A 72,089-nucleotide genomic window follows, 5' to 3' on the forward strand; every position below is an offset into this window, starting at 1 on the left:
GTGTAGACATAGGAATCAGTGAGTGCGTATGTAGTAACTAGTATTGGTGTGTCAATGGTTTCAAAAATGATACTCTCTATTTAACACTGGGTGTAACGGAGGTTATATTACAGTGTGAGGAGATGCATTGTATTATGACATGAATGATATCATCAGTGATGTGATCATTGATGTCAAGTGAGATGTCATCAGTGATGTCATTTGAGATGTCATCAGTGATGTCATCAGTGATGTCATTTGAGATGTCATCAGTGATGTAATCAGTGATGTCACTGACCATGTCATGAATGATGTAATATGTGACATCATCAGCAGTGGATTGCGGGTGCGCGATATATAGTTAGTGCAACTAACTATATATGGAATTTCAATGGTTTTGTGTGAGTAAAATAAGGTTTTTTAAATGCTAATTCCTAACTATATATGGTCTATAACCTATGGTTTTTTCAGTGAATTTTCAAGGTTTTGTAAATGCTAATTCCTAACTATATATGGTCTATAACCTATGGTTTTTTCTGTGATATATATATATATATATATATCCCTGTCCTTTGTAGCTTTATTTGTTTTTTCGTTCATCCTTTTATTTGGTTCTTCCCTGAACCCAGTGAATTGCCCTCTTCTATTCATTTGAGACGTCATTACACTTTTTGAGTCTATCCTTGCCAGGTGACACTTTCCTTCCTTGCCTTCGGGGGTGGACCGCCTTCTTGCTTCCATCTTCCAGCCACCAATCGGTGCATTCCAGATGTCAGAACAATTCCAGATGATTTTTTATGGCAGCTCGTGGGCTCAGCACCTCCCCTGAAAAGACAGAAAAGTAGCGAAAGCAACCAGGCCTTGATTGTCATCCATCCACGTACCTAATCATTCACCATGCGTCATTCACCCACTCATTCACACACACAGACTTGCAATTAATATAGGCCCTATCACCACATCCAGGGGGCGGGGGGGGCGCTCGTGAAAAACATCTGTTTGCAAAGAATGACACTCGCTGGTGATAGCCAACACGTTGGATACACCCAGGGTTTAAGATGACAAGCAAGCAGCTATAGTAAATGGTTGATGCTTTTTTTAGGTTTCACTTGTGCTATGCTTGTGAAATCTATTGATAATCTGAAAAGGGGGTTACATCCAACCCCCTCTCTTTTCTGACTGTTTATTGGTTCCTGTGCTTGCCACTTAGTTTTCCTCCATTGCTATTGGCTGTAGCATATTTTCCCTCATTTACTAATGCTTATTCTTTGTCCGCTTCTCTTATCAGTTTCCCATAGCCGAAATACTGTTATTATCCGCTTTGGTGGAACTATTTTTTCATAAAGGTTTGCCTCTTTGCTTTTTTGTCTTGCAGCAGATTTAAATAGCTCACCCGCAGAGATTAGGCGATTTGCCCATAATCACAAGATGTTGCTCATCCGGGGCTCAAACTAGGATCTGCAGCTCAGGGAGGTGAAGTGCAGGGGAGGGGGATCCTTTTTCCTCAGGGTCATCACACCTAGTTGAGCCCTGGGCAGTGGCTTGCAGCCTGCAGGCAGATGGGGAAAACTTGAAATGTGTGCCATTTTTTCCTCACAGGTTATGTTCTATGGCTGGAGAGGGTGTGAGTAGCAGTGAAAGGATTTCTTTTTCTATCGGACAGTAAACCAAGCTTGCAGAAGTCAGATAAGAATTAGTAATGTTAATCGTTTGTTTTTTGTGTATTGAAAATAGGTTTACCACTTGAGTAGTGCACAGAAGATGTAGCCCCTAGCCAGTAGCAGTGAATGCACATTTCCTGCACACACGGCTTCTTGCACTGCTGTCCAACATTTATATTGTGCTTGCACACACCCACAAAATAGGCACAGCAGCAGCAGCAGTACTTCTTAATCACTTCCAACAAAAACATCAGCAGCAATGCAAGCATCCCACACCATCATTGCAGTACGAGCAGAAGGGAAGGGAAAGGAATGGAAGACTACCAATCTTCATAGGGGTGTAGGGGAAGTGGTTTGACCATAATGAAAAAGGTTTGTACATAGGGGGAAAATGGCTGCTTTTGTCCAATGCATCACAGTAAAGTATACAAAAAGGGGATAGATGGAATGCTTGAATTAATCTCACTCAATGATAATCACTTGAGGCTGGATCCCAGTCCATCATTATTTTGCACACCATGCCACCTCAGGTTGGACCCAGACATAGGCAAATAAGTCTTGCCTATGCTCCAATCGGAACAGTTCACCCTGAGCTGCCATGCCCTCCTAGAACTGAAACACAAGCAGCCCAGGAGTGGTTTCACCCTAGTTAGAGCTCATCAGTCAGGTACAGAGAGTTTCCAGTGACACAGTGTGCATGGGACCCAAGTCTGGGTATATCTGACCCAGCTAGAGTGAAACACTAAACCATACTGTTAAACATTTCTGCCTTAGGGTGGTCATCCCTCAAGCCCTTTTCCATTCTCCTCCATTTTTACTGACCTTTTACTTGATGGCCTTAGAACTCTGTTCGCTTTACCACTGCTAACAGGTGCTTGAGTGATTGTGTTCTCTCTCCTCTAAAGATTGTACCTTTGGCTTATACTCAATTGGCGTCTTCAATTTATTTCTAAGTCCCAAGTAAAGTGGCACTACATGTGCCAAGGGCCTATAATTTAAATGCCACACTTGGGCCCAAAGCATTTAATGTGCCACCTTCTTAGATAGCCCTTTAAAAAGGACTCAGACCTACCATAGCAGAGATTATGTGTACAGTTTTAACTGCAATTTCCACCTGGCAATTAAACATTTTGTCAGGCTGAAACCTTCCTTTTAATACAGGTAAGTCACCCCTAGGGTGGATCCTGAACAGCCCTCAGAGCAGAGTGAAAGTATTAAAAAGTTGAAGATGTACTATGAAGTACTTCATTTCCTGGTAATGAAAAACTCTTACATTTGTTTTTCACTACTGCAAGGGCTATCCCGCCCATCGGATAACATTGGAAACAGGAGCGGCCAGCATGACTTGCAGGTAAGAGGGTTGCAGGGGGCAGGGCCTCGGGCGAGTTGCACTGGGGGAATTTAAAATAAACCTGAACTTACCTTTAGGCCGGGTCTTGCCTCTCTGCTCCTGCTCTCTTGCCTCTGATCCAGGAACAGGAAGCAGGCAGCCAGGCTCACTCCCCTAAGCCAATCACAACATTGCAATACAGCGTTGTGATTGATCTGAGCACCGTGACACAGCACTCAGCCAGGGGCTGGTGGGGTGGGCATGTTCTCCATGCAGGCTGTATTGCAGCCTGCATGGAAAACAGGGAAGTGTGCATGACTGTTTTTTGGGTGGCCCAAGAGTCATTGCGAACTTAGGAGTGGGCAAACCAATCCTCCCCTATTCTCAGGGCAGAGCAGCACCACCCACCAGCCCGCCCGGAATGGACGGACATGAACTATAAAATGATAAGGACTACGTTATTATGATTTTATGTTTCTAAAGCTGGCACTGCTGTGAAGCAGTGGGGCGACGCTCTTCCGCAATAGTGGAGGAGCCGCAACTGATTGGAAATGCCTTATTACATTTTATACGTGTAATTTCCAACTGGGAAGATATCACCAGTTAATGTTTGGTGTCTCTGGAATCACAATTCAAAATCCTAACTTATGGTGAAGTCAGATTTTGAAATTGCAATTCTGAAAATGCTGCTTTTCTTCCCTTAGCCATTTAGTGCCTCTAGTCTGTCTCTGGTCCCACAAATGGGTGCAGCTGAACGTTGAGTTATGTGTTTTCCTCCTAGACAGACACCACACAAGAGGGAGCTTAGGGGTGCACAGATGGGCCATCACTGGAACGATGGGAGTGAGGAGCTGGGCACAGCCCCACTTTCACTTGAATAGGCTGTGTCCTGCTTCAATACAAAGGGCTTCATACTCCCTATGATTAGCCTGGAGGCAGAACAGGGAAGGTAGTATGCATCTTCAAAAAGAAACCTCTGGAATTTTCTCCCTCTCTTCAAAGGCACAACTGATTATAAATACTGAACCTAAGAAACCAATTCTTCAGTACACTTCTGGACCTGTGGATACTCTACCAGGAAGAAGGACTGCTATGTTGCTACAAGGACTGCCATTCTGCTGCTCTAAAGAATCGTCTGCCTTGCCTGCTGCCCTCCTGCCTGGGGGAGAAGGATTGAAACTGCAACTTCACCTTTAACCCAGGACTCCAGAGTGACTCCAAGGACTAGTCTGCTGGCCTCCTAATCTGAGCCACTGGGGCATGAAAGTCTCCCCCACCAGCTCCTAGACCCAGCTGCAGTAAGTTCCTGGCCCCCTGCCTCTCAGGTCCTGGACCCTTGGTGTGGCTCAGTGAGCTTAAATCAAGTTTTTGGGCTCATTGCGAATGACCCATTCATACCGAGAGTGCAATGCTGGTACCGAAATCCAGAGGAAGCCGTCTCCAGCCCATCTCATCACACAGAAACTCTGCAAGGCCTTCAAGAAACCCCGGAGACCTTTCAACGTTCACCAAAGTGGCAAAAACCTCCCTACAGACTCGAGACTCTGGTATCTGGAGTCCGCTGGTACAAGAACCACAGCCGTGAGGACGGACACTTGTATTGGTGCGACTCACTGCTACATAAGAACTCCACGACTGCAGAGATACTGGACCGGCACTTGTGTCGACGCAACTCTGCCCTGCCAGAATAAAGCATCTCAGTCGGACAACCTCCATGACCTTGAGGGATCCTTTCAGCCCAAAGACCCGAGCTGTTCTCAGCTCCTTGCCCTAGAGCCCGTACCCTCCTGGAAGTGGACCAGTCTGCCTCTTGCGGGACCGCCTTCACTGCCATGCCTACCGCGACCTCTTTGTGACATTCTGACGATGGCAGAACTCCTCCATCCGATTTACAGCAGCCTGCTGTCAGTGATGGTAGCTGTGTCGGCGGTCTGCTGAACCCCTTGCTGCTTCCTTGCTCTCAGTTGACGGCAAGGGTGAATATAATTGCTGGTATCAACCGCCTCAGTGTAGATACTGAATTCTGCACCTTCTAGGTGTACTGCACTCGGTGTTGGTCTCAGGCACCTGAAGACTGGACTGGAACTGTAAGTGGCATACTTGCTTGTTTCACCGCATAATTGTTTGCCTCCACAGGATAATATTGAGCTACTCTGAAATTGTACTATCAACTTCTGAATCTGAACAGTATTTTTAATTAAAAACTTACTTATCTGATTGCAAAGACCTTAGACTTAAAATAAGTGTATTTTTCTAAAAACTGGTCTGGATCTTGAGTTGTATGTCCATTGTTGATCACTGTTGTGCAATAATGTCTTACACTCTCTTTTTTATGCCTACGGATGATCACCAATACTACCACTAATCAATAACTTTGGGGTTTACGTTGAGCCCTGTACATTTTTGGGGAACCGCTGGACTCTGTGCATGGTATTATAACTTAGTTGTATTATCATATACAGAGCCGGCTTCCTACAGTCATCCAGTTGGTGAAGTTGGTTCTGAAGAACTATCTAGGATCAAATGCCTTATGTACAGGTATGTTGAATAATGCTCTCTCCAGGTCCTCTCCAGGTCCTTTCAGGCAATCTGCAGTCCACATCACATTCTTGTACACTTTGCTGGATGTCAGCACAATCAACGGCACAACTATTGTCCCACATTTGGGCACACAATTTCTGTAGTAACCAGTGAGTCTAAAAAGGCCCCTCTTGGATCTGGATGGTGGCAGGTTCCCACTTCAACATAGACTGGATCTTGGCAGCATATCATTCTAATGCCTAACTGATATCCAAGATAAGGGTTATGAAATGTGTACAATTTGCCTTTACCTAACACTTTTGTGAAAAAGATTTGAAATTATGGGAAATGCAAAAACCAGCATCCTCGCATTCATTGTGAATTTCACTAAGAAAAGAGCACAAAACCCACAATCATCACAGACAACTGCCGCTTGCATTCTGGTTGGTCACGTTGTTCTTGTATCCCTAAATGTATTCCACAAATGGCATATAATTGTGTAACACGGCATAATAGTGTAATACCAGGAATTTGGCAAAACATGTGTAAACCGAATTTATCGAAATTACAGGAAATTACACTGCCATAACAAAACTAGTGCCATGGCCTAGGCCAATGTTGAATACAAAGGACTGCCACACCTGGCACTTGGTTTGTTTGGTGGTTATCTTCACACCCTGTATCCTGATCAGCACCTATTCTAGGTGCCTGAGGGGGTCGTCCTATGAATTACTAAAGGCATCAATATCATCAAGGTTCACTATGAAGAATTCCTCTAACCCTGAGAGAACATGGGTCACAAAGTGTTGATAAGCAGCATTCATAAGTTAAAACTGCAGTACCCTGAGCTGATATAACCCCATCTAGCTTTAACAAGCATTGACATAGCCAATTGGTCTCGCTTTTGGGACGTTATAAGTATTTCGTTGGAAAGGTATGAGGAGTGTGGAAATGAAGGAAGGGTGATCACAAGGGAGGAGAGGAAGGCGTAGGAGACATTCAGGTAGTGATACAGGAATATGGGAACAAGGAGATATAGGGGAGCAAGAGCACAACTATCATTATGGTGGCAGATGCAGTGGCACTGGGTCCAGGGTGTGAAGGGGGGGCCTACACACGCCCATTAAGGCTGTACTATTACTGTATAATCAAATAGAATAGGGACATTTTCCTTACATTCATTAGGCCCACAGCATCTTTACTGCATCGTAGCAATGTCCCCATTGTATCAATCAATCAATCAATCACTACATTTATAAAGCGCGCTACATACCCGTGAGGGTCTCAAGGCGCTGGGGGGAGGGGGTGCCGCTACTGGTCAAAGAGCCAGGTCTTGAGGAGTCTTCTGAAGGCCAGCAGGTCCTGAGTCTGTCGTAGACTTGTGGGGAGAGCTTTCCCGGTCTTGGCTGCGAGGTAGGAGAAGGATCTGCCGCCGGCGGTGGTTTTCCGGAAGCGAGGAACAGTGGCGAGGGCGAGGTTGGCTGAGCGCAGGTTTCGGGTGGGGGTGTGGAAGCTGAGACGGTTGTTGAGGTATGTAGGTCCGGTGTTGTGTAGGGCTTTGTGTGCGTGGATGAGGAGTTTGAAGGTGATCCTCTTGTTGATGGAGAGCCAATCAAATTGCTCCATTTCCTACTGCAGCCTCATTTCAGATACCTGCTCCTGCTAGCGTGAAACAGGAGATCTTGTTCTGAATAATAATTTAAATCCTGTGTGTCTATGAGGTGTCCGCACTGTTGAAATGTGAGAGCCAGGAATGACGCTAGAGGGTTAACAATATTTTTTACTTCACCACAGAAGCCAGAGATGAGTGGTGGTCACAGAAGAAGGAACTGAAGGGAAGGTTTGAAACGGATGCAAGGGGACCGAAAACAAAAAGTAAAGTTTTAGGATCACCTATTCACATTTATACTTGAGATTAAATACGTATCTTCCGAGTCCGCACATTTAACTGCCTGTTGTACTTCAGTCACTACCTGAACGGCGGGAATCCAGGTCAACCCTTGAAACTGGTATACGCGGAAATTGAGGAGAGCGGTTGGTTTTGACGACTGACTATGAGCGACGCCCGGGTGCGGTATTTGTACACTAGTGTATTTAATATGCATCTATCTTTAAATCAGCGTACCTAACTTGCTATCCGTAGTACTGCGCTGGTTTCCTGACATGCTGCTCTTCATGAAAACCACATGAGCAGCTGTAACGGGACACGCCAAGCGATCACTGAATGACAATGCCAAAAAACACTTAAACATAACATTCTACTTCAAGACGGTAAATCAATCTACCACACGGTATGTTTCCCAGATAATTAGATTCACGAATAGCCTGCAAGTGCTCCGCCTCACCTGTAAATAATCAACCTTGCGTTGCCAAAGAAAGTACACGGGCCTCATTTATGAGGCTGTGCATCACTTTTACGCCGCCGGTCCATCACCTTTTGTGACGCACCAGTGGTGTAAAAAAATGGGCCTTGTTGCGCCATATTTACAAAGTGAATCATCTAGGTAGATGCGTCACTTTGTAAACCCCTGCACCACATTATACCTGCGCCAGGTATAATGTATGCAAGGGGGGGCGTATTGATGCAAGAAAGGGTCGTAGAAGTGACGCAGTGAAATCTATGAGATTTCACTGCGTCACTTCTAGGACGCCGTTGCGTTAAAATCTTGCGCCTGCCTCACAGCAGGCGTAAGACTGACGCAGGCCCTTTCACACTTGCCCCATGTGAAAGGACGCATTGCTGGAGTTGCGTCACTTTTGTGACACACTCCAGCAATGCGTCACTTTTGCGCTTACAGATACGTCAGAAATACTGACGTATCTCAAACTCCTTGCGCAATGATGTGTCATATTGTAAATATGATGCATCATTGGGGTCGCAAGGAGGGCGCAATGAAAAGTGACGCATCGCTGTTTTCTCGCAGCGATGCGTCACTTTTCATAAATGAGGCCCACGGTGTTTACTGTACCTGTCTGGTTGAGAGGCTTCACATATTCCTTCAGAAGTGTGGAAAAAAGCTTCACTTCCGCACCAAAACGTTAGCCCTCCACGCCCAACAGTCCAGTCAGAAGTGGCCCAGATCGGGCACAGTCCGTCACAGGAAGAGTGAACACACCAATACACGTCCGTTCCCTCGGGCTATCTGACTCATCGTGTGCTCCTCGTCAGCGGAGCTCGTCACATCGAACTGATTGGTAGTGTCCATGCCCTGAGCTTTATTATTTCTTTCAAGCACCAATTAGACGCGCAGGCGGGCAGCGATGGAGATGCAGTGGTGGGGGGATGGGTGGAGGGTGATGGGTCGGGAGAGAGGGGGCTAAGGCACACGCTGTCCTGAGTGAACCCGTTGAGAAGTGCAGGATGACCGCCAATCCCTGCACAGGCGAGTAATATCTGCTCGGCTTCTAGCAATTTATGCAAAGAGTCTAAGCATAAAGGGAGCTCCAGGGACTGGTACAATAAAGGTTATTTACACGTATCCTCATTTTCAGCGGGAATGATAATAAATATTTTATTAGTTCAGACCACAGGTTGACTACTTATCGTCTACAGTTCGGTGCCATAAAAGACAATCTCCACATAGGTAATAAATGTCAAAATATCCCAAAGGGGCTTTCGAAAGAAGAAACAAGCAACAAACACCAGCGCCTCGTGGGGCGGGGGGGGAGGGGGAGAGGTGGGGGTGGGCCATTCAATCGCAGGAGCGCTACTTGCTGCCAGATGGTAACGCGCTCTCCCACGACTGAAACTCCTGACGTGCTCGCGTTGCCATTGAAGGCAATGGCAAACCATGCACGTGCTTGGCTGAAAAGCCTAAGCGTTCGGAAAAGGTCTTTTTCCTTTGCAGCGCATGCGCATTGCGAAGGACGAGACCTAAAATGAAGTTCCTTCCTTGGCACTAGCCACTAAACTAATCTGCCAATAGCCTCTTATCACATCAGAAGTGTTTAATTAGTGAGCAAGACGCAGCAGGTTCACTAGCTTATCAGTTTTGGAGATCAGGTTGCACCAGTCTTCGGTATTTCACTTCGAACTTAGTAGGAAACACAAAAGCATTAGCATCTGGATCATTTCCTGGGCAGAAACGACATTGCACTTGCCCTTGGGCTATCAGAATGTTTAATCTCCCCCAGTTCAAGAATATGGCAACTTCTGCCTTTATGCACTGCTGGGCCCTCATTATACATATGGTGCACTTTTCCTGTTTGCGCCATGGCACACCTTTAAATGGGTGCGCCCTGTACAAACAGGGAAAGTGCGCCCTATTACAGTGAATGTGCTGCCCTGAGGGTAGTCGGAAACTTGTGCTGCCCAGGTGGAATCCCATTCAAGTGAAAAATAGCCCGGCTATTTTAAAGGCGCTCCATGTTTCACGTTCAGGCGGCAAAACTACCTGCACTTTAAAGAGGGATTATTGGCCCCTTTGCAGGCAGGTGCAGTGAGAGACTGCACCCGCCTACAAGGGGATGTCTGTAGAATCCTTAGGACCCTCTTTCCCTACCCAGAGGGCTGCCATCAGGGGGAGCACTGGCAGTGTGCCACATTTTTCTGTTGCACTTTCGATGCATCTCCTGACTGCTTCTTTGCCTTTGTGCCCATATCCAGAATATGGCACAGGCTCAGAGGCAAATCGATTCCCTCATTTGCATGGGGCCATGCACCCATGCAAATGATGGCGCTCCCTCTTGAGACAGCACTGGTACTACATGTGCGCCAGTGCTATCTGTATTACAAGTGGGACTGCACAAGCATTTACTGCCCCTTCTGTAACATCATAGTGCCCCGGGGGAGCACAAAGCGGGTGCACAAGCCCATTGCACCTCCTAGGCACTTTTTGTAATACAGCCCCTAGAAATGGCCAGACATCCAGTCAGTCTTGTCCTTAACTGACAAGCTGTCGGTGTCATAGACACAGACAGGTGTCAACAGAGGAGTCAGTGAAAAGAGAAGGGGCAATCCTCTTTCTTCTGCTCAGGTATTAGCTAGGGTAAACGTTTTACCCAATTGAAAGAACCATCCTTCACATCACCTTGCAGTGGGACAGGGAGAGATGCACAGACTTTGTCCACCTTCTCTTCCTTGCCATAATGTTTACAGTGTAGTCTCTCAAGAGGTTTGGCTTAAGCCGCTGCAAATGGACCAGCCTCTTCGGGCTCCCTTGTGGCCCATTTGTCCACCAAGTAGTTAACCTGAGAGATCAACTTCACTAACTTGTACAGCCCACATCTCTAACCCTCCAAAGCTCGTGGACAAATGGGCTTCAGCACCAACATCCCCAGGAGGGCTCATTTATGCACCATTGCATTTGCAACTTGGAGAGAGTAAGAAAGTTCAAAATACTTTGACTTTGCAAAGTGCAGGTTTGCAACTACAAAATAGCTTTGTACGTCACTCCCTAAATGTGGTTAGTAGAGCATATAAACGTGTGGAAACATGCCTACTACCTGAGGAAGAAAGTCAGCAGATACTTTCATCTCATATGTGGACCTATTGCCATAAAGAAATAGATTACTCCCAAAATGACAGCCACGTTTGTATACTAGCAGATGCCATCATTTGACATGGGGCATGAAGAATCATTACACAGCCTGCATGTTTAGCTACATGTGTAATAAACAACTGTCAACCATTCCCCCAGTCATATAATAAGTTCTACTAGGAAGACAGTTGCACTTTGCTTTCCCACATCTATCAGAATATGTTTCCACATACCTGATTGGTTGTGAGAACCTCCATGACAATAGAAATGCCTCATGCTTTGGAATAAAGGGATAAAAGACATTGGGGCCCATTAGGATGGCGGGCAGATTGCCCCCGCCAGGCTGGGGGCCATCCACCCGCCATCCGCACCTAAATTCCCCCCGCCATATTAGGATGACAGGTGGACCGCGGCGGATGGAAAGACCGTCTGCCGCTTTTCCGCCCTGGTCACCTTGCGACCGGGGCGGAAAAGGTTTAATATGGTGGCGGTGTCTAATAGACACCGCCAGCCATATTATGATGGGCTTGTGTAGATGCCTTTCCGCGGCATCGCGATGCCGCCACAGAAAAGCATGCGGTCTTCACTCTGGGGGCCCCCTGCGGGCCCCCAGAGTGAAGGAGAGGTGAGGGCTGCACACGGGGTGGTACCTGTGGTACCCCCCTTCATTTGCATAAACAAAGCAGCAGGCACCGCGCGGTGCCTGCCGCTTTATTTATGCAAATGCATTAATGCATTTATAGCATTGTGGCGGGCGGTGCAGAGAGCACCGTCCGCCACAATGCTATAAATGCAGGATGTGCCCGCCACTGTGGCGGGCACATCCTAATACCCCCCACGGGAACCCCGCCCTAATGGCGGGCGGTACCGAATTCTAACAGGTTGGAGGGCGGACAAAGTCCGCCCGTCATCCTAATGATCCCCTTTAGTTTTCAACACAATGTGTGAATCAGTTTCTTACAGCACTTATGCCAATTTATTGATAATAAACCCATTCTGCAAGAAAATGCTCAATAAATAAATATTTATGGCTAATAACATTATAACAATTGTTATTTATGCAAATATGCAAACGTGTATTATCTGGCCCTTTGCTTGCAATAGTTGTCTACCTTCCAATGTGTGCGAATGGCTGTTGATGCAGTCCTCAAGAAAAAACACCTTTTCAAGGTGATTATTTAATTAAAAAATAAAGTCCCAATCACAATAAGAATAGATGGGGTCTGCATACAGAAGTCTTAGTGCCCCATGGCTCCAGCTATTGGCAAAGCAGCATGACGCGCTGTTTGCATATAGGTGAATGTTTTATGCATCACAAACCTGAACTCCTATCACACTGCTTACAAAAGATTCCAGAAGATAAAACGGTGATAAACAACCTACATTTGAATTTAAGCTTTTCATTTTTACAGTATTATATAAGGCGAGATAAGAATAAGCACTGGTAAATTCAATAGATCTGCCTTTGGCTGCCAGTCTTTTCACTTGGTGAAAATGTGTTTTATTTGCTTGTGGCTTTTGTAAGATTTTACAGCTGGTAAAGCTGCCAGGCCTTTGCCAATACATTTTTAAAAAAATGACTAACAGCAAACACATTTCTTAAATCTCAAAAAGCACACATGCCATAGTAATCTCTGGCGGAGTGACTGCGTCAACCAGACTGGAGGAGGCATCGCCATTGTACAAAAGAACACCATCCGCATCACGACCAACTCCTACGACACCCTCACCACCGCCGAACACCTCCACTTCCGGATACACACCGACCCCAAGACCGCACTCAGAGGCACCCTCATCTACAGACCCCCGGGACCACGCACACAATTCAGCGAAGACATTGCAGACTTCATCAGCCCGCACGCCCTCCCCTCCACTGACTACATCCTCCTAGGGGACCTCAACTTCCACCTGGAGAACAACAAGTACAGCAACACCTCCTCCCTGCTGGACAACCTCGCCAACCTCGGACTCAAGCAACTGGTGAACACCCCTACCCACTACGCCGGCCACACGCTTGACCCAGTCTTCTCCAGCAAATACATCTCCTTCAGCCACTCCATCGGACTTCATTGGACTGACCACAGCTGCGTCCACTTCAGCTTCAGAAGAACCATGACCCACCACCACCCGCAATAGGTTCCGCGCAGGAGCTGGAACAAGATCACCGCCGACCAGCTCACCACCTCCCTCAGCCAGAACCCTCCCGCCAGCACAACGGACCCCAACAAAGCAGCCAGCAACCTCACACAGTGGATCACCAACTGCGCAGACAACCTCGCACCAATGAAGACCCCTCCCAGCAGACCCGGCAGCAAGAAAGCCTCTTGGTTCACCGACGAACTTAAGAACTCCAAGAAGAACTGCCGCACCCTCGAGAAAGCCTGGCGCAACGACCAGACCACAGGCAACATGACTGCCCTCAAGCACGCCACCCGCAAACACCACCAGCTGATCCGCACCACCAAGAAGACAGCATTCAAAGAACGACTGGACAACAACGCCCACAACAGCAAGGAACTCTTCAGCATCGTCAAACCCAGCGCCGGAAACAACGACATCACTCCCTCGCAAGACCTCTGCGACTCACTCTCCTCGTTCTTTCACAGCAAGATCGCCGACATACACAACAGCTTCGGCGCACAGACCACGCACCCAACCTCCGAACCAACGCTCCCCACCACCACCCTCCGTGCCTGGACCCCGGTCAGCACCGAAGACACCATCTGCACGATGAACACCATCCACTCCGGATCACCAACCGACCCCTGCCCCCACCACGTCTTCAACAAGGCCGACTCCATCCTCGCACCCCAACTCCGGGACATCATCAACACCTCCTTCAACACCGCCACATTCCCGGAGAGCTGGAAGCACGCCGAGCTCAGCGCCCTCCTGAAGAAACCAACAGCGGACCCCACCGACCTCAAGAACTACCGCCCCATCTAGCTCCTCCCTTTTCCTGCCAAAGTCATCGAGAAGACCGTCAACAACAGCCTGCCGCCTTCCTCAAGATGAACGGATCCCTCGACCACTCGCAGTCCGGTTTCCGAGCCAACCTCAGCAACGAGACCGCCCTCATCGCAGCCACTGACGACATCAGATCCCTGCTCGACAATGGGGAAACAGCGGCCCTCATCCTCCTGGACTTCTCTGCAGCGTTCAACACTGTCTGCCACCGCACCCTAGCGCAACGCCTCAGCAACATCGGAATCCAAGAGAAGGCACTGGAGTGGATCATCTCGTTCCTCGCCGGAAGAACCCAGAGAGTCCGCCTCCCCCCGTTCAGATCCGAGGCCACGAAGTCATCTGCGGCGTACCACAAGGATCATCACTTAGCCCCACCCTCTTCAACGTCTACATGAGCCCCCTCGCAGCCATCGCACGCCAACACAACCTCAACATCATCTCCTACGCCGACGACACCCAGCTGTTCCTCTCCCTCACCAACAACCCCGCCACCGCCAGAACCAGCCTCCACGAAGGGATGAAAGACGTCGCAGAGTGGATGAAGAACAGCCCCCTGAAACTGAACTCAGACAAGACGGAAGTCCTCATGATGGGATCATCGCCCTCCGCCTGGGACGACTCCTGGTGGCCCCCTGCCCTGGGCACCACTCCCAAGCGAATGGACCACGCACGTAACCTGGGCTTCATCCTGGACTCCTCCCTCTCGATGACCAGACAAGTCAACGCCGTCTCATCATCGTGCTTCAACACCCTGCGCATGCTCCGATAGATCTACCGATGGATCCCCACCGAAACCAGGAAGACGGTCACCGAGGCACTCGTCACCAGCCGACTGGACTACCCTCTACGCCGGAACCACAGCCAAACTTCAGAAAAGACTCCAACGCATCCAGAACGCCTCCGCACAACTCGTCCTGGACATCCCCCGACACAGCCACATCTCCAGACATCTGAGAGACCTGCACTGGCTCCCCGTCAGCAAGAGGATCACGTTCAGACTCCTCACCCACGCACACAATGCTCTCCACGACCTGGGCCCCAGGTACCTTAACAACCGCCTGACCTTCTACACTCCCACCCGCCAGCTACGATCGACCAGCCTCGCCCTGCCACCGTTCCACGCATCCGCAGAGCCACCACCGGAGGAAGATCCTTCTCCTACCTGGCAGCCAAGACATGGAACTCCCTCCCCACCCACCTCCGGCTAACCCAGGACCACCTCTCCTTCAGGAACCAACTCAAGACCTGGCTTTTCGAGCAGTAGCGGACCCCTCTCCTCCAGCGCCTTGAGACCCCTCTGGGTGAGTAGCGCGCTATACAAATGTTATGATTGATTGATTGATTGAACTACTTTGTGTGCAGAGGTGCTCCTTGTGAAGGGAAAGAATGGGGTCCCTCACAATGAAGTCAGACAGGGTCTAAAATGAGTTGATCCACTGCCTCATATTGTTGTGGGTGGAAGAACGGCGTGAATGACATAAAAGACCAATGGATGAACACAGCTGGATATAAGCCCCTATACCTACATCAAATATATACAATGTTGAAAAAAACCAAAAGATCTTGGCTAATTCCAGACTAAGAATCACAAGACAATGGTTTATGGAAAAAATGCCTTTTCTGTCATGTGGTTCTTTTCCTGAACTCTTATTCAATATGTTTCGTCATGGTCCAAGCTCTTCTCTCAGTGAGCATTCCCTGGGACCCAGGATGAGAATACACTGAAGACTGCAATTTCTTCTCAAATAGCTGTAAAGCTTCATGGTCCACCACAGATAGCAAATGGAGCACTGATGCCCAAAAGTTCTGCTGCCTCTTGTTTTGGGGTGCATTGTAAGCACTGGGGCATTGAGGCAGTGGAGGCGGGTTGAAAATTACCTCAAGCATATTTGTACCAGCTCTTTTCTGGTTTATAACTGAGAACAAATTGTGCTGGCTCTGGTTTGCACCTACATTTGACACTGTATTTGAGCTGGTGATAAAATTCCACAAACATGGAAATCACACACAGAACACAGCATTTATGCCACTATTCCAGGTATTTTTTGCAGCCAGCTCGAAGGCTGAAGCACTTGAAGTAAACACACTGGTAACAAGCATTTGCAATGCAATAGGTCTCGCATTAGGAAAGTTTGAGCCATTGGTATTGTAAATTACATTTTTTTTATTTATGTGTTGGTTGTGAAAATAGCTAAAGTAATAGCTTTGTCATTTACAATGCCAATAGTTTTAACTTTCACAAATGTGACACCTATAGCATTTGTAATGCAATATGTGTTGTATTTTCACGAAACTCCAAGAACAGAAGTGAAATATTAACATTTTTTTGTGACATTTATAAGACAGACGTCATTGTTGTTCGAGTACTTTACGCTGGCACACCTCTTAAAATTATGCAGAGTACGCATGATCTGTATTAGCCGCAGTAAGATTGTTTTTAATGAAAAGTGAAATTGAACTATTGTAAATAGCAGCTTTTGAAACTGAATAAAATTGTTAAATACATAATGGTTGGACAAGACCCTATGCAGCGTTTCAAATCATATTTACTAACATAGAACTGGAAGATGCTGCCAGAAAGAGCATTAGAAACCAACACCTACAAATTATAATGTAACCTGAATGTATTGCCTTAAATCATTCAAGTAATGTGACTTGGAAGAGTAAGTGCAGATTCTGTTGTTCACAATAGAAGTTGTGAGGGCAATCTGCAGCAGAAAGGATGCTTGTGAAAGCAGCAAGGCTATAAAATAGTGCTTAAGGCGCAATCCCCAAAAAGTTCTCAGAGAATGTGATATCATTAAAGCTGTGTTTTTGAGCCGTGATAAGTATTATAATGGGATGGGGAAATGAGCTACTGTGAATAAAATACTTCCGGGCTGTGTATGTGTGTGAGCGTGAGTGTGTGTGTGTGTCTTGGAGTCTGTGTGTATGCGTGTGTAACTGTGGGGGAGGAGGAGGAGGGGGTTGCCTGTCTGGGTGCCTGCGTGTCTGTGTAAGTGTAAGTGCGAGTGCGCGCGCGTGTGTGTGTGTGTGTGTCTGTCTGTGTGCATGCATGCATGCGCGTTAGGCTGGGAGTATGGGAGGGCGGTGCAGGACGGAACGTGCGTGTTCGCGCACACGAATCCAGCCTGAAAAAGCTTGTGCCCCCTCTTGTCCTCCTTCCCCCGTAACAGATAACTATTGGTCTCCAGCTGGACAAATGCATCCTTGCGGATGCATTGCCAGCGAGACCTAATAAAGGGCTCATTGGGTGTGTCCAACGAGGGGCTAGAATTATGGGAGAAGTTGAGTGAGAGGAAGAGTGACGATGTCGAGCAGTTGGGATGGGTCTGTGATGGAATGGGCTGCTGGTTAGGAGTCGAGGTACACCCGTGATTGGACCATGAGTAGCTGCTGCAAGGATGCATGGTATAGATCTGCCCACATCATCTTCTGGTATGACGTAGAGAACAAGCTGAATACACGCTAATGTGAAAATAAAGCGAGTGGTGAGATGTAAGTTACTGGTGCAATGCACAGGGCGTATGTGAGTGCATGTAAACTATCGGGATAATGCATGGGACAGACATGATCACGGAAGCTGCTTTAAAAACTGGGTGTGTATGAGCACGCTGAGCTGCGGAGAATAATGCGATATGCACGTCACCTGCTAATAGATTACATACCAGCTGCTGCACTTTTATAGGGGCATACCAGCTTCTGAAACAATCGCTTCTTTACAGGCCGGCAGAATGGTGGCGATCGATACCGGAATCCGCCACAGATATGCAATAGATGGCTGTAGAATGCGTATTAGCTGTCAGTGCAGAGGGTTCCTTGTTTGTCCATCAGTTTCTGAGGGTTTTCACACCATCTGTGAGGAAGTAAAGGTGACCTGTTCGTGGTCACCAGCAATCAGAATAATGTACGGACAGATGTGCCCATATAGTGTGAAAGATAGCGTCCGACAGATGTGCTTCAGCTGCTGATGTAATGCAATTGCGAAATATGCCGACATCAGCTGCTAAGCGGATGCATTTGATATATTTGTATACATCAACTCTTGTTGCGAGAAAGCAGCATGCGGATGTGAGCACTGACTGAGAAAGGGAAATGTTGGTACCAGCTGTTTGTAGAATGCATGCGAAGTATACACAAGTCAGTTGCTAAGTAAGGAAGTGGGCTAGCTGTCTACCAATCGAGTGTACACACGGGCGCTCACCACCTGCCAAAATAATGCCGGTGACCGGTGTCTGCATCAGCTGCCAGGGGAAGTGGCAGGCAGATGAGTCTATGTTTCCTACTTTGCTGAACAAATTCAGAATCCTATGTTTTGCCGGCAGTGTTTTGGAAGATGAATGTGTGCATATCACTCACCGGAAGAGTGTATTCGACAAACGTGTACATGCGCTGGTACAGTAGACTGTGCAGACATAACTGAACACTGGGAACGGATGATTGCACATAAACTGCTGGGGAAATATGTTTGCGCATTAGCTACTTGGAGAATGCTGCAGATGTGCAAACAGCACCTGGAAGATGTGTACGTAAAACTTCTGATACAGTACACGTGTACAAGCTGAATACACGCTAATGTGAAAATAAAGCGAGTGGTGAGATGTAAGTTACTGGTGCAATATGTGTTGTATTTTCACGAAACTCCAAGAACAGAAGTGAAATATTAACATTTTTTTGTGACATTTATAAGACAGACGTCATTGTTGTTCGAGTACTTTACGCTGGCACACCTCTTAAAATTATGCAGAGTACGCATGATCTGTATTAGCCGCAGTAAGATTGTTTTTAATGAAAAGTGAAATTGAACTATTGTAAATAGCAGCTTTTGAAACTGAATAAAATTGTTAAATACATAATGGTTGGACAAGACCCTATGCAGCGTTTCAAATCATATTTACTAACATAGAACTGGAAGATGCTGCCAGAAAGAGCATTAGAAACCAACACCTACAAATTATAATGTAACCTGAATGTATTGCCTTAAATCATTCAAGTAATGTGACTTGGAAGAGTAAGTGCAGATTCTGTTGTTCACAATAGAAGTTGTGAGGGCAATCTGCAGCAGAAAGGATGCATGTGAAAGCAGCAAGGCTATAAAATAGTGCTTAAGGCGCAATCCCCAAAAAGTTCTCAGAGAATGTGATATCATTAAAGCTGTGTTTTTGAGCCGTGATAAGTATTATAATGGGATGGGGAAATGAGCTACTGTGAATAAAATACTTCCGGGCTGTGTATGTGTGTGAGCGTGAGTGTGTGTGTGTGTCTTGGAGTCTGTGTGTATGCGTGTGTAACTGTGGGGGAGGAGGAGGAGGGGGTTGCCTGTCTGGGTGCCTGCGTGTCTGTGTAAGTGTAAGTGCGAGTGCGCGCGCGTGTGTGTGTGTGTGTGTCTGTCTGTGTGCATGCATGCATGCGCGTTAGGCTGGGAGTATGGGAGGGCGGTGCAGGACGGAACGTGCGTGTTCGCGCACACGAATCCAGCCTGAAAAAGCTTGTGCCCCCTCTTGTCCTCCTTCCCCCGTAACAGATAACTATTGGTCTCCAGCTGGACAAATGCATCCTTGCGGATGCATTGCCAGCGAGACCTAATAAAGGGCTCATTGGGTGTGTCCAACGAGGGGCTAGAATTATGGGAGAAGTTGAGTGAGAGGAAGAGTGACGATGTCGAGCAGTTGGGATGGGTCTGTGATGGAATGGGCTGCTGGTTAGGAGTCGAGGTACACCCGTGATTGGACCATGAGTAGCTGCTGCAAGGATGCATGGTATAGATCTGCCCACATCATCTTCTGGTATGACGTAGAGAACAAGCTGAATACACGCTAATGTGAAAATAAAGCGAGTGGTGAGATGTAAGTTACTGGTGCAATGCACAGGGCGTATGTGAGTGCATGTAAACTATCGGGATAATGCATGGGACAGACATGATCACGGAAGCTGCTTTAAAAACTGGGTGTGTATGAGCACGCTGAGCTGCGGAGAATAATGCGATATGCACGTCACCTGCTAATAGATTACATACCAGCTGCTGCACTTTTATAGGGGCATACCAGCTTCTGAAACAATCGCTTCTTTACAGGCCGGCAGAATGGTGGCGATCGATACCGGAATCCGCCACAGATATGCAATAGATGGCTGTAGAATGCGTATTAGCTGTCAGTGCAGAGGGTTCCTTGTTTGTCCATCAGTTTCTGAGGGTTTTCACACCATCTGTGAGGAAGTAAAGGTGACCTGTTCGTGGTCACCAGCAATCAGAATAATGTACGGACAGATGTGCCCATATAGTGTGAAAGATAGCGTCCGACAGATGTGCTTCAGCTGCTGATGTAATGCAATTGCGAAATATGCCGACATCAGCTGCTAAGCGGATGCATTTGATATATTTGTATACATCAACTCTTGTTGCGAGAAAGCAGCATGCGGATGTGAGCACTGACTGAGAAAGGGAAATGTTGGTACCAGCTGTTTGTAGAATGCATGCGAAGTATACACAAGTCAGTTGCTAAGTAAGGAAGTGGGCTAGCTGTCTACCAATCGAGTGTACACACGGGCGCTCACCACCTGCCAAAATAATGCCGGTGACCGGTGTCTGCATCAGCTGCCAGGGGAAGTGGCAGGCAGATGAGTCTATGTTTCCTACTTTGCTGAACAAATTCAGAATCCTATGTTTTGCCGGCAGTGTTTTGGAAGATGAATGTGTGCATATCACTCACCGGAAGAGTGTATTCGACAAACGTGTACATGCGCTGGTACAGTAGACTGTGCAGACATAACTGAACACTGGGAACGGATGATTGCACATAAACTGCTGGGGAAATATGTTTGCGCATTAGCTACTTGGAGAATGCTGCAGATGTGCAAACAGCACCTGGAAGATGTGTACGTAAAACTTCTGATACAGTACACGTGTACAAGCTGAATACACGCTAATGTGAAAATAAAGCGAGTGGTGAGATGTAAGTTACTGGTGCAATGCACAGGGCGTATGTGAGTGCATGTAAACTATCGGGACAATGCATGGGACAGACATGAGCACGGAAGCTGCTTTAAAAACTGGGTGTGTATGAGCACGCTGAGCTGCGGAGAATCATGCGATATGCACGTCACCTGCTAATAGATTACATACCAGCTGCTGCGCTTTTATAGGGGCATACCAGCTTCTGAAACAATCGCTTCCGATACCAGCCGACTGAAGAGACATGATTACTCCTTGAATAAAACGAAGTACGGTGACACGAGGTCGCGGGGAAAAAACCCACGTCACCAGCCACACCATATCCCAAATACATGAATACATGAATAAATAAATACCGCCTTCGGGTAAAGTCCGCCCTATATAAAAATGCTTAAATACATAAATAAATAAATAGCGCCTTCGGGTAAAGTCCGCGCTATATAAAAATGCATAACTAACTAAAAATATAAATAACGCAAATCACCGCCGTCACTTTGCCGGCCTGCGACCAGGAAGTCAGGCAGGCCGGCGCGACAACCGGAAACAGGAAGTAGGAGGGCGGGAGCCTACCCCGCCTCCCACGGAAGAGCCGCGATTGGTTGCAGCACCGGAGCAGGCAGGAGCCTACCCTGCGCCCCGGTGCCGAAGAATGGAGGAAGAGTCCTGCTGCCGGTGAGTGGGGCTTCGCTTTGTGGCTGGCCTGCGAGGATGGGAGGGGGGCATGTGTGGGCGCACGCGCGGCGGCGGCCTGTGTATGTGTGTGAGCGTGCGTGTGTCTTGGAGTCTGTGTGTATGCGTGTGTGACTGTGGGGGAGGAGGAGGAGGGGGTTGCCTGTCTGGGTGCCTGCGTGTCTGTGTAAGTGCGAGTGCGCGCGCGTGTGTGTGTGTGTGTCTGTCTGTGTGCATGCATGCATGCGCGTTAGGCTGGGAGTATGGGAGGGCGGCGCAGGACGGAACGTGCGCGTTCGCGCACACGAATCCAGCCTGGAAAAACTTGTGCACCCTCTCGTCCGTCCTTCCCTCGAGACAGCTAACTATACGTCTCCAACCCTGGACGCATCTTTTGGATGCTAATTCCAGGGCGAGACCTAAAAACTGCATAACTATTAGTTGGATCAATTACCACCTCATTGATAGGATACCCATTGATTTGAGGGAATGTCTGCATCCCTGCGCTGGTCACCTTTAGCTTCAGGAAATGTAGGAGAACATTGCTGGGCGCTGTGTGGTATTACATCCAGTCCTAGGGGCTATATCTATAATTGTGACAAAATAGTGGAGCAGAACAAAATTTGCAGTAACCAAGGTACCAAGCACTTTTTTCTTCCCTCCATTACTATTTTGTCCCTATGATCCCACACAGTGACAGTGTTGTGGTGTGTTTTTGTGCCACCACAAAATCACTGGTGCAAGTAAACTTGAAATAATATCAAATAAGCGTTTGTTCATTGCAAATGTATGTACATTTCAAGCAAAACTTGGTCCGCAAGCAGAACTTTTATATAGTTTAGGAGCAAGATTTGTACAATATCGGCCTAAATGACACAATGAATTAAGTTATGACATAACTCAAACAGTCCAAATAAAGGGCAGACTCCTCTGTGAGACTGTGAATCGTATACTCATATCTATAATTTCACAACAAAACTGGCAAATGTTCTTAGGCAAAACGAAAGGGGACAAAGTCCAGCACTAGGCATAGTATCATGGGAAGAATTTGCACCATTTGCTTCTTCTTCTTGTGTTTTGTTGCAGATCACATGTAAATAATTTTCACAATAGGTCTGGGTCCAGACCATGCACATAGTAAATTCTCCTCACAAGTGGCTGGCTCCTTGCCTTTACTGATATTCCATATGTGGCATCTAGTTGGGAAGGCTCGAGAAGATCCCCTAAAGGCTATTTGTCCTTTGATCACTTGTTGACTTCAACATGTCAATTTTCAAAGTGTTCCGTGAGGGTATCCAACATAAGAAGTGGCATAAGGCATGGTGAGTTAGCTGCATCTTCCACAACAGCTTTTGAAGCTGTTATTTGTTCTAGAAAGTTAGGTATCACGGATTTGGGTTTCCAATATTGATCGGGTTTGTGAATCCACCGTTGAGTTAGATTTTGATTTTATGGCAGTGTCATTTGTTGCCTGAGAAGTTTCTTCAATGAAGACATTCTCCAACACGGCGAGGATGGATGTACGGAACTTCTCTTTGAAGTCGTGGCCCACAAAGACATACAAAATGGGGTTGATGCAGCTGTTGATGAATGCAAGGCTGGAGGTGATGGGCACACCAATGTCCTGCAGTTTACCTGTACCATCCCCTTGAGCATGCACAGCTAGCTCCAGAAAGGAGAACATGGTAGGGGAACCAGCAGATACAGAAGCACACAATGACTGCAATGATGATCTTGAATGGTTTGCTGGATGTTGCCAGGCGATTTCTGCTCAACCTTATAGCAATAGTGATATAACAAATCACAATGACGGAGAAGGGTAAGAAAAATCCTATCACAAACCTTGCCCAAATTAGAGCTGAGTATCTGCGTATCCCAACTACATATGTTTCTTCATCATCCAACCCAAATTCATTGTAGCAATTTATAACTGTCCCATTTAGTTCCCTAAGAGCAGTGGTTCGGAAAATAAAATATGGCAGGCTTACTATCAAAGATGCACCCCACACCGCCAGGGCTATGAAGATGGCCAGCTGCGGAGTCCTGTGGTTCTGAGACCACACGGGCCTGATCACCGAGATACAACGATCAATGCTGATCACCATCAGAAAGAAGATGCTGGCAAACATGTTCAGGAAGGCCACAGTGCTGTTTAACTTGCACAGGAATTTGCCGAATGGCCAGTGGAAGCCCAAGGCGATGTAGGTAATGCTAAGGGGCAAGAAGAAGGTGAAGATGAAGTCGGCGATGGCGAGGTTCAGAAACCACACAGTATTGACGGTTCTCTTCATCTTAAAGCCGGTGACCCAGATCACTAGACCATTCCCTGTCACCCCCAAGAAGAAAGCGACAAAGTGAATGAACATGGTAAACCCATGCAATGCTGCCTTGGTGCCTTCATCCTCCTCCTCGTAACAGTAATAGTAGTCACCAGGGGTTGTGAACTCTTCTGGACCAGTAAAGTTTGTCGATAGTGGTGGAAAGGCGGTGAATACTGACAATGGTGAAAAGGTTGTGATATTGACTGAGGATTCTGGAAAGGTTGTAGTATTGAGGGAGTAGGGTTCCAGCGAAGCAGAAGTCTTCAACTCTGTATTTGATGTCATATTCTCCATCCTTTGGGATTGATCTAACTTTCTGAAAAGAAAAACAAAATGAAGAATCAGATCGTACATTGAAATACTTATTATTACTACAGTAGGGCTTTGTGTATGGATCACACTTCTGCACGTTCTCTGCAAGCCACAGCGCCCAAAGGACACGCCAGTGGCAGGCTGTGAGCTATATAAACGTTAGTAACATAAGATAGATTGAATCAGGGTACAATATTTATTTTATTACGATATTCACCAAAATAAGACATTTAAGAGTGATGAAAAGTGATTGAAGTGAATGACAAATGTTTCCGAAAACTTCCACTAAAAATCAATTTCTGGAATACTGTTCTTATTTTGTGATTAAGAAATAATCAATAAAATAACAGTCACTCTTATGGGGATCAGACACGTAGGGGGCCATTAGGATGGTGGGCGGACTTTGCCCGCCCGCCATCCTCACGGTACTTGGGACCGCCCGCCATAAGGGCAGGGGTCCTGTGGGGGGGTATTAGGATGCGCCCGCCACAGTGATGGGCGCATCCTGCATATTTAACATTGTGGTGGGCGGTGCTCTCAGCACCGCCCGCCACAATGCTAAAAATGCATGTATGCATTTGCACACACAAAGCGGCAGGCACCGCGTGGTGCCTGCCGCTTTGTCTATGCAAATGCAGGGCGGTATCACAGGTACCCCCGTGTGCACCCCCACCTCGCCTTCACTCTGGGGGCCAGCAGGGGGCCCCCAAAGTGAAGACCGCCTGCCTTAAGGCATCTGCAGAAGCCCATACTAATATGGCTGGCGGGGTCTGATAGACACCGCCACTATATTAAACCTTTTCCGCCCCGGTCGCCAGGCGACCACGGCGGAAAAGCAGCGGACGGTCTTTCCGCGGACCCCCCAGCCATGCTAATAGGGCGGGGGGTCATTCTGGTTAGGATGGCGGGCGGATTGCCCCCGCCAGGCCGGCGGTGGCTACCAACAGGCTGGCGGGGGCAATCCGCCCGCCATCCTAACGGGCCCCGTGGTATGGAAGAATTGTTTTTTCTACATAACTCATATACAACCCCTCAAAAAAATTTAAAATGTTACACGTCTCTACATAGGTATAAATTGAAGTTGGTCCCACAGAGTTAAATATACCTTTGTCCCTTAGACGAAAATGGGAGACTGTTCTTTGGGATAAAAAGACACATTTGACCCATAGACTTACTTCACTGTTTATCCCATAAATATAATTTGATGCTTGCCCCATCAACTTTTATTTTTTCTGTCACCTATGCTTACATGGGTATTCATCTTGGTCCTACAGAGTTAAAGTGCACCTACCCCATAAGCGCCAATGGCCGTGTGTCCCGGAGAATTAACCAAGCATTCCCGTGAGTCCTTCGCAGGTGTGGGTTTAAGTTGTTTGGAAAACACCAGTAATTAATTTGTAAAATGCCTCATTGTAACTGAACAGCCAGGATCAGACACATAATAGATTTATTACAAATTGAAATTAAACCTTATGTTAGACCAATATTAGTCCTTATAGGATTTCTGAGTCGCAGACATAACTGTTGATATACATACAAATGTTCCCTGGCTGTGGAAAGATCTGGAAGTCTGTAAAATCCCATTTCTCTTTTTATGTCTTTCTATATATCTTTAGCTTCAGGTTTGTTATACTTTGTGTATGTGGCTTTGGGATTCGAGTTATAAGGACTTGGAATCGATGCCCAGCCCCAGTGGCATGGTGCTAGCACATTTCGTGAGACAGTACCAAGTATCTTCCCACATGTTCTTCCACCTTCTTCACCACCGTGGTCCAGAAACCAAGAAAGGGTCTGGCAAAGGAGGGAACAGTGTTTTTTAAAAAGCTCTGATGTTCATCGTACCCCTTATGCTCAACACTGATTCACAGTGCTTGATTTGTAAAAGAATTGGTGCAGGGGCCAAAGTTTTACTGAGAAGCCTGAATCTGGTGTCACAGGATGTTGTGGGTAACAAATACCAAAGATGTCTAGTCTTTATTCCACCTCGTGCCTCTTTAATACACCACCAGACTCTCTCTGCCCCTTTGTCTCACCCTTGCGAGTTCTTTATCATCTCTGTTTCCCTCTTTCTCACAGTTATTTCATCTTTCTCTTACTCCTTCTTTCCCAATTTAGTGTGTTTCACTCTCTTGCACAGGGTCAAAGTCTGATGAGGAGAAATAAGTGCTGGTCCTCAAAACTTGTCAGTAGGTCTCACCTGCAACCACCTGCTTAAATTAAGCCCTACACAGCCCACATAATCGATCGAGACAGAACACAGTGATGGAAGATATGTGTAATAAATGATTCAAGTAGTTTTATTTTAAGATTCCCTCTATTAACCACCTCATTACGACAGTGGTAAGAACACTGGTTGACTCTATCTCTTCCTCTACCCTAAATTGATTTAAACAAAATGTCCACCCTAATACATCTACCCATGCATTGTCTTCTTCCACGACTTGGCTTTATCACAGCATCCTCCCACCCAACATCAACTTCTGCCACTACATCACCCACCCGACATCTAATTCTGCCTCTACATCACTCCATCACAACATCCAACTCCCTGGCATCTACCTCTGCCTTTATGCCACTTCATCACAACATCAACTCACCCAGGCATTTGCCTCTACATCACTCCATCACAAAATCCACTCCCTCCACATCTACTTCTGCCTCTACGTCACTCCATCACAACATCCATCCACTCAACATCTACTTCTGCCTCTACATCACTCCATCACAACATCCATCCCCTCGACATCTATTTCTGCCTCTACGTCACTCCATGACAACATCAACCAACACGAAATCTACTTCTGCCTCTATGTCACTAGATCACAAAATCCACCCACCCGACATCTACTTCTGCCTCTACGTCACTCAATGACAACATCCACCACCCAGGCATCTTCCTCTGCCTCTATGTCACTCCATCACAACAGACACCCACCCAACATTTAATTCTGCCTCTACATCACTCTCTCACAACACCCACCCAACATCTACTTCTGCCTTTGCCTCGCTCCATCACAACATTCAGTACCAGACATCTTCTTCCACCTCTAGTACACTCAATCATCTACTCACCATATCTACCACCTCTAGATCAGTTATGTATTTATATATTTGTTTACTTATGTGGTTTATATAGCATGAGACCCTTACGGGTGAGCAGTGGCGCTTTACAAGACACCTGACTAAGTGATTGAGATAAAAGAGAGACTTGGTGGATGAGATATGGGAAAAGCAACTGTAGAAAAGTGCAAGTCAAGATACCTGAGGAAAGCTGGAGAAGAGAAGAGAACTACTTTTAACAAGCACTGGCAAAGTCAATAGGTCTCGCCACTGGGACCTTTTAAGCGTTTTGCCATGGAGCACACTATCCTGGGTGCTGTGCTGCCAGGGATTTAAGAGCTAAAGAATTACTACACACGAGGTCATGTAGTCTAATTCAGGAATACATCTCTGTGGTCAACTGTAGTTCAACCATGCCTCAAGAACAAAATAGGTATAAAGTTACAATAGGAGGGTTTCAAACTAAAACAAGGAAAGGGGCTGTACGAGAGAGTTAAGTGTCTAGTTAAATGATATGTTTTTTTTATCAAGATTATGAAGGAGAGACAGACCATGCGATGGTGAGCGTGGTTAGAGTTACTAAAAATGTGTGGTGATGTGTTCACTTGTGGCCCTTCGGAAAGATTAACTGGTTATCTTTTCAATTGCTTATGACTGTACTTGGCTGTTAATCTGGTACTAATGAGGTGAAATAGTTGCCCAGATGGTGTAAACCCATGGAAGGAGACTGATGTCTGGAGCAACCACAAATGGCCAAAAGAGAACACCAGAAAAACTTTTTTACAAGGGGAAAAGGAGCACCCGAGTAACAAAACTTAATTTTTACTGGGGTCCTGAAATTATTGCATAATGTCGAATGCAGAATCATAAAAAATGAAATAATCAACAGAAAGCCCTGGCGAGCCTTCCAAATCTGCGTGCTTCCATGTTTGTTCCAAGCAATGTTTGTAGTAGTATGAATAATATCAATCATAGAAAGTGGCCAAACAGATAAAAAGGCCCACAAACCTTAAGAAACCAGCCCACACACTGACCTTTCAGACCATCCTGCGGGCACAGTGGCCCAATGGCCAGTCCGACCCTGGAAGATGTTCCATCTTTACTGTGAGAGGGTGTGTTCTTATGTTTAGTTTAATTTGTCAGGTTGAATATGTTGTGCGATTTTTTTCTGGGCGGGGGGCAAGTCACTTGAGCATCATCTAGGATAGTAGACATGCCTTGCGTAAGTACATCTAAGGCAGGGGGTGATAGGAGCGCTGTTATGTGTCGATAATGGCCAATTCATGTATTTTTTGTATCATCATTATGGATATATGCTTTAGTTTTTTCTGTGTTATGCTAGGAATTGGTGTTTATTTTCGTCCGATCTGTGGGTTTCTTTAGCGTGGACCCGGCTTCATGGGCGTTGGAGCACAACACAGCAAATTGGCAATTCCGAACTGAGATGTTGGCAGCAGATAGATGCATTGCTTCCCCGGTGGAGACTGCTGCAGAAAGCACTGTGATATCCCAGTCTTTATTATATACGGCCAGGTCCATGTGGTGTGTGTAGGTATTTGCACAGCAGGAGCAGGTGATCCATAACTTCTAAAGTGAGTCGAATATTACAAGAACGGAACCAGGGCTCGAGTCGGGGTACCACGCGGGTGGACGGTGGCCCCCCACTTATTTTACCGGGGGACGCCGTCCCACCTGCCAAAGAGCTGGACTTCACTCTTTAGCCTCTCTGGGACAAGGAGCTCGGCACCTTCCATCACGTCACTTCCTGTCGTGACGTCACTTCCGGTGACAGCGTCCCCCACTTCTTTTTTTACGACTTGCGCCCTGAACGGAACTGAGCATAACAGGGAATATATTGTTTTAAACCATCCATGCACAGTGGCATAGCTAGCTCTCTGGCCACCCTTCGCCGTCCATGCGTTTGCAGCGGCCGTAATGAAGAGCGAGGGGAGGGGGAGGGGGGCTGCTGGCAAGTATTGTCCATTTGCCACCCTACGGCAAACGAATTGAGAAGCAGGGGGAGGCGTGCTGTTGCTGCCCCGAGACAGCAGGTAATAGCAGGGGGAGGCCACCGACCCCAAATCTCGTGCCCCCGCATCCCCCCCAACTACGCCACTGCCCATGCATCAATTTCGATCTTCACATGAAACAGGATTCTTCTGGGAATCATAGACAGGTGTTTGCACTGTTTGTTCACTGTATGCAGTGCTTTAAATGGGAAATTAGAAGTGCCGGTACTCACTAATTAGACTGGGTAGGTATTTAGGGGCGTGTCTGGGGGGGGGGGTCTGGGAGCCAGGAATGTAATAATAGCCACATAAGTAAGCTTTAACACAAATACTCTGATTATCATGTAAAGCTCTTAAATGCCCATAGGCCACATTTGCGGAAAATCAAACTGGCTCCTTACATAAGAGACATAGCAAGCATCAGCTTCTATGTCATATGTGCATGACCTAATTTTTTGCAGTTTAATATTGCGCAAATTTGGGCCATGGGCATTTAAGCGATTTACATACAATCAGAACATCAGCATTAAAGCTTCCTTTTTTAAGACCCCTGGTTAAGGGAGTTGTCCAGAACCACAGGATGATGAGACGACGTCGGGATTCGACCCTGGTTCTTCAGTTCCACTCTCCGCACTTCTGACCATCTGAACTCCCTCCCGACCCACCTCCGCCTGACCCAGGACCACCTCGCCTTCAGGAAGCAGCTCAAGACCTGGCTGTTCGAGCAGTAGCGGACCCCCCCTCCCCTAGCGCCTTGAGACCCTCCGGGTGAGTAGTGCGCTATATAAATGCTTTGATTGATTGATTGATTGACCATATCCTCATTCTTGCCGCGATGCCAGAAAACCAGAGCCGCAACTAGAGTCAAATTTCAGGGGGGTGGTGGGGAGCTAATTCTTTCAGCAATAGGCAGCAGAGATGCAGGGGCTCTGAAGGGGTGAGAAACAACAAAGCCTCATTAAAAGCAATTGGAGGCAGATTTATGAATGCCTTGCGCCGCCGGTGCGTCACTTTTTCCCATGTTAAAAATGACGCACCGGCGGCGCAAGGCCTTCATAAATCTGCCCCTTGGTCTTTTAAAGACCTGTGAAGTACTTGGGTGCGGCCGTGTGCGCGCCCCGTAAACTGTCTCATCCTGGGCTGCCACACGTCAGGGGAGGGGGGCTGGGGTGTCTGAAGCCCTTTGATCCCAATGGGCTTGCTTGCCTGATGAGAACCTAAAACTGCAGGCGCACCCCAGCGCAGAAATACACAGGCTGCCAGTTGCCAGCCAGAGCAGCACCTCAGCACGCACCAACTGTTGCACGTACCTGTACTTCAGGGCCTGAGCCCTGCTGCTTCATGGAGTACCGGTACTCTTTTTTTTTTGTCCTCATATATGCCACCAGTAGATATTAGCTCTAAGTAGGCGTACTCCAGGCCACTGACACAAACAGTCCACCTTTCCTGCCCATAAGTTTGTGGATAGCCGATAGAGATCGCCCTGAGGTAAGGCCGTTTCCAGTCCTACTCCCTCTCTCGGTGTTACTCGTCACATAGGGAGGACTGGACCACTTAACCTCTGGCATAATCATTGGACTCTGTTGATTATTTCTCACACCATGTTTTTAAGGCAGACCACAAATTTACAGACTTAACTCCTCCACACATCATATCCAGTTTGCTCACCGCCATGATATTCCTAAGACAGTCCACAAATTTTGGGGGATGTTCTGATTTCCACTCTTTACAGATCTCCCTTCTGGCAATGACAACAACATAGAAAATAAACTGTGATGTACTACTGTTTATGCTATAATCAGGTGGAAGACCAAAAAAGACAAGGTTGGGTGTGCATATAATTGGTGTTAGCAATACCTCTTCCAAGAATCCGCACACCTGTCCCCAGTAACTACCTATCTCGGGGCATCCGACGAACATATGACCGTCGTCTGCTGCTGGAAATTTGCATCTTGGAGTACTGTACAGCTGAAATTTTTGACAGTTTCGCCGGAGTCCAATAAGCCCTATAAGCTGTAAACAGGTGGTTTCTTCTCAAGTTCGATGGTTTGATAATTTTTTTAGAAAGTATGAAAGAATCTACCCAGATTTTTTGTATATCGCCTGAGATCTGTACTGTGGAGGTGTCCCATAACTTGATTAATTCAGCCTCTAGATTGTCTTGACTCCCCACAAGGGTTCTATACCACTCCGCCACCTCGCCCTTCCAGCCCTTCTCCCTACTGATTAATTCTAATGGAAGACTCTCTTCATCCGTGTTCCAGTTCTGACTTCCCCACCAAGCGGACAGCTGGTAGAACTTAAATCTTGTAATAGTTCCTCCCGTTAATCTTGATAGGGTTTCCCAGCATAATAATAAAGAGCCATTACAAAGATCCCCCCATTTCGTTAGGACAGCTTTCTTTAGTGGGAGGGCTAGTTGATCCAATAAGCATTACGGAGTGCCGGGGGAATCCCAAACTGCGGCTTGGGAGTGGTAATAAGGAATGCCTAAGATTTTTCGTATCACTTGCCAGTTATCTAGAGCTGATCATAGGAGCTTTAATCGAATTTTTTTTTAAAACTTCTGGTCTCCATACTTAAAAAGAAAAAAATCTGAACTGTATGGAAGGTCTATCAGCATAGCATGAAAGAGTTTGCCATGTGAGGAAGAGTCTAACTTATTAGCTAAGAGTCTAAAGTTCTTAAACTGAAAGGCATAACAATAAAAAAGTAAGTCTGGTAGTGCCAACCGGCCAAGTTTTAATCCCCTTCTCAACTTCTTCCAGGCTATTCTGGGAGATTTTGTCGCCCAAATGAAAGAACCAATCCTCCCTTGTAAATTAGAGATATCTTTTTTGTTGAAAATCTAAGGAATAGAGTTAAACAGAAAGGTGACCTTTGGCAAGATTATCATTTTGACTAGGTTCACCCTGCCATAGATGTTTAGGGGGAGAGTGTTCCATCTAGTCAAAAGCTTTCTAACTTCTTTTACCACTATTACCCAACTAGTCTTAGGGATATCTTCCAGATTATGAGTAAGATGGATCCCCAAATATCAAATTTTTGTTTTTTCTTCTGGGATAGGGACTGGATTGTTCCAACTCATTATGTCCGTTTTATCTCTTGAGATATTGGGAGACCTGCACAGCACTTAACAGCGGTAAGGCGACATTGGGGGGAGAGGACTGCATGGAGGCAGATAAAAACACGAAAAGCTGTCAAATAACTTGTCAAAGTGATTGCAGTAGTTTAAGCAGTTTAAGCAGAGATATCAAGGCTGTAGGCGACATAGAGGGGGCTGCCTCAGCTGATCATCCCACAAAGCAGAACTCTCCAGTAAAAGAAAAGCAGGGGGAAGTCAGAAACAGATACTAGCTAAGATCGAAGCAAGAGCTGAAGAATCAAGGAGTTTGGAACTCTTCTGATACTGTTGAGAAAGGGGGTCCAACACCCATCTCCCCCTATAAACAATACAAGAAGGGTGGGGCCAGGAGGGGTAGGTCAGCTAAGGCGATAAAACAAATACAAGCGCCTAAAAGTACACCCTCGCTTAAAAGCTATTTTAAAATCATGGAGCAGGCAGTGAATTCTAAGAAGGATGCTGCAAAAAAAAGCAGGAGCTAATATAGTCTCTAATGTAGCTGAAGTAGCTGAAGTAGCTGATGCACATGATGCATATGAGGACACCAGCCTCAGTAAAGCGTTAACTCCCTTACTTCACCCTTTACTACCTTTACTACCTTTAAGTAACAAATACGCGGTATTAGACATAACCCCGAGTGAGGAGGGTTCAGAAGTAGCAGTACAGACTAGCTCAAGGCAGGATTCAATTTTGGATGTAGGAGTCACAGTGGGCGCTGCACAAACTTTTCCTCTCCCTCTAGAAGAACCTGTAAATTCAAATGCTGCTACAATTTCCCTCCCTTTGACCGCACTTGCACTCGGCGGCAATACTAAGTCTCAATCCCACCCTCCCCCAGCCCATGAGACTGTCCATGATACTCGTAGTTCAGTCCTTCAGCCTGACGGGGCAGATAGGTCAGCAGGGATGGAAAATAAAAGTGATAGAATTGGCTCTCTGCTCCATGCCCTGAGGGTAGATCTTCTGGGTAAATTTGAGATTTCTGAGAATAATAAGAGGGGTTTGCACGACAGATTTGATCTCCTAGAGGCTAAATTAGAGGGTATCAACGCCAGGACCAGTGTCTTGGAGAGTAAAGTTACGGTACTGTCAGAGACTTCCAAAGAAAACTCCAAAGACATAGAAGCCATCAAAGCACAGAATCGGACTCTATCAATGGACCTGCAAAGGTTGGAAATGCAGAGTCGACGCAATAATCTCAGGATCCTTAAAATTCCGGAAAGAGTAGAAGTGGAGGACATAAAGGGGTTCGTGTGCAGACTACTCCGTGAAGATATTTTAAAAGACCGACTGAACATTGATCTGGAAGCTGAGATTCAGCAGGTGCACAGAGATCCTTTCAGGCTGCACCCGGATCGCAAAGCACCTAGAAAGATATTAGTGTACTTTCAAACATACTGTGTTAAAGAGTTGATCCTCAGCAGAAGTCTGGCGCGTACATTGTTACACTATCGTGCTAACCCCTATCAAATAAGGTCAGATATAGGGGGCAAAACCGCTCAAAGGCAATGGGAGCTCGGCTCTAGGATGCCAGAATTGCGTTCAACAGGGGCTCAGGTACAGATGAAGTTCCCAGCTATGCTCAAGATAATGTGGAACAATAAAATGTATACCTGTCACTTCCCAGAAGAAGTTGACGATTTACTAGTTAAAATGAGAGAATAGTTAACTGATCTCCAATTTTTCGTGGGAATACTCGCTAAACAATAGGGATGAGGGTATTTTGTAAGGAATAGTAACTAATAACTGACAACTGACAAAGATAAATAGAGAACCCGCAGAAAAAAATAAAATAAATAAATAAATAATGAATTAAAAAAAAAAGGAAAAAAAAAAAGGTTTTGGGAGAAAAGACCTATATAGTATATAGTTACACGTAACAGGTGTGTTAAGGGTACAGGGCCCCCTAAAGGCGTATTCACGCCAAACAGGAGAGATGGGTTCCTCGGGGGGTGGGTGGGGAGGGTTCACAGGGGGGAGGGAAGAAACAGACGAAAATGTCCTCATTTGCCATGATTTACTATCTTTTTATATTTGAACGTAATTACAGACCACTATTGGTAATAGGTGGAGGGGTAGTCATTTCACAAAATGGTTTCAAACCTAACACCTAGCAATAAATTCCTTTCCTGGAATGTAAACGGCTTGGGGAGCCGCAAGAAACAACAAAATGTTTGTGAGTTCTTGAAAAAATCTGAAGCTTCGATATATCTTCTGCAGGAAACTCATTTGGAAGCGGAAGAGTGTAGGAAAATATTTGCAGGTTATAACTGGGTTCAGGAAATCCTCTGTTCTAAGCAAACAGGCGTTACCAGAGGGGTTGCTATGGTAGTGCGTGCTAATAAAGGGATCATGATTCATGATTGGGATACAGATCAATCTGGAAGATGGCTGGCTGCAGTTGTGTCAATTGGCGGCACTACATTTTTGTGTGGGGTGTATTATGGCCCTAATGAGGATAATGCTTGTTTCCTCCATAAGCTAGAAAAGTATATGATACAACATACAGTTCCAGTCATATTAGGAGGCGACTTTAACCTCTTATTTGATCCTCAATTAGACCGCACCTCCAAAGCCAAATACAATCCCCCAAAAAAATCCCTTTCAGCCTTAAAAAATATTATGAATGATCACACACTACGAGATGCATGGAGAGTTAAGCATGGCAATCTTAGAGAGTATTCCTTTTATAGCAAAAAATATAGCCAGTTTTCAAGGATAGACTTCTTTTTGTTAGATCAATCTCTTTTAGCCAATATTATTTCAATTTCTTATGTCCCGGTAGGTCTGTCAGATCACTCCGTGGTTGAGCTTAAAATAGCTATGAAAAACAATCCCTTAGAATACAGGTGGACATTAGATAGAACCATCCTGTTAAACGATGAGATTAGAAATAAAACCAAGGAAAGTCTATCAGAATTCTTTATGCTTAATGAGAATACAGCTTCAGATCAAATCATATGGGACACATTTAAGTCTTTACTAAGAGGAATCTACGGCTCTCATATGATTTTAAATAGGAAGCTTAAAAAAGATAGAGATACTCAAATGCTTAACTTAATCAAAATAAAGGAACAACATCTTCAATTCGCTGCTTCTGAAGATAGAGCCAGTATTCCGGGTCTTGAAAAAGAAATATTAGAATTACAAACAGAGTTTGGAGCCAGAGCTGAAAAAGTAATCAAAGATAAGTGGGAAGTGAGTAAGCTTCGTAATTTTGAATATGGTGAGAAATGTGGTGCCATGTTAGCCTGGAAGGCTAAGACAGAGAGGAGCAGAAATAATATCATTTCTTTAACTCAGCGTGGCACTGGGTTGTCTTTAACAGAAGACATAGAGATTAAAAGAGAGGCTAAATCCTTTTACGAAGAAGTATACCAGGAGAAGAGTAATCGGGAGGCGGAAGAACAAGATAATTAGTGGGCTTTGATAGAACTGCCACAGTTGAGTGACTTTGATAAAGCTTCTTTAGTCACTGAGATTACAGAGGGAGAGGTCAGATCGCAACTGAAAAAGATGGCTAGAAATAAGGCCCCTGGTCTTGACGGACTCCCTACTGAGGTCTATAAAGATAATATGGAAGAAATTTTAGTCCCATTACATAGACTCTTCAATAAAATGTTCATCCAGGGAGAGCAAATTCCACCCTCCTGGTTAGATGCCACAATCTCTCTGATAGCTAAACCAAATAAAGACCCGAAAAGGATAGAGTCTTACCGACCGATATCGCTCCGAAATTCGGATTTAAAAATCTATTCTGGCATTTTAGCTTCCAGGTTAGCCAAAATAAATAAGTCTATCATCCATCCAGACCAGAGGGGGTTCATACCAGGCCGCCAATTGAATGAATTGACATTTCAAGCCATTGGAGCGATAGACACTGCGATTGAAAAAAAGGCACCGCTTACTATTGTAGCGATAGACGCTGCTTAGGCGTTCGACCAAGTAAACTGGCTCTTCTTATGGGAGTCAATGGCAAGATTCGGTTTTCCAGAGATTTTTATTAAAGGAATCGAAACGTTATACAGGGGTCCCAGGGCAAAAATTTTGGTTAACGGTAGCTTATCCAACTGGCTGAATATCTCCAGAGGAACAAGGCAGGGGTGCCCTTTATCTCCCCTTTTATTTGACATTTATATTGAGCCTTTTGTTTGTTCCCTGCGACTGGACTCAGTAATTAAACCCTTTATAGTAGGAGACCTAGCACTTAAGACAGCCTTGTATGCCGACGACCTCCTCCTTTATACGTCTAACCCAGAGGAGGCATTACCTAGGCTATTCCAATTGGCAGAGGATTTTGGTACAATATCAGGGTACAGCATCAACAGAGATAAAACGGACTGGTACTCTTTTTGAGTGAAAATAAGTTCCGGTACTCAGGGGGAAAAAACTGAGAAGTGCCGGTACTCAGTACCGGTGAGTACCGGCCCATTTAAAGCACTGACTATATGTGCGATTGTGCTGTGAGGCAGTTTTATATCCATCCTTGAACCTTATCACAGAGAATGGCAACTGCAAACTGTAATATTCTATGTATTTCATGCACTTGATATTGCATTTCTTCTTATGTTTATTCCTTGTGTTCTGTTACTATGGTTTCTCAGAATGCTGTTGTGTTCTCTGAGTGCATTCCACATAGGGAGCACTCTGGCTTTGACCACGACATGACTAGATGCTTGTACTTTTACTGCTAACTGAATAAACTACCTTTGTACTACAACTTTGCCTCCCGTGGATTTCTACATAATTTTACTGGCGACGAGGATGGGATACGAACCCACGCGTAGGGAGGGTGACCAATGCAGAATCGGCAGACAAGGATAGTGCACAAATAACCTTAAAGCAAGATGTCCGGCAGTCTATGCACCCTGCATACATAAGGTATAGTGGGGTATGTGCAGTGCTTTAAATGGGCCGGTACTCACAGGTACTGAGTACAGGCACTTCTTATTTTTACCACCCTGAGTACCGGCACTTCTCTGCTGTCAAGGAGAGTACCGGTACGCATAAACGGTAGGCGCCTTGGCTGTTAGTGCTAGTGGCCTGTCTGACAAAGCTGAAGTGTGCTGGTGTGCCTGCTCACTGCTATGAGTGCCAGTGGGTGGCAATGCATAGTAAATGGATAGGTATACAAAGGCGAAGCTTGGCCAAAGGTTGGCATGTATGGTTGACATATATTCACTGAAGCAAAGGCTGTATATTTGTAGCAGAAAATGTATTGCTATTTTCTCCTACGTGTTACAGTGTCAATCCATTTCACTGCACTAATTACTACTCACCCTCGGAGTTTGCCACAGACTGGCTGGGCTGTGGGCTGTGTGCACGTGGTGTGAGGTGAGATAGAAATTGCACATAAGTTGTTTACGGTCCACCTGCACATAGAGCACTTACTGTCAAGAGTTTGTGCTCTGGGGTTATTTGTCACAGATTCTCCAGGAAGAGATGTGCACTGTATGTATTCAGTGCACACTGCAGTACTGCACGATTCTCTGCACACTGAGCCACACTCCCACAGACTTAGCGGGTCCTGATGACTTAGTGATACCCACTGCTGCTCCTTTAATGCTGCTTCAATTCTGTACTGCGGACCCTGGGGTGGCCCTACCTTGCACTCACTCATATCCCCTTATCTTCCCAATCGTCTTCCTTCACTTCCTGCAACCAATGCCTCCTTGAGTTGCCAGGTCGGATTTTTTTCTATTCATTTAAAATGCAATGGGTCCCGCATTTTTCCCACATGGGCAAAACCGATGCATTACCAATGCTTGTTTGAGTTAGAGCTACACATAAGTAAATGAGCATTAGCCACCAATGCCCACTGAAACAGGAGTGGGAAATTTGTGGGCAGAAAAGAAAAAGCGAACGGTGGTGTACGCTGGCCATCCTTTAACTTGCATCGAAGTGGATGCCTACTTGTGCCCCGAGGTCACTAGAGAGTGCACGCTTCAAAATCAGGTCAGTTTGAGGGAGACAAAGCGCTCACCATGCAGGGAAGATACAAGCATTTCACAGGCCAATCCTCCACAGGCTCGGTTCCTCCCAACCGAACACGAGCCAAGAGGTCAAATAGAAATAGTGCGCTGCAACTAGCATAAAGCGGCAGGAAAGAAAGAGTACATGAAATGGGGTCAGTTGCAATGGGAGGGAACCAAGTACACAAAAGAGGAACAAATTGAATCAATGAAAAGCCAGTATTTTACAAAGTCACACAAAATAACAAATGGAATGCAAGGGTGTGCCAAAAGCTAACACAGAGGTATTCTAGCATGCCTCACAGAGCAGCGACAGCACGCTGCCTCTAGGCTCGACCTAAAAATAATTTCAAGTAATTCATTTTACAGCACAATGTTACAAATGCATCAGCCTAACAGACATAAAAGGGCATTTATTGTTAGCATGGAAATGAAATGGTACATTTTCCAATACTCCAAAACCACCAGAAGTTACACAAGACCAATAATTCTCTCCATCCACAACATTCCCTGTATATGAAAACTGCATTTGCACCTAAGTGGTGGCTTTCGGGGCTGGTTGAGGATCCCTCATCTGATCCAGTGCTGATAGTAGAATTCGTTCTAGTGGTGGCCAGGTGGTTCTTTGTGTCAGTATGGTTTGTGCAGCCTGATCATGCTTGTAAACAAATGCCATGCACGACCGTGAGGAGATCTGAATGGCTACTAAATGGGGCGGTGTTCCTATAAGAAAGGGGTAGGAGGAGTCATTTTGAAAAGGAACAGCAGCCCCCTTTAGTAGCAATTAGTTACTCGGGAACACGGGAATTTCATTTTGCGCCCTGTCCCCCCTTCTAATGTTTTTTTTATTACATGAGTACATGTCACCAAGTGACCGAGCTACAAACATGGGTTCTAATTCCTTAGTGAAATCTGATTAAATCACTTAATCTTCCTGAGTCTAATTTTGTAAACATAGCATGATATGTGACTGTGTAATTCACATATATTAAATCATCACTAGATGTACAGGTTTGTCTCTGCTCTCTGGCTTGCCACTTACTTTTATGCTATGTGAAAATCCTTACCTGTACTCATCTGTACATCAGCACAGTACTTGTGAATAACATTCAAGTCTCCAAGATGTTAAGCAAAAATCCATGTTCAAGTCTATTTGAAGACAAAAGAGAGATCAAACAGGATGTAACCCATCCTGTCTGCAGAAGAAATTGCTCCTACAACTACCTGTACATCTCACACGAGGCACAGATCGCAAGACACGTGAAGACAACTGTGTAGCAAACAAAAGGGAAGTTGACTTGTTGGTCAACAGTGCCCTAAAACTGACAGATCAAAAAAACGCATCTCCAAATATGGGGCTCCATCCCCTACCATGAGGCAACAGAGATAATGCATGAAGCCAAGGATGGATGTATTAAGAAAATTGTGCAGAGCAATAAGGCGTGAGGTCAGATTGACCCAATGGGTCAAGGTGTACATCTCTTGAGTCATCAATAGCCCTCACCGAGGAAAACGTTTTTTGCTTCTTCATCCAAGAAAGATCTAGGATGGAAGATCAAGTGTGAGCAATTTTATGATGCATGACAAAAAAGTACATAAATTTCCAGTTAAATGACCTGAATTGAACAGAGATATATTGAGTAATGGACATGCATAGGTTGTGCAAAAAAAGAGGTGACAAGTGGCCGATTAGTATTTTTGCTAACTCCCTCAAATATTTGTGTGTCCAACAGCCTCCTTTCAGAACCTGAGCCTCAATGCAATTTGATGAATTTGCGTAACACTCATTTTAATTTTAAGAAGCACAAACAAGGCTGATCTACACTGACCGGACAATGGGTGCCTCTCAGATGTTCTCAATTTAATGCACAGTAAACTTCTCATCACACAGATGGTCACCACAGGGCGAAAGGAGTCCAAACTATACATTGGGCCTTAAGTGAATGGCTTAGAGTCATAGGATTGTGAGGCAAAGCCGGATGGAGGTCTAGGGCCTCGTGTTGAAGTTAAGCAACTCTAGCCACTAGGCCACATCTCTCTAATTACTCTCCAGGCATCTATACTTCTGATTGTGAAAGCCCCTCACTGGTCTTTTAATGCACGTTCCAGCAGGGACCTACGTTCTGAGAAGTTATTCAATGAATGTATTCCTAAAGCAAGCGCCCTGAAACTCTCACGTAAAACTTTCTTCTTCGCAAACCGGAGAACAGAGTGAGGCAACCGGTGGGTAAACCCACAGGGACAGGCACTCTTGTGACACACATCTTTGTAATAGCGACGACTCTCTGCACGCACTGGCACTGTTTGAACACACAACTCTTGCTGAAAACCTTCCGTTTCACGGGATAGTTTGCCAGGCACGACGCTAGGGGAGTGCGCCTACAGGGCCCGGCCCCCCGGCACCCGCCCCCTGTCTATATAGTCAGGGGGGCAGTCGGGGTGCCCTAGTGGCCCCCGGCCACCCAAATACTTCCGGGCCGGATGACGCACTTCCGGGTGGAAGGGGGCGGAGACCGGGGCCTTTTTAGGTTCCGGTCACTGTAGCCCCGGTCTCTTTGTCGCCCTCCTACTCCGGAACGGTTGTGCTCGCTCGTGGTGCGTCCCCCACCCCATCCCCTAGAAAGTGTAATTTAACTTTAACTTGTACCAGTCCCAGTGAGCGGCAGAGTGGTGGTCGGTGGTCAGCGAGCGATGAGCCGGTGCAGCTGAGTCCTCGGAGGAGGCGACGGAGAGAAGCGCGGCATGACCGTCCAACTCGCAAGGTAAGGGGTCGTGTATGCTAAGGGGGCCAGTGGGCAGCCATGGGGAGCGGGCAGGGTATTGCTTGAGGGGTATCTGTTTGGTCCTTGGCGGCTGCTGGCGGGGCCCCCGGGTGTGCCGATTCCCTGCCAAAGCAACGTGGAGAGTCTCGGAGGGGCCGGGCGCGGGCTGCGAGTGTGGAGCGGCATCATTGTGGGGCAGCGGCTGTATGTAGAGGTTATTTTCGGGCATTCTAGTGCCGATTGAAGGAAACAAAAGGGGTATTGGAGTGAGATTAGCACGGGACACGCCGAGGGGAGCAGACGGAGGCGCAGAGGGCAATATTTAACACGGAGTTAGAGCGCTCTTGGCATCGAGCGTGTAGCTGCTACGCAATAAGCATCTGAATAGCGCGATAGGCGACAGGGCAGTAAATACAGCGCCAGAAGAGCGAAGGAACAGAGCAATCATGCCAGCTAGGAAGGTGAGCCATAAAAGAAAGGACAAGGATCCTGAGATTGCTCAGCTCCTTAAATTGGTGCTGGCAAAGCTGGGCAATAACAATGATGAGAGTAGTGACGAGGAGACGAGGACCCAGGAGGAGCCAGTGCCAGGGGGCACAGGGGACCGTCCACGCAGGGAGGGAGTACCACCCAGAGCAGCCTTCCCCCTTTTAGTAAAGAAGCCTATGGTACAACGCAAGGCGGAGGGGGGGCTAATAGGATGAAGGACAGAGCTCAGGTTACACAGGGGCCTGGAGCTGGGGATGAGAGTCCAGTAGGTCCCATCACCCCTCCGCCCCAAGTTGGAGGGCCACCCCCCCCCCCTCGGCACCGCAGGTGGAACAAGGGATTAGGGTGGAGAGCACCCCGGTAGACCCGGCGGGGTCACTCCTTGCTGAAATTAGGGAAGCCCTGAGGGCATTAGCGCCAGTCCAGACATCAGTAGGGCAAAGCAGCTTGAGTACTGGGGGGGGGGGTGCCTGTAGCTACACCTACGGTGGTGATACCTATAACTGGGACCCCCACAGCTCCCCTGGTGCAACAGCAACTCGAAGTGCAGCCAGGGGATACGCGGGATCCGACAGCGGACATTTTGGCGACAGTAGCCACCTTAGTGGGTCAGCTATTGGCTCCGACAGTTAGCCCCATGCCTAGTAGTGTGGTGGCGGCCCCTTGGGTTCCCCCGAAGTCAGCAGAACAGGGTGCGCTAAGTGAAATTCAGAGACAGATAGCCCTCTTGGTGGAAACTCGAGAATGACTTCCCACGCGCCAGCAATAGCGGCAGCACCTATGGGAGGTAAGAATTGCGAGGCGGCGATCAAGGGCGCTGACGTATTTGTAACAGGAGGGGGAGTACATGGTAATGTCTTGTCTCAACCAGGAATGTTATCTACGCATGTTCCCTTGGAGATGAAGGAACAAATCTGGTAAGGGGAATACGTGGACATTTTTGCGCTAATCAGGCCCAAGAGGAGGGATGTTGAGTACAAAGAGAAGGAGGGGAAAGAGGGCTCCTACAGGGATAGAAAGCCTGGAGTGGAGGAGTCCATTACAAATTGGTTATTTGGTTTTCATGTATTTACAATGGTGATGTTGGAGAAGAAGCCTGAGCTGGCGATATCTTTGGTATTTTACACAAATAAAATTGTGAAGGCTCATGCTACTCATGGCGGTACCGCCTGGTTGGATTATGATAGGGACTTCCGTTGGGCAAAGGTGGCTAATCCAAGCATAGGGTGGGACCAAGTGGAAATTAATGTATGGTTGGAGAGTGTGAACAGCAGGGAACAACATACCAAACAGCCCTTTCGGACCTCGCAAGGTGGGCCAGGGGAGAAGAAAGGGACGTGCTGGGCATTTAATAAGATAAGAAAGTGTGCACTTGGCCCACGGGGCAGTGCAGATTCAGACACGCCTGTTCATTCTGTGGCCATGCCTCGCATCCAGAGTTCAAATGCATCAAGAAATCCAAGGAGCGGGGGGGGCGGGGAGGGAGGAAGCAGAGAGAACAAACCCCACAGCCTTAAGCTGCCTACGCCGGTGGACATTGTGAAACTGATTTTTTGGCTCAATCAGTACCCAGCTAGGGAAGCGGCCAAGGTACTCTATTACGGTTTTTCAGAAGGTTTTCGCATCGCAGCCCAGGGTGTCCCTCCAGTCCCACAGTGTAATAACTTGCTTTCCGCACGCTTGCAACCAGCAGTAGTGGCGCAGAAAGTGGAGAAAGAGCGGGCACTGGGCAGGGTTGCAGGCCCTTTCCCGGCCCCCCCTCTAGAAGGATATGCTTGTTCTCCTCTAGGGGTGGTTCCCAAAAAAGAACCATGTCAGTTTAGGATGGTCCACAATCTGTCAGCGCCTAGGGGGGCGTCAGTGAATGACGCCATTGACCCCTCTGCGTGTTCAGTGACTTACTCTTCCTTTGATGCGGTGCTTCAGAAGTTGAGGGACTTAGGCCCCAGGGCTATCATGGCTAAGACAGATATTGAATCTGCCTTTCGCCTGTTACCAGTACACTCCAAGGATTACCATCTGTTGGGCTTTCAGCTGAACCACCTATTTTACTATGACATGTGTATGCCAATGGGGTGCGCTGTTTCTTGAAAGTATTTTGAGACTTTCAGTTCCATGCTGCAATGGGTGTTCTCACACAGGGCTGGGTACAAGGAGGTGGTCCACTATCTAGATGATTTCATGGTAATGGGCCCGGCCGCCTCAGAGGCTTGCGCACTGGCTTTAGGGGCCCTGGTGGCCATGTTCCAGGAGTTTAGGGTGCCCTTAGCGCCTGGCAAGACTGTAGGCCTGGGTACATGCATGTCCTTTCTAGGAATTGAGATTGACACAGTGGCGGGGGAGTGTAGACTACCACTTGATAAGGTTCAAGCTTTTTCCCAAGCTATTGACGCGGCCCTGGCTGGGCCTAAGGTTACTCTGCATCAATTACAGGTTTTGGTGGGGCAGCTCAACTTTGCCCTGAGGATCATTCCCATGGGGCGCCCTTTTTCTAGGTCGATTGCTAGGGCGATGGTTGGGCTGACTCAGAAGCACCATCACGTGCGCCTTAGGGCGGAGGTTAGACAGGACCTCAAGATATGGCGCACCTTCCTAAGCGATTTCAATGGGAAAGTTGTGTGGCCTGCCCCACAGGTGTCTAGTGTGGAACTGGGCTTGTTTACGGACTCAGCCGGCAGCGTTGGCTTTGGCGCCATTTTGGGTCCTGCCTGGTGCGGGCGGCATGGCCTGCAGAGTGGCATGAGTGCGGCTTAACTAAGAATATTGCTTTCTTGGAACTCTTCCCAATTGTGGTGGCGGTATCGGTGTGGGCGGACCGCTTCAGGAACAGGTCAGTCATATTCTGGTCTGACAACATGGCAGTGGTGGAAGCCATCAACAGGCAGGGGGCTACTTGCAGGCATGCTTTGAGATTGTTGAAACACTTGGTGTTGGAATGTTTGAGGGTGAATTTAACATTCAAGGCTGCGCATATACCTGGGGTTGACAATCACGCTGCTGATGCTCTGTCTCGTTCCAAGTTACAGGACTTCCGGAGATTCCACCCGCAAGCAGAGGAACAGATGACAGGGTTCCCTATATCGCTGTGGACGATTGGAGCCCCGCACTAGCGGGGCTGGTAGGTGCCTCCCTGAGAGATCGCACTAGGAGATCGTACCAACAGCATTTTAATTCTTACAGGTTATTCGTGCAAAAGGCTGGTATTCCTAAACTGTTTTCTCCTGAAGAGATATATGGTTTTCCGCAGGGCCTGAGGGACCAGGGCAGGGCCGTGTCTTATGCTAGGGCCCATTTGACTGCGATAGGTTTCTTTCCTAAGTTAGCGGGGGAGTGCGACCCTGGCGCCTCTCTTTTGTGGTGAGAAAGGCTTTGACTGGGTGGGCTAAGTTAGAGGGACCCCGACGGGATTGCCGGAGGCCCCTGGACATTGCAACCCTGTCTAATATCATAGCATCTCTGCCCTCAATTTGCAGTTCACGCTTCGAGTGCATACTCTTTGGTGCGGTATTTACGCTGACCTTTTTATGGTGCCTTCCTGCTGTGCGAAATCGTAGGGTCCTCCAGGATGGACCAGGGCAGGGGCCTACAACTAAGGGACACCACTTTATCCCCAGGGGGTATGACAGTGATTCTGAGAAGGTCCAAAACCGACCAGGGAGGTAAGGGGGCCACCATAAATCTAAATCCAGCGCCCGGCAGTATCGCTTGTCCAGTCACCCGAATGCGGGAATATTTGGCCCTACGCCCAGTAGGGGGGGAACGGCCTTGTTCATTCATGAGCAGGGCGATTGTCTTTCTCAATACCAATTTAAGGCAGTGTTTGGGTTGGCCTTAGCAGAACTAGAATTGGGGGCCTCTGGGTACTCCTCACACTCTTTCAGGATTGGGGCTGCGACATTAGCAGCGGGGGCAGGCTTGCCTACCCACGAGGTGAAAGAGGTCGGGTGCTGGTCGTCCGACTGTTTCAAGAGGTACATAAGGCCTGAATTGTTGTGACTAAATGCTGATGATCTGTCAATGATTGTATTTGACTTTTCCATTTCTCTCCTGTTCAGTAGTCAAATGTCGAATGTCAAATGTTCTTATATAGCGCCTTATTACCGCAAGGTCTCAAGGCGCTTGCTTTGGGAACCCGTCCTGGCTTTTTCCCTGTGAGATAACCCCTACTAGGCATCCCCAAGGTGAAAGCCAGGTATCCCGCCGCGGGGGGCCGTAGTGGAGATTAAGCAAGCTATTGCCCAGAGTTGCAGAGTGTGAACCCGTGATTCGAGTAGGCACCGAAGCGAGAATCATCGAGTCCATGGACATTTTTGGGCTCAAGACCCTGCCGCTTTGGGAATTGAACCCTGGTCCCGGGTCTGACCTCTGCTTCAGGGTCTGCCTCCTCTAACCAGTGAGCCACACTTCTCCACTAGTATGTAGTAGTAGTATGCCCGCAAAGGTGGTGTGGGTACTGGGGCACTCGTTTGTGCGGCGCGCTACGGTGCGGCTACAGCAGCGACGAGTCGTGAAGCCGGCGGGCTTAAGCGGGACGGAATTCCTGTGGCGGGGCGTCGGGGGCTTGCGAATTCGGCACCTGCGGCAACTCGTGGAGGAAATAAGAGAACAGGAAGGGCAGAGGTCCCCGGATTGGATCATCATCCACTTAGGAGGGAACGACATGGTGGACCGGGGACACCTGGCAGTCAAAGAAGCATTGTTGACCGAATTTGCATGGTTAGGGAGAATCTTTCCTTTTGCCTGGATTGCCTGGTCATGCATGATACCATGCAGGACGTGGGGCCCCGGAGTGCGGGCTAGATCTTTGAATGTGTCAGTGAGGCGGCTTAACAGGGAATCGGCCAAGTTGAGCTCAGTGAAGGGCTGCTTGTGTTTGATTCCGCACAGAATGATCTCAGGAGAAGCAATGTATCACCACGATGGAGTGCATTTGTCGGACTTGGGAACTGATACATGGATCTTTCGTGCAGAACGCAGGTGGGGAGGGTGACAGACCTGGGCACCCGGGTCACCCTTGTGGTGGTAAAGAGACCTGCGAACAGTGACATTGACGTACAGAAGGGAGGGGAGTCCGCCTTGCGTACTCCCTAGGCCAGCACTGAGGGGGGAGACGGTAAGCTCTCCCCTGGAATAAGGTGGCCACCGGCTGGGGAGGCTAGGGCGACAGGTTACGAGCCTCCTGGGTTCCTGGGCAGCCTGGTGGTCGGGGGGTGGGCCCCAGTGATGGCGGACAAGGATCGGAGGTGGGGCCCACCACTCAAGGGCGCAGGTGCGTTGCACCTTGCGTGGGTGGCTCCACATAGGTGATGCGAGCCAGAAAGGCCCCTTAGTGCTGGAGGGCTCTAATGTGAACGTCAATATTAAAAAGTATGTTGTGAATTGCTAATTTTGCTAATTATGCATTGAATTTCTTTGTCATGTTTATGAAGATGTTTGGATTAAACATGGCCGTTTTACACCCACACAAATCTCTGTTGATGATTTACATGTAGGGATTCAGGGTACCTGGGTGGGGGCGGGGACAAGGCTGGGGATTCCGTGTCCTGTGCAGAATTGTGACGATGGACGACTGACTAAGGTGGTGTAGCAATCTATGGACTCTTTATTTATGATATGTTTTTGTTTACATGAGGCTGACGGGTCAGCTAAAGCTAAAAAAAGATTGTGAATATCCTAACACACTCACAAAGATAATCTTCTGTCGGATGGTCAGATATATCACTACTTTCAGGCACCTTTTCATCCATTCCTGAACTGACCCGAGGCGCTTGGCTTGACAGCAGACACGAGGCTCAAATATTCACTGATTTGCCCAAGTAAGGGCTCTGCTAAAGGTTCTGTTGAAGCATTCTGGTATAATCATCATTTTGCCCAGGGATGAAAATTGGTGTACCTAGTAATATTCATATATTCATAATTCTGTGCGATTGTTGGGGCACCGCTATACATCTGTGTGCCTTAAATTGTACAAATGTACAATGTAAACATGTAAAAGACTATTGAACAGTGCGAGCACAGGTGTTATTACGGTTATATATTTCTAGTGCCAGTAGATAACTATTCCTATTGTTTATCCATGAAGAGCAAAATAGATTAAACATATCCACAAATGCATTCTACTACATAGCAAACAAGGGCTATTAAGGCACCGGATTTAAATTTTAAATGACAAGTCTTTATTTTTTTGACAAATCAATAATTATTGCATAATTTTTTCATACATGCAACGTTATTTTTGTAATGAAGACGACATTCATTTCTTAAGTAATCGATCTGGTTTCACCATTTTATTGATTGGGATAAGTTTAGGTTATATAGGACTAATCAGTAGTTGGCCATGAAGCTAGAAAAAAATCACCCAATTTTGGGAAAATTCGTTTTGGTATACTTAATTTTGGTTTTAGTAACCTTGCTGTCCACATGTCATGAATTCTCAAGTTTGTTGTCTGTCGGCCCATATGCACTCTATCTGGGTTATGAGCAACACCTGCTACAATAAAAAATGTTCTCTGTAAAATGTTCAGGTGCTTTTAGAAGATGGGTTTCTTGTAGCTCAGATATCGAAAGACGGAGAGACGTCAAAAAAAACGAAGAGAAAGGCAAATTGTAAAACAAAGCAAAGAAGAAGAGAGTGCGTGGCCTGCTGTCCTGCAACTAGGAAACAGCTAGGCCTCAAAGATGAAGGTTGCTGTGCATGGTAAGTCCGAGGGGCTGTGATGCCGGGTTTCGCAACAAAGTGGACTGACCACCAGGGGTTCAGGCTCTCCAGCACAGCAGGGGGCTGGGAAGGAGGAGCACCAGGTGTAGGCGCATTAAGAGAGGTGACGCCACAGCGAGAGCTGGGCTCCTGTAAATAAGACGTCTTACGTCATGAGACAAACAGTGGCGCTTGCATCCCACCAGGTGTTATGGCAAGATGGTGGTTCTTCTGCCCCAGCAGGGCGGGTCACAATGCCTGGGGTCCTTACCCCTTATGGATGCTACAACCACAGGGCTGCCTACATTGACCCGCGCTTCCTGAGTTTGTGGTTCCAAGCAGCGTCGGATTGGTAACGCGGGCACTCGGGCATTGCCCTAGCGGCCGGTGTCCAGTGTCAGCTGTGGCCTGCTTTTTTTAGCAGTCTGGGGTGTGATTTGGCGGTTTCTGCATTGTTTGGATGTCGCCAGCAGCCCAGTGGGTGCGTGAGTGGCCTCCAATACCTCCCTTTTATCAAAGGGCAGAGGTGTCACCCCCTTTCTCTCGCTGGGGCCGGCCCATTAATATGCATATTGTGCAGGGGCAGGGGGTTGGAGCAAAAGTGGCCTCACTTATAGTCAGGTGTGTTTCACCAGTGTAAACTACTCCGTGCATTTTTTTTAAATAAAACCTCGCCGAAGCAGTGTTTTGATAAAACAATATGCAAATGTGGGCCACTTTTTTTTTGCGTGCCCGGGCCGATTTTTAATACCAATCCAACCCTGGTTCCAAGGACTCGTGACCGGTCAGCCCCCAGTCTGTGCCCAATGGTCTGCGGTCTAAGTCCATAGGTCGGGCTCCTGAAGGCTGTTTCGGAGCCTTTGGCCATGAAGTTGTGTCTACTCGCTATGCACCTTTCTTCTGAACCTGTCCCTTCGAACAGCCCCACACAGAACCTTCCCGGCTAATTCTGTTGACTCCGGATGAACGCGAGACACCCACGGATGAAACTTGTTTTCCCAAATCCTTAAGAAGATGGTTTACAAAGATGCACCCGTCGAGTGCAGACTGCAGAGCCCTTATGGACCCGTGTGTCATGACGCAGGCACCTGAGAGCTTGGCACCGGGGCTCAGGCCTTAATAGCCGTGCCACCCTGTCATTATTACCCGTGCGTGTCTCTAGGTATCAGTGCACGTTTTCGTGTCTGCAATACACGAGGCTGCCGACTGTTCTGGAAAACTCATGTATGTGCCTAGCGCTTGATATTAGCTTTAAAGCGCTCTCATTCTAGGCAGGAAAGAAACTGCGACACGAGTGGACAGAGTGACTGTGCACAAAATAAAAACATTCATGTCAAATGGAAACATAGGATCAAATCTTTATCCAGGTTTCACTGTCATTGACACAGACACAAGCTTCTATCTGGGAATCGATCACAGTAGCATGTGACCCTGTGGTCCACAGATATCAGAGACCCGCGGTCGCGCCAGCTTTGCTACCTGCTTCACCGCTCCCCGTTTTCGGCTCCCCCCTGCCGCTCACTTTCTCGCTGTCTGCAGTCAGCCGTCGGCCGTCTCACTTGCCCAGCACTCTCTCCGATGCCCCAGTCTCGCTCAATCGATCTGCCAGCTCGCGCATCTCACCAGAAGACCGACCTGAGATCAGAGAGTGGAGACACAGAATGAAATCGTGTCATCTCTTCAGGGCCTCCGTGAGCCTAGAGCCCTGATCTCTTCCGTCAGCTCCGTTATCTCTCGATTTTCCGGAAAGCACAAAAGACGTGTCTTTTATCAAATGCAATAAGTTACCATCTTCCTCCTCTATCTTGATTTCCGCTCCTTGCCCTGGTGGCAGGAGAGCCGATCCATGCTCAGTTTGGTAACTTTGAAAGTCCCACCAAGCACGTAAATAATAACAACTCGTCCTCTCTTCTATTTCTTGATTATTTTTTTAGCCTTTCCTTTTCTTTTTTTCCGTGTGTATTTTGAAATTTGCTCGCTTTCCTCTTTCAGGCTTTGTGTGCCTTGAATCTCTCATTAGGTTTTCTATATCGCTTGCTTCTCCCCTATATCTGCTATGTTAGTTCCATGGGTTGAGCACCTGCAACAGAGTTATTTGTGTGAACCGCAGGACAATACTGCATGTACCCTACCAGAAGAGCGCTTTACATGAGCTTTACATGAGCACCAGATGCATTACAGACGGACGCATTAACGTTTTTTAGGCACTGGGAGATTAAGTTATTTACCCAGAATCACAGGATGCTTGATCCTCCAGCCAGACTCGAACCTGGCTCCCCACCTTCAAAGTTTGTCACTTGCTTCTTTATTTCCTTTTCTCTGATCCATGTCTTCGATTATCCGTCCCATTATTATTTACGACTTTTAATTATGTCAATGTCAGAGTTTCTTATATAGCGCAACTTATCACCGTAAGGTCTCAAGGCGCTTGCAGCACAAGGAACCGGAAAGAAGATGACAATCAGAAGAAAAAAAAAAGATTAAACAACACAGGGGGTCCTACTTGGGAAAAGCCAGGTTTACAGTGCTTTACGGAATTTCTGGTGCTCCACGATGGAAAGTAGGTGAGTGGGCAGTTTATTCCAGAGTGTGGGGGCAAGGTAGGAGAACGAGCGTTGGCCGTACCTGGAAGAACGCACACGGGGTTGTGTCGGCAGAAACTTATTGCCAGACCTTAAGGGTCTTTTCGGAACATACCAAGTAAGTTTTTTTTTTAAGGTAGCGAGGCCCTTTGCTGTATAGTGCGTTGTGAGCCAAGCTCAAGATCTTAAATTGGCTTCTTTGTTGGATGGGAAGCCAGAGCAACTTTTCCAGACACGGCGAAGAAGCAGTCCTAGGTGGCATGTCCAACACTAGTCTGGCGGCAGTATTCTGCAGAATCTGCAGCTTTGCCAGTAGATCCCCGTTCAGGCCATGGTACAGGGCGTTACCATAGTCAAGACGACTAATAATAAGGCCCTGCACCAAAGGTTTTCTTGCCTCAATGGGGAGCCACCTAAAGATTTTCCTGAGGCGGCGCATTATTCCGTAGCAGGTGCCCGTCATCTTGGCTACATGATTTTTCATAGACAGAGTGCTGTCAATAATTATTCCCAGGTTGCAGACGGCCGTCTTGGGGGTGGGGCATATCCCCAATTCGGCGGGCCACCATTCCCGGGTCCAGCACTTCTCAGCCTTGCCAAACAGGATGATTTCTGTCTTGTCAACGTTTAGTTGGAGCTTGTTATCTCGCATCCAGCTGCTGATCTCAACCATGCAGTTTTTATAGCGAGTGCAGGTGTCTGTGGAATCTGCACCGCACGTGATCAGCAGCTGGGTGTCATCAGCATATGACACAGTTTTAAAGCCAAATGATTTAATGATTTTAGCCAGAAGAGTCAGGTATAGGTTGAAGAGCAGCGGGCTCAAAATCGACCCTTGGGGCACCCCCACAGTCACAGAGCGACTGCCGGAGACCAGGGAATCGACTCGAATGGTGGTGAGGCGGTCGGTGAGGTAGTCCTCAATCCACCCCAAGGCCCCCCCTCTGACACCTATCTCCCACAGCTGATGTTTCAAAATGCCGTTTTAAATGGTGTCAAAGGCCGCGGAGAGATCCAGGAGGATGAGGATGGCCGAATTGCCCCCATCCACCGCAAGTCTGATGTTATCCACTATCTCAACGACAGCCGTCTCAGTACTGTGGGCGGCCCGAAAACCGGACTGAGAGGGGTCAAGAGCACCACACGCTTCTATATAGGCCGCCAGCCGGTTGTTAATAAGAAGCTCCAGCACTTTACCAAAGAAAGGTAACAGCGATATTGGCCGATAATGGGACGGTAGAGTCGGATCATCCGAGGGTTTCTTCAGAATGGGCTTTACTTGGGCGTGCTTCCATTTAGTGGGTACGTGCGCTTGCTCAAGCGAAGCATTGAATATGGCTGTAAGGGGTTCTGCAAGCAGGGGCATGATTTTTGTACAACGGCGGGGAGGGAATGGGTCCATAGGCGATCCTGATTTTATTTTACTAAGGCCTTTATGTTTCCTTTAATGATTTCCCACATTCAACCGGTTCTTCTCAGTGGTATTCTCCATTCCACCCCCAAACTCTGCTTTGTGTTTCTCCGGTCCGCCTCCTTCACCCCCTGCTCGGCCACACCCCTGCCCGGTACTTACCTTGTGCGCTGCCCTGTTCGCGTGACCTGCCCTCTGCAGGGCCCCAGGGGAAGAGAAGACGAAGTTTAGTCTTCCCCTGGGGTCGTTCGCAAGGGGAGGGCCAGGCTGAGGGTAGGGGTGTGGTTTGGTGTTTGGGTATAAGAATGCAGGAGGGGAAGGCGGCTTCCTCTTCCTGCATTTTGGGATTGTCAGGTGGGATTAGTTTTGTGAAGGCCTCCCACCCACCCTATAGTTATTAGGGTTTAGGGGTAGGGTTGGCAGAGCGTGCCAGTTTAGGACAGGCTACAGGATTGGCGGTTTTTCTGAGGGGTGGGGGAGTCACTAGTGGGCGAACCCACCTCTTGTTGGGGGAGGAGTGAATGATGGGGGGGCGACTGGAGGCATGAGAGTAGTGCCAGGATGCAAAGAGAGATCGGAAGAAAGAGATGCAGTACGGAATGGGGCATGGAGTGGAATGGAAGAAGAGTCTGGAGTGTATGAAGGTTGAGTTGATGTTGGGGGGGATTTGTTGTTGATTGTTGTATTTTGGTTGTTTATGTTTGTGCAGCCTGGTCCTAATAAATGGCTTTTTACGCTTTAAACATCAGTGTGGCCTGATTATTGCCCGATGCCCAGTACGGTCTCTGCTGCTCCGAACCTCCAGACTTGTCTTCACGCGCCAGGAAAGAAGTGACATGAAAAATATGTATATGCCAACCCACTCTGTTTGATTTTGCTCTAAATCATTAGCAACAAATCAAACTCAATTTCGATTTGTTAGGTATATTTATTTTTACCTTCTCTTTTTTAAGTTCACTTCATAGAAAAAATCAATCGTTTCTATGTCAGAAAACGACACAACATATATAACAAATATATACATCAACTTATACACACCATTTACAAAAAAACATTAACCAAAAGACATTATTACATCCACATTCACTGTACACTATACACTAAACTTTCATTATGTACAACCTCATTTATACAAATCTATTTTCAGCCGTTTCTCTGGCAAATATTAGCTCTTCGCCTTATTGACCCTCAATGATTACAATTAGAGGAACAGTAGTGAACAAAGTCATAGTCAACAGGAGATAACACCATTATCAATTCTGTGAGTCAATAGTTATTAATATTTTTAAATTGTATCTCCGTTCTAGGCAGAACGGAGATACAATTTAAAAATATTTTTTGTAAATGGTGTGTATAAGTTGATGTATATATTTGTTATATATGTTGTGTTGTTTTCTGACATAGAAACGATTGATTTTTTCTATGAATTGAACTTAAAAAAGAGAAGGTAAAAATAAATATACCTAACAAATCGAAATTGAGTTTGATTTGTTGCTAATGATTTAGAGCAAAATCAAACAGAGTGGGTTGGCATATACATATTTTTCATATTATATAAGGTTCAGCCATTCCCACATTTTAAGAACCTAACTCCTTTTCTTCAAAAAGGAAAGAAGTGACAGCAGAGAGGGCCGCATGGCGCAACACGGGGAAGCGGGAGAGGCTACCGGAGAGGAAGTGCCCCACGCGCACGGGGGATGGAGAGAACGGCGATCAAGGTTTTGTGGTGAACTTTCGAAATTTTGCTGGAAGCGACTTCTTTAGTATAATCACAAGTAAAAAGAGAAATACAGCTGTTTTTCCTATTGCCCTGCCTTAATAAATAATTCCCAAACTTCTCAAGCTGCACCTGACATTGAATTATTTCCATAGCTGCCCTTTCTTATGTCGTGTTTTTAGTACACTTATGTAGTGTATCGTTTGCGAATAGAGCGCTGGTGGTCGTATCATGATGGGCTGCGCTGGCTCCGGCACTTACAGTGGGTAAAGTCAATCCATTTACCCGCTATTTCCCTGAGTTGGAGCGTTACTTTCAGACAGCACAGCTGTCGGAAACAGTGTGAGGGGGGCCTCTTCTGAGCTGCGCTCTCCGGAAATAGGCACATAAAAAGAGGCGCTCAAGTGTTCCATACAGAAGAGCGCATTTCAATTCAATTCAATTAAATTAAATATAACTTTATTCTGTCTAGAAACAATAACCCATAAAAGTAAATAGAAATATTATATCTAGCTGTAATCACACATAAAAAGTTAAAATAGTCATAAATTGATTAAAACAAAGTTTAAAAAGTTACCTAAAAGACTTAAGAGATCTAAGAAAGACACCTCAAATAGAACTTCAAATATCCAAGCTTTAGATAAGCAGCAGGGAATACAAATTGAACTCAAATATTGATGCACAATTACAGGATTAAGGGCGGGAGCTGTGTTTGAGGGGCATAAAGAGGAGATATAGTGAGATCAAAAACCTCAAATAGGGTCCGTCCTGCACTCCCACTGTCCCCTATTACACAGCCCAGCATACCTGCCAAGTTCTATGTAATAAGCCACAACTGCGCTTATACATATAACAGACAAGGTCAAGAAAGTATTTCTTGCTCGCACTTCATGATTGTGAACCCCCTGGCTAGGCATCATCTCACAATTCATAGACTCACCTGGACATTAGTGATCCGGAAACCGGGGCCACAAAGAGTGAGCACAGATTGTGCCCCAACTCATCTGTAATAGTGCGGGGTGCACGAATCAGCGGGTGCGCAGTTTACAAAGGATCACACAGGAATGGGGAGTCACACAGTTTGTGATCCCACCTTTTACAGAAGGAAATGACAAGATGAGTAATTTGCTTCCACGATATGCTGCAGGTTCTCATGACATTACAATCGGCTCATGATAAGAGTCCCATCCAAAGCTTCAAGCACCCTAGACAATAAGGAAGAGCTTGGTGGGAGCGAGGGTGATACTTCATGAATATGAAGTGTGGGGGGTCAGTCTAAAGAAGGCACAAGCAGTGTCCATCACCTTTGCCCCTTGACCCAGCCTTCATCTCTGGCTTGAGATGATGAAGCTGCACTGGTCATTTCTCCATTGATGCCCTCCAGCAGTGGTTTCCAGTTGACTTGGTGGCCATCGCAGTACAAGCGGCAACTCTTGATCCTCTGTTGCTGCTTTTGGCCTCTGGCTCTGGACCTTCGACCAGGGCTTAGTCTATCACAGCAAATATTGAATGGGAGCCTCAAAACCCATGCCTCTTTGTGGGGTGCAATCAACCCAGACTTTAGACTTCATTAATAAAGTGTTGTTCCCCTGAAAGGATGTTGTAAATTATTGGCAGATCATGACTTTTATTTATTTAGGGAGCGCGAATGGGACCCGAAGATATCAAAGCGCTTTTCAGTATAAGGTAAGGAAAAGAACAGAAAGTTACAAGTAAGCTAAGTAGAGCACCCAGCACTAAACAGGAGGCTACAAATGTGTGTTTATAACTAGTAAAGTGGAATCAGCATTTGCTATAGTCCATTACTGATATACTAAGAGCGTCCACTTCATCAGGGCCGGACTGACTACCGGGCAGTTTGGAATGCTGCCGAGCAGGGGGCTAATTTAATTGCAGTGGGGGCTGATTTTGTTCATGGAGACCTGCGTGTGCTTTGAAATAATGAAAGCAAAATGAATTTCTTTTAGTACACGCAGGTCCCCTTCAACAAAATCAGCCCCCAGCACAGCAGCATTCCAAACTGCCCGGTAGCCAGTCCTGCCCTGCACTTCATTATGTTAATGTTAATGTTAAATGTTTTTATAACCATGCCTACAAATACCTCCACAACACTGGACCCCAATACCTCAACGAGAGAATCTCCTTCCACGTATCTAAGAGAAACCTCCGATCTGCCGACCTCGCCCTTGCCGAAACACTGCACATTCGCAGAGCCAGAAAAAGTGGAAGAACCTTCTCCTACATCGCGGCCGAAACCTGGAACAAGCTCCCAATCTACATCAGATGTGCCCCCTCCCTGAACATCTACAGGAAGATGCTCAAGACCTGGCTCTTTGACTGAACAGAGCTGCTTACCACCCCCACCCCCCCCAGCACCTTGAGACCCTCACAGGTAAGTAGCGTGCTTACAATTCCGCTGATTGATTGATTATAAAGCTCACTGTTACCTGGAGGTGTCCTGTCCCTATCTCCAAAGAATCAGAAAATAGAAGGAGGGGCCTAGTTGCCAAATAGCCATGTTTTCAGATCCTTTCTGAATGCGAGAAGGCTAGGAGCAGAATGAATGAAGAGAGGCAGCTCATTCCATGCCTTGGCGGTGCCAATGACAAAACCTCTTCTTCTTCCTTGATTTTTAAATCTAGGAGCAGTCAACGTTCTTGAGCCAGAAGACCAGAGAGTTCTATTGGGTATGTACCACATGAATCACAGTCTACAATGAGTGGTGTAGTATTGTGAAGACCTCCGTCAAAAAAGATTCCCTTTGGGCACCTTATTAAAGAGACACCAATTCTTTCAAACACATGGACAGATATTTATAGAACACAAAAGCCTACCAATTGAAGCAATGCAAAAAAACAACAATAAAAACTAATAAACAATAAAATCAGCCTGCACAGTTTATTCATGTACATAAAACATAATTAAACCTACTTTGGGCATGGTGGGCAAAAACATAGAGGCATTTGAGACAGCGGTGGGAAGTGGAATATATAGATTATTTGATAATGATAAGAAACCTCATGCTTTTAATATCTCTAAAGCTGAGAGAGCAGCACTGGAGAAACTTAAAAATGATAACTCCCTCACTGTAAAACCTGCTGATAAGGGGGGAGGAGTGGTGGTGTTTGATACCACCAATTATGAGGATAGGATGCTCAAACTGTTGGACGTTAAGGAACATTATGTTCGTACGAATGCTAGCTGCCTTACAGAAATATCGCGGTGCAAACAAGGACTTCATAGTTGACTGTGTGAGACTCATTCTGACCAATAATGTTTTCCTATTTAAAAATGAATATTTTAGGCAGCTAAAGGGGACCAGTATGGGGGCTACTTGCGCCCCTAGTCCGGCCTGCCTTTATGTAGGGCACTTTGAGGCCAAACATATTGACAATGAGATGGCCCCATTCTTTGAAAATGTAGCGGGCTGGTTCCGCTACATTGATGATATCTTCTTTATTTGGGAAGGTTCCATTGAACTGCTGGAGGAATTTCTGAGTTGGATCAACCTGGGAGACCCAAATCTCAGATTCACTTCCTCCTATAGCACCACAAAAGTAGACTTTCTCGACATTTCCATTAGAAATTCTGATGGGGTGCTATCAGTTGAATTGTTTACAAAACCTATGGCAAAGAACACCCTCCTCCATTTCTCTAGTTTTCACCCTAAATCGCAACAAGAAAGTATCCCATTTAGCCAATTCCTCCGTCTTCGGAGAAATTGTTCTGATATTAATGATTATTACAAACACGCTGAGATACTGAAAAACAAATTTAAGGATAGGGGATATCCTAAAAAGTTGTTGTCCCATTCGCTGAAGAGAGCGAGATTCTATGATCGTGATGCTCTGATCCAAAAAACAAAGAAAGAAAAAAGCCCACTGAATAAAGTAGTGTTTGTGAGTAAATGTTCTCACATTAGTAACCAAATTAAAAATGTGGTCTATAAACATTGGCACATTTTGAATCACGATGAGGAGACTGCTCTAGAGAAACCTCTTTTCGCGTTTAAAAAAAATAAGAACTTGCGTGATTTGTTAGTACATACATACAAAGAGGATGCGGTTGACCAGCAAAGGACACTAGACAATACTAGAGTGGTGGGAACCACAAAATGTGGAATGTGTAACATCTGTGACCAATGTATTGTAGCACCTGAAATCACCTGTAACAACATGACTGTGAAATGTAAAACCAACAACAACTGTAGGAGCAAAAATATTATCTATCTCCTTGTATGTCCGTGTGGGCTAGGTTATGTTGGAGAAACTGGAAGAGAGGCACGGGTTAGATTTCAGGAGCATAGGTCAGCGATTAAAACAAAAAAGATAACAGCCCCTATTGTTGGTCATTTTTTGGAGAAGAAACATGGGGAATGTGAATTTAGATGGTTCATCCTGGAGAGGGTTAAGATAGGCAAAAGAGGTGGGAATATTGTTAATGTCCGCAAACAGAGAGAACAATGGTACGTTTCCCACTTGAATACTGTGAGAAATTGACTTAATTCACGGGAAGAGTGGGACCGTATCATTGGTGCAAATTAGATGTTTCTATATAAACATGGGATCTTGGCTGCAATAATGTATTCAATTAATGAATAATGATCACATGACCTTGGTAATAGCTGTATATGGTATGTGGCTGTGATTAATGGTCTAGAATAGGGTTTGTTTCTATTGAGAATGGATTATTTTTCCTTTCAAGGGTGTGATTTCTCTGAATCACAGTCTCCAATATCTGGATTTTTGTTGATTTTTATTATTTTCCTTAACATTGTTAATACTTGTTCATATGCTCCTCGGTGGCGTTTGTCGCCACTTATCCATGGGAGGTAGGATGATAACAGTGATAAGTGTAACATTGGAATATGGTTGCCCTTGAAGATATTGGAGGGCACTTGGGCCGTACTTTTAAGTTGGCATAGTGTAGAGATTGATTATAATTTATTGATCTAGAGATATATAGATAAATTAGATGTTTTAGTGGCTCAAAATTACGAGTGTTCATACTTGATTATAATAAGGGTATTTACCACTTCGAACATACATAAAACGGATTAAATAAGAACCATTCAAGTTTTAATAAATTAATTTCTTTAACTTTTCTGTTTCGATCCAACGTAGTGGGCATCACACGTTTGGACCTATATAATGAATTGGTCCTGTGATAATGGGGATTAAATTAGTCCGTTGTTGTTGCCCGCGTTATCAGATAGGAAGTAGTGGTATGACACAGAGTGACTTAGTCCTTTGTTGGTGTCGATGGACTTAGTCCTTTATTCTTGTCCATGACACGATCAGTTCCAGCGGGACTAAATAGGAAGTAGGTGGGATGTTATCTCGGGTATTTAAATCGCGTGATTCTTGTCTAACGCGTTTCTTTACCGTTAAGCTACCGGGAGTGCACGCGGGACATTGGCGCATCACTTTTTAGAGGTAAGGTCTAGCCGTATAGGGGGAAAATAAATAGCTAGAGACTCGTTTATTTATCGTATACATACAATTATAGCTTGTTATATCTTTCTAACAGAGGCTGAATACACCCATTATATGAAGTGTGAGAGACTGGAAATAGCTCTCGTATTCTGAGCTAATTTGCATAAAGTGTAATTGGAAGTATGGCGGCTATTACCCTGGGCTTAGCAGTGGCAAAATAGAACTAGTGATATTAACTAGTGTCCTCTGTCTATCTCTAACCCTTAGAATCTTATGAATGGGGAGACGTGTATATTTATTCTTCACGCCCGGTACTTCCGTTGTGGCCTTCGTACGGTGTGCCCATTACTCATAATGAGAACGGGTTGTGCGTAAGTATCGTTATTTGGCCTCTTCCAAATTTTTGATTCATATGTGGCATTTTATAGCCACTGATTGGACGTATGTATATGTCTTGTAGGTTTTATTTATACAATACTACAGACATCGTTTTAGCCACCTTGAATACCTGGAACCGGTAGTGAGCGCTCAGACGAGGATACGATGTGAGTATTGCATCTTTAGACGTATATAAAGGATTGCTAAGATGGATCTTGAGAGTGATGTAGTACCTATCTCTCTGTAATTCCAGCATATTATATCCATCTTTGGCTGTAAATATATGAAGCTCAATATGTGGAGTTTAGTCTGGACACGGTAGATAGATATATAGAAAATACCATAGATCTATTACATATGGAAAGGGGTAGTGTTATTAATTATCTATGCCCCTTCGTTGTGTATTACAGATATATTTTTGTGCTGTTCAACAAAAAACCTGTAGTCTCGCTGGACGCGATCTTCTAGGTTAAAGAAGGAGGTTTTTATACCCCGACTAAAAAGGCAGTTTTGCTTTTAAGGTATGTGTCTGACACATGTCATAGTACTATGAGTGGGATCAACTCTACCTTTTAATATAACTGACCATTAGCCACTATGAACCATGCTAAAGTGCTAAGGTTAGCATTCATGTATGTTATTAGAGTAATATAACGTGACTAATGAAATGTGGTAAATGAGGAAACCAAGATTATCATTATTGTGCCTATAGTGATTCATCTCGATATGGCCTCTTTTGATTTGACCATCTGCAATATTTGTGGCATAAAAATGTATGTTTAAATGTTGGTATATGAGAAATCTCAATGTACTGAGGTGTTTAATTGTGCAATTATGTAATGTGTCTACCGTACGAGCAATGTTGAGAACAACTTTATTATATGGGTTTAGCTGTTTATGTGCATGGTTTTTTAATTGGATGATGTCTGGGTTTTAAAAGAAACTCTGTTTAAATTTCAGAATCTTTTGGGAAGACAGTTAATATATTCCTGATGAAGGCGGCTATATTCTAAGTGTCCGTCGAAACGCGTTGAAGCAAAGGGAGAAGTACAATATACACATATCAAGGATAATTCTGACTGTTGCGGAATTTACTCTTTGTTTTGTTTTGTACCTCCTCTTTTTTGAGTAATAGGAAGTGTTTTATGATTTTCTGTATATAATTTGTTCCTTTTTTATATTGTCTGTGTTCCCAATTTTAATTATGTTTTATGTAAATGAATAAACTGTGCAGGCTGATTTTATTAGTTTTTATTGTTGTTTTTTGCATTGCTTCAATTGGTAGGCTTTTGTGTTCTATAAATATCTGTCCATGTGTTTGAAAGAATTGGTGTCTCTTTAATAAGGTGCCCAAAGGGAATCTTTTTTGACGGAAGTCAGTCTGGTACCCTATCCCTTTGGCTTTGGGGTCCCTCTCTCTTTTATTAGAGTAGTATTGTGAAGAACCTTAAAGGGTGTGCACAAGGATTTACATTCGATCCTCTTTCTGACCGGTAGCCAGTGAAGTTCATGGATTACTGATTTGACAGAGCAGACTTTGGGAGTACAAGAGAGGAGTCCTGCAGCTGCATTTTAGAAGCACCTGCAGCTTATTAAGATGTTGCTCCTGCATTTTATGACACAGACTGTTGCAATAATCCAGCCTTGGTAGGATAAAGGAGGACAAAACAGTATTCTGGAATTCTATAGGAATTAATCATAGGATCTTTCTGATCATCCTAAGAATTAAAAAAGTAGAGGTCATCGGGGAATTGACCTGGTCACCAGAGGAGAGTTTATGGTCCATGATAAGTCCCAGGTTTTTAAATTTCTTAACAGGAGTGGGCAGTGGACCGAATTCTGCTGGCCACCAAGACAGGGACCAAAAGGAGGGAATGTTGCCAAATAACTTCCATTTTGTCTGAATATGATTTTAGGCAGTTGATTCTCACCCATGAGCAGAGAGCCAGCATACAGTTATGAAAATCACAGCCAGAATTGTCCTGATTTGAGATGACAATTTGCGTGTCATCAGAGTTTGATGTCAGGACAAAGCCGAAGGATCTAATTAGGGGTGCCCGCACTGTAACAAACATTAAAAGGGGTCGGTCTGATGCAGGAGCCCTGTGGCACCCCACAAGGAACGAAAAAAGGCTACGAAAGAAAGGAGGCCAGTGCCACAAACTGTGTCCTCTCTGAGAGGAAAGAGCACATCACTGTGCTGTTCTCCAATAGAGGCTAAGCTGTCCAGCATGAGGTTATGGTGGACTATATAGAATGCCACAAAGAGATCCAATAAGATCAGGGCTGACTTACGTCCAGAATCGAAAACCTCTGTAGAAAAGTCAGCCCCGATCGCACCCGATGCCCAGGCTGCTGGTGCAGGGCGACTCTTAGTTCCCATCTTGAATAATTACCAAACAAAGAGACGGGTACTGGAAGCAAGAAAACAAGAACAGAGTTTATTACTCATGAGGAGAGCATGTCATTTCGGACACTCGCATAGTGTCTTCGGGAGGTGCTCTAACAAGTTTCTCTGAGGCTTCGTCTTTTATACACAGGTTTGTGGCACACATGCATCCTTTATTACAATCAAGACATTGTGAAGTACGAAGATATTCCATCACGTGGCTACAGTAGGGGCCCTTATCCTCCATACAATAGGAGGGGGCTGTCATGCAGCTGAGTGTTCTGCTGATTCCTTTGGAATGTGTGCTCCTGATCGAATCTCAGGGGGTGGGGTGGCCAGGATCAATAGTGGCTCCTTTCAAGAGAGGCGAGTGCATACAGTAGTGGGCAATAAACTGTATCCTCAGGCTAAGGGATGACCAGCGGTCCATGTAGACAATTAGGTTCAGAGGAAGAGGTCATCAAAGGAGGGGTATTCATGGAGGGAAAGGAGGTGTTGGTCAGGCGCGGGGTGTGATTCTCAGAGACAGAGTCATGCGGGAGGGGAGGGCTCATGACTTGTGCATGTGAGAGCGGGGGCAGTCAGGGTGCATGGGGGAAGCTTGCAGGGTCAGGGAAGGGTGCCAATGATCGATCGTGAACAAGGAGACCATGATACCTAAAATGGCTGTCGTGTACGTGTGTGCATGGGTCCATGCTAGCGGGATAACACAGTCAGTGTTTTAGTGATATCCGTTCTGCTTAGAACAAGGGGTACTGTGAACACAAATGAACGCCGCTTATGTACATACACATTGCTATTTTCAACAGTCGCCGCTTTTTTACATAAGCAAGTTCAATTTCTACATAGTCGATGCGATAGGCAGAATGCAATACATGTTAATTTACATTTGTTGGTTCTTCATACGAGCCTAGAGATCGGCATAATATTTAGTCGATGTAGAATCAAGGAAAAATGTTCCGACACATTATAAAATCAAGTTCACATTTTCTCTCCAGTGACATCAACATACAGGAAAAAATGCTCTGATACCTTTGGGTCTTGTCAGTACTTATAAGAGACTTTTGAAAAACTAACTACATGAGTGACCGATGAAACATTTTAAAAGGCAATACAAAAATGGTTGAGGGAGGGATTCAATTCGATACAAGCAATTAGTCAAGGGGTGAGTAGAAAGTTCTGGAAAGGGGGCAGGGTCTTTGTCGCAATGTCTTTTAACAGAGTCCGTCTTCTTTTGTTGGCGCTGCTGAGCACCGGCGGTGGAGCTATAGGTCCAGCTCGGATTCATCCTTACACGTTGCAGGGTGCGATCAGTCCTCTGCTGTTAGATCACAGTCCTGTTTTCCAACTTATTTTCTTAGGGGTGCCTCAAGCTGGGCACCTGCGTGTCTTTTCTTTTTCCGTGGCAAAACCTCATTCTATAGTCAAAAGTTTATGCGAAAAGGGTGAGTTTGTTGGATAATCGAGGGAAGAGAGGGCGGAGTGGGGCCAGATCTTTGAACACACCAAGGGACCAAGGGAGCAAAGGACAACGAGCAGGCAAGCCCAACAGTCGGACTCAAAAGGGGACGGGGACTTCAGGCACGAGTGGGTCAGCGAGTCGAGGGCTTCAAGGCAGCCCTTCATTCCTCCATCTGCTGAGTTTGAAAGTTATGCCTCGTCCCGCGTCTCATTGCTCTGCGGTTCCACCTTTGGTCGTCACACGTGCTCCATGATCTGTGGCCAGGCTGTGCGTTACGTCCAGCTCCTCTCCTCCGGTGATTGGATCTTTGAATGGGTAGAAAACAAGTTTTAGAAAAACTGGCAGGAGAAGACATTTATACATCTCAATTCCGTCCCCAATCCTATGTAGGTGGGGAAAAAGTTCATCGGTCACAGTCAGAAGTCGTCACTTATGGAGTCTGTAGAAGGGCATTGCTTATTGAATTCATAGACCTGCTTAGCGTTCATTCACGACATATGATGAGAGAAGTTGGACTTTTATACACAGTGTATTACGTCAAATTAAAAATTGAGTCCTTATGTAGAGACTCGTTCTTCCCTTTAACCCAAGTATCGACAATCTTACATCTCCCTTCGGGGTCGGCTAACTCTTGCAAGCAGGGGCGTTATCGTCATGAAGAAGGGGGAAGGGGCAGATGTTAAACATGGCTTTCCTGGGGAATGACAGTTAATCAAGGTAATCAATTACGTTTCGTGGGTAGCTGACATGAGGCTAGGGTTAATCGGGGGCGCGTGGGTGCTTTGGACAGAGAGCTGGGGTCGATCGGGGAGAAGTGGGGTACTCTGGACATCCGCACTTAGGTGCAGGGGGCTTGGGCAATCGGGGCATTGGGGATCGCATTTCTAACGAACTGAGAAACAGAAGACCATTGACGTTATAGTTCCCTTATAAAAGGCCAGATTAGGGGACGTCCGTCGTCTTACCTGTCCTTTCCCTCATTACCAACTCGGGTTCTATCGTTTTGCAGAAAGGAGAGGTAGTAATATGGCAAGTCACAATCGCTTTGGTTTTGGTCAATTTTGCTGAACATCTTTGCGTTCGAGGAAACCCAATTATGTTTTGTGCCGGAGGGGCACAACGTCACCAGACACGAAAAGGGGAAACAGGGGGCTTTTTGGAGAGAGAAAGAGAGAGAGAGAGAGAGAGAGAGAGAGAGGAAGAGAGGGAGAGAGAGAGAGAGAGAGAGAGAGAGAGAGAGAGAGAGAGAGAGAGAGAGAGAGAGAGAGACCGCACCCTAAATGGTCCATTCGGTACACGTATGACATGGAGAGAGAAAGAGAGAGAGAGAGAGACGTGTACAATAATGGGCCATTCAGTGCGCGCACAACACAGAACAACAGGGGTTAAGTAACACGGAAACACAGGCAGAGGGATGACGTAGATTCATGCATCACGTACACACAAACTCAGACGGGGGAGACAGTACATGTATGATATACAAAAATCCAAGACAAAACATAGAACAGTTATTGGCCAAAAATGATCTCCTCCTGTACGCTGCGCATTCTCAGTATCTTAAGCTCTCTTTACTTTTTCTTCTCTTTTTATTGTCGGCTGCCTTTACTGGAGGTTGTGGTTGCGCACACTTACGTCTCTGCCACTTGGTCATGAACTAACCTGGTCGGGCTAATGCTCACGGTGGTATTTTCGAGTCATTTTAGCAAATGTGTTTCCAGGCTGAGACAATAGTCGGTGTCAGTTGGAGAACAATGGGGCAGCTTTGAGTTACATGTCTATGAGGATGCGAAAAAGGAGGTAGTAGGTTTTTAAATATTGGCAATATTCCTAGTCCTCTCGGCGGAGGATACTTGTGTAAACCTTACCTCGAAATATACCCTAAACTTTTCCCTATTTAGTTAAGTGTGGAGTGCTTAATCATGTGTGCACATTATTTTTGGTGGTATTATTCGGAATGCGTGGGCACCATAATCGAACGCCTTTTTCCCGTCTTCTTCGTCCGTTAGATCACCATTTTCCTTCTTTGTATTCTTAATCGATGTTCCAAGGTGACCTGCAGAAAGAGGGAAAAAGAAGGGGGCGGGGGCAGCATTTAAGAACACATCAGCGCGCATAAACCCGAAAAGGCTTTTACTTACTACATACTTGGTCTATCTCCACGGAACGCAGTTCTTGCCAACTCGGCATTTAAGCCCAGATGAACCTTTTAGTGTGTGAGAGATGATTATCGGAAACCAGTGTGTGGTATTATGGACCGTATGTAGGGAGGCCAGGTGGCACTCCTTCGGGGCGACTTAGGGGCATTTTAGCACAATTTTCCTGATACAGGTGGCATATAAAGTATAGACTGAATTCCAGGGTCTTTTAGCGGTTGCTTTAGGCTGTACAAAAATGTGCAAAGTACATACAACAAAAACCTGGACCGTTCATGTTTGCAGTATTTCTGCGTACTATACCCATTAACCCTTATCTAATCGAGCTGAGTCATTTCACCTATATTTTAGTTATATCGAAAATAGTGATCATTCATTCGAGACTTATCAATTTACGCGGACAACTATATTTGCTTTCTCCAAAAATCTTTAATAAGAATGTCGGTGCACAAATACGGGCCTACAACCCCGTGGGCCGGCCACGGAGCAGGCTGGAACTGTAGCTGTGGGGATACTTTATTAGGGGGAAACTTAATGAAGTCGGTGGTCGTTAATTTCATAAAAAGTGCGCCAAGTGCAATAAAAATCATATTGAATCTTTAGTGTGAGCGAGTATCATAAGCATCGAAATTTCGAACTTTCAATAATCATGATGCGCCAAACTCAACAACAATTCATTGTCCGAATGTTCAATCGGTACCCATCTCATGCCAATTCATTGTCCTTCATTGTCCGAACACATAATCAGTACCCATCTCATATCAATTCATTGTCCGAGCTGACAGTATACATCCTATATCAATCCATTGTCCGAACTCATAATCAGTACACATCCTATATCAATCTATATGTTTAAAAAACTTCATACATATCCTATGACACCAAGGCTGAGCAATCGGGGTACAATAAGGAGTTGAGAGTTTCATTTGCATCGGCGCCATTTTGGGTGCAGTCAGGCAGAACCAGGCATAGTCTAAATCTCTACTAACTCGTGGTTGGCCCAGAGCTTCCTTTGGCAGTCCAAAAGTTCAGTTAAAGGGCAAAAGAAAGGATCGGTGGTCTGAACCATCAGTCAAAAGGGGGGAGGGAGGCAACAATCTTTTCTACCGGGTCATACTGTGTTTTCACCGGAACTGATCCGAACTGTAGTCTGCAGGATTCTAGTCATTCAAACTGAGGCTGGCGACAGCATGGGAGCGCCGACGTCCTGCGGCTACATTTCCCTCGTTCCGTGGGCAATCATGGCAGTCATTCCCCATCAGGGGTATCTGCGGGAGTCGGGGACTCCCGCGGCTCCTCTAGAATCTTCAAGGACGAGGAGAACTTTTATGATGGTGGCATCCACAAGCAACCGGGACATTCCTTCATGCTGGGCCCGCTCTTGCAAGGTCGACCTCCATTTTGAGATTTCGGCAGCCACCGGCGATCGCGGGGTCAAATGAGCAGACGGGCTCCCACCTGCCGGGCGAGGTGTTGCAGCATCGCCACAGTGGATGAACCCTTTTCCGGGTGCTTGGAGCGTCGCTGCACCGCAAGAGTGGACAAACCCTTTGCCGGGTGCGAGGTGCGTTGAGGGCGCAGCTGGGGAGCCTCCACCTGAGGAGGTGGGAGAGGCTCGTTCGCACTGCCTCTCCCTCCCGGTGCACCCCACGGCGCCTCGCTTGACATTTGTTTTGGCCGGACCAGGCGATGAGGATGGGGGGGGGTCGGAGGCATGTGCAAGACATCCCCCCCCCAGGGTTGTCGCAGCCATTATAAAAGAAAGAAGTGGCGCCTGGCATGTTTTCGGGCCGGGCCTCCGGTGGATGGCGGCCGGACGCTCCTCGCCACGGCCCCAGGAATGGGTCCCTTAGTCCATCCTTGGGACAGACCTCCTCGCGTGGCGCCTCTCCTGGGCCTTTCGTGTAGTGGCCTCTCCACTCCCAGTCCCTCCATGGATGCTGGTCCAGACTGGGAGAGAGAGGGGGGGGTCGAGGACACGGACATTCCCCCCCCTGCAACTCTCCGGGGTGGTCGTAGCAGTCCCCTTGGCCGGGTCCCGTCGGCCTCGGCCTCTCCTCCGGCTACACCCTATGTGATGATCTCCGGCCGACGGTTGGCAGCAGGACCCGCCCTACATGTGTTGCTTCCGGCTGGGCGTAGCCGCAAACCTGTTGCACTTTGGGAGTTTCCAGAAAGGGGGCGGATGTCTGCTGACTTGTATCTTTCCCAGGTTGCCGTTATTTGGGCGTGGCAGGCGGTGAGACGGACATGTTTGGAGCAGCGAGGGGCGGTGAAGCCTCGTTGCCTCATGGCCGTCGCAATGTCAAGCTTGGCTTCTCTTATCATTTTCAGGTTTCTTATTACGGGCTTATTTCTAACGTTTTTTGTTTCTAGGACAATAATAGGTTTTATCATTAAGTATTGTTATCGTTTCCTTGTTCGTTATTTAATAAAAAGTTCATCAGTGGCCTACTGATTTCGTTTTCCTATTCCTTTCTTTCCAGGTTGTTTCATGCTAAAGTTTCTGTTAACAGGATACGGTGATCACTTCGTTATTATTGCATATGTCCTTTTCACTAGGGGTGCTCTCTGGTCGGGCCAGATGACCTACCTCTAGTGAATGGTCCGGGTGAGACTGGTGCATCAATCAGTGGGGAGCAGATAGGCATGACAGATTACAACGGGGGACAAAGGTCCGCATTACCTACCCTTTCACTACTTGCAAAGATTTTCCTACGTTTATTTGCAAACAGGGAATACCTCCAAAAAGAACCAATTCCCAAACAGTCAATGTTCGGGCAAACAATCAATCAATGAGGAACGAAATAGGCACGACGTGTTAAAAGTTTGCGTTACCTACCCTTCACTATCTGCAAAGGGAGAGAGAATATTCCTATTCTTCCCCGTTTGCAGGCAGAGAAGATCCTTAAGAGAACCAACTTCGAACAATTCAATGCTCGATTCAAACAATCAATCAATGGGGAGAAAAATAGGTATGACGGATTACAATGGGGACAAAAGTCTGCATTACCTATCCTTCACTATCTGCAAAGACTAAACAGAGTATGGCGACTCTGTGCTTGTTTGCAAATAGAGAATCTCTCAGAGACAATAAAGTGAGTAATACTAGTATTTTCAAACAATCAATCAATCAATTTCGCAATTTGTCGTGTGTCACGACCTTACCCGGACCGGACCATGTGGACAGTTCTTCGCCTTCCTTTTTCCAGCGCCCGATCGTTCTCTTTTCTCCATGTTTTTACCGCAGCAGTACTGTGGGATTCCAGTCAGGACAATAGGTCATTTGAGAGAGGTCCGTCCGGAATCGGTGAAGTTCATTCAATCGGCAGCCGGACGAGGGCCCTCTCAAGGCAGGTATACTCCAATCATTTAGACGTTCACCCCATCGTCTGGACCTCTCTTACCGGACCTTATGTCGCTGATGGAACCCGCGTTGGGACGCCAATTGTAGAAAAGTCAGCCCCGATCGCACCCGATGCCCAGGCTGCTGGTGCAGGGCGACTCTTAGTTCCCATCTTGAATAATTACCAAACAAAGAGACGGGCACTGGAAGCAGGAAAACAAGAACAGAGTTTATTACTCATGAGGAGAGCATGTCATTTCGGACACTCGCATAGTGTCTTCGGGAGGTGCTCTAACAAGTTTCTCTGAGGCTTCGTCTTTTATACACAGGTTTGTGGCACACAGGCATCCTTTATTACAATCAAGACATTGTGAAGTACGAAGATATTCCATCACGTGGCTACAGTAGGGGCCCTTATCCTCCATACAATAGGAGGGGGCTGTCATGCAGCTGAGTGTTCTGCTGATTCCTTTGGAATGTGTGCTCCTGATCGAATCTCAAGGGGTGGGGTGGCCAGGATCAATAGTGGCTCCTTTCAAGAGAGGCGAGTGCATACAGTAGTGGGCAATAAACTGTATCCTCAGGCTAAGGGATGACCAGCGGTCCATGTAGACAATTAGGTTCAGAGGAAGAGGTCATCAAAGGAGGGGTATTCATGGAGGGAAAGGAGGTGTTGGTCAGGCGCGGGGTGTGATTCTCAGAGACAGAGTCATGCGGGAGGGGAGGGCTCATGACTTGTGCATGTGAGAGCGGGGGCAGTCAGGGTGCATGGGGGAAGCTTGCAGGGTCAGGGAAGGGTGCCGATGATCGATCGTGAACAAGGAGACCATGATACCTAAAATGGCTGTCGTGTACGTGTGTGCATGGGTCCATGCTAGCGGGATAACACAGTCAGTGTTTTAGCGATATCCGTTCTGCTTACAACAAGGGGTACTGTGAACACAAATGAACGCCGCTTATGTACATACACATTGCTATTTTCAACACCTCTCTGATTTCTTCAACTCATGTAATCATGGTTGATTCGGTGCTGTGGCCTCTTCTGAAGCCTTATTGATTGTCGTCTAACAAACCATTCTCCTGGATAAGAGAGGAGAGTTGGAGACTTATGTTTTTTTCGAACATTTTTGCTGGCAAAGGACGCTGGAAAATAGGCCAGAAATTGTTAGGGGCTTTAGGATTAAGATTGTTTTTTTTAAGTAACAGGAGTTTTGATGCTTTTTACCAGCCCCTGGGAAAGCACCCAGTTTTTAACTTTGTGTTGAACAAGATAGCAAGGATGTCAGCCATTAGTCCAGTCACCAATTTAAATATAGATACTGAGCTTGGGGCCAGCAGGGAACCCGACTTGGCTGTGAGGATGAGGTCCTGGTTTCTGTGTCAGGTATTTTGAAGTACCATGTTGCAGTGTGTTATGTGTGATATATGCTAATTTTTGGAATGTAGCGTGCTTCAATAGGAAGCCACTTGAGTGCTTACAAGGAAGAAGTAATGTGATCATTGCAGTTCGCTCCATTTATCAGTCTCTCAGTCGCACTGAGTGTACCCCTATGAAGAGCCAGTTGAGATTTGAATGATCCAGTTAGCTCAGTATTACCACAGTCTAATCTGGAGATAACCAGTTTCTGTACCACATTATGGAAGTCTAGCAGGACGGTACTCTGAGTTGGTACACTGCGCCTTTGGTGGTGGAGTTGATGTGGGCTATCCTGTTTAGCTGTTTCCCTAGAGTGATTTCAAGAGTTTTAGTGCAGTCAATGATTTTTGGTGTGCAGTCCAGATTGCTACGGTAGTGCAGACAGTTGTGGAGTAGAGGGGGGTTGTGGTGGGATGAGAATGAACCGTAAGTCAGTCTTCAGTGGATTTAGCTTCAAGTGGTTTGTTGAAAGCCAAGTCTGTTCTTTAGTAAGAGTTTGATTCCGGTGAATTGTATTCTCGAGTGATGTGAAGTGAGGTTGAGCTGTATGTCATCTGTGTAAAGATGGAATGTAGAATTGGCCTGGTGGACAATAGAGGGCAGGGGTTCCTTAGAAAGACTGAAAAGAGTTGGAGTGAGAATGGAGCCTTGAGGCCAGTAGTGTAGCTAGTGGGTCTTTCGACTACTACTGTTCCCCTGAGCCCAGAGAACAAGTCGTCCGTTGTCTGCCACGCCCCCCCCCCCTCGGAAGAAGTTGGCCATCGGCTACACCTCCCGCTCTTACCTGCACCTGGGCAGCAAACTTAGGGGCTGTCCCAGGTGGCATTACGGCTAGCTGCGCCACTGCTTGAGGCACTCCTTGATTGAATGGGGAGGGTTTTGATAGGTCGTATTTAAGTGTATTTTGAAGGTGGATATTATTGAGATATGACTTGAACCATTTAAGTACTGTACCTTCATGAATTTAGGGTGTTTATTAGAATGTTATGATTGACCGTGTCAAAGGCCAAGGAGAGCTTGAGTTGTATGAACAGGTAGGATTCATCCCTGTCCCACATTGCAAGGGCATCTTCCCTGATGTCAAGCATTTTGTCTAGGGGGGCGCTAGAGGGCGCACTTGCTGAATGGCCGCACTTGCGTGAGGCTCCAGCAGCCTGGCATAGTTATCCGTTGTTTATCCTTCTTTCCCTGCACCCACCCGCCCGAAAATCCCCACGGAGGGGCAGCGAGGGCCCCTGCACACTCGGTGAAAATTTGGTGGCTCTACCCCCTTGGACTCCGGGGTTGTACACTGCGGACCCCCCGGCCGGCGTAGGGCTTGCTGTGCCGGCGCCTGCTGTCGGCTCCTGGACCTACTCGAGCCCGAGGATCGCCACGGGGCGAGTGGGCCTCCAGCACTTAGTGAGCGGCGCAGCTGATACTAGCGGTGGGGCCAGCACAAGACGGGGGCTGAGGAGGTACGTGTTACACACATTGCTTGCGGCGCGGGGGCAGAGGT

At 46.5% G+C, this 72,089-nt stretch overlaps 1 protein-coding gene across 1 annotated transcript; it reads right to left on the bottom strand.

Moving 5' to 3' along the window:
* Window positions 1–22,429: 22,429 nt before the first annotated feature.
* LOC144767692 (chemerin-like receptor 2) lies at window positions 22,430–49,904 on the bottom strand. The gene is given in 3 exon segments (XM_078651087.1): window positions 22,430–23,237; window positions 23,239–24,192; window positions 49,781–49,904. Coding segments are annotated over 2 exon segments (1,236 nt in total). The 5' UTR covers window positions 24,171–24,192; window positions 49,781–49,904; the 3' UTR covers window positions 22,430–22,933.
* Window positions 49,905–72,089: the final 22,185 nt, after the last annotated feature.

Source organism: Lissotriton helveticus, chromosome 7 (genome assembly GCF_964261635.1).
Source record: "Lissotriton helveticus chromosome 7, aLisHel1.1, whole genome shotgun sequence".
In the NCBI taxonomy this organism is placed as follows: Eukaryota; Metazoa; Chordata; class Amphibia; order Caudata; family Salamandridae; genus Lissotriton; species Lissotriton helveticus.